The sequence below is a fragment of the Blennius ocellaris genome (genome assembly GCF_963422515.1).
Source record: "Blennius ocellaris genome assembly, chromosome: 11".
NCBI classification, from domain to species: domain Eukaryota; kingdom Metazoa; phylum Chordata; class Actinopteri; order Blenniiformes; family Blenniidae; genus Blennius; species Blennius ocellaris.
The window spans coordinates 12,823,455-12,884,402 of record NC_137660.1 but is presented as its reverse complement, the minus strand read 5'-3'; the positions used below and the strand labels follow the sequence as shown (position 1 = coordinate 12,884,402).

At 40.4% G+C, this 60,948-nt stretch overlaps 3 protein-coding genes across 3 annotated transcripts; 1 reads left to right on the top strand and 2 right to left on the bottom strand.

Annotated features, from left to right (window-relative positions):
- The first annotated feature begins 706 nt into the window (after positions 1 to 706).
- slco1c1 (solute carrier organic anion transporter family, member 1C1) lies at positions 707 to 18,451 on the top strand. Its single transcript, XM_080505352.1, has 15 exons — positions 707 to 830; positions 6,117 to 6,284; positions 10,671 to 10,812; positions 11,422 to 11,554; positions 11,766 to 11,887; positions 12,103 to 12,249; positions 13,047 to 13,145; positions 13,543 to 13,791; positions 14,691 to 14,855; positions 15,425 to 15,620; positions 15,813 to 15,978; positions 16,983 to 17,167; positions 17,340 to 17,404; positions 17,739 to 17,856; positions 17,970 to 18,451. The coding sequence occupies exons 2-15, from the start codon at positions 6,192 to 6,194 to the stop codon at positions 18,193 to 18,195; spliced, it is 2,106 nt and encodes a 701-aa protein (XP_080361478.1). The 5' UTR covers positions 707 to 830; positions 6,117 to 6,191; the 3' UTR covers positions 18,196 to 18,451.
- Positions 18,452 to 18,777: 326 nt separating this feature from the next.
- bcap29 (B cell receptor associated protein 29) lies at positions 18,778 to 23,498 on the bottom strand. Its single transcript, XM_080504216.1, has 8 exons — positions 23,285 to 23,498; positions 22,401 to 22,519; positions 22,126 to 22,226; positions 21,863 to 22,010; positions 21,577 to 21,712; positions 21,247 to 21,343; positions 21,030 to 21,130; positions 18,778 to 20,940 (listed from the first exon to the last, which is right to left on the bottom strand). Exons 2-8 carry the CDS (start codon positions 22,490 to 22,492, stop codon positions 20,905 to 20,907), a joined length of 711 nt encoding a protein of 236 aa, XP_080360342.1. The 5' UTR covers positions 22,493 to 22,519; positions 23,285 to 23,498; the 3' UTR covers positions 18,778 to 20,904.
- An 11,750-nt stretch (positions 23,499 to 35,248) lies between these two features.
- LOC308136015 (G-protein coupled receptor 22-like) lies at positions 35,249 to 36,565 on the bottom strand (the record flags this gene model as incomplete). The annotated part of the gene is made up of 1 exon (XM_080504206.1): positions 35,249 to 36,565. One exon carries the CDS (start codon positions 36,563 to 36,565, stop codon positions 35,249 to 35,251), a length of 1,317 nt encoding a protein of 438 aa, XP_080360332.1.
- Positions 36,566 to 60,948: the final 24,383 nt, after the last annotated feature.

The following is a 60,948-nucleotide window of genomic DNA, read 5'->3' as shown; positions in this document are numbered from 1 at the left end:
CGAACTCCCACGAACCCTCAAGCACCTGGTGGAGGGTATAGAGCTGGTCCAGTGTTCCACGACCAGGACGAAAACCGCATTGTTCTTCTTGGATCTGAGGTTTCATCTTTACATCTTATTTACTGTTCTATCCAGTTCAGGGTCACAGATGGCTAGGTCGTCCATCACGGACCTTAATTACACAGATTGAATCATATACCTGTTACTGGCAAAATAGTTTGTGAATGTTACTTAGCTCTTACGTCGTTGTTAATATTAATAATAATAATTATGTCATTTTAAACATTATCTAAAGTGAATATAATTTCAGATATGTAGCAGGAGGTGTACTTGAGAGCAAATATCCAATCAGTACTCTCTCCACCTCTAAATATTTATCCTTTGAGCTCAGTACGAAGGAGGACTGCAGACTTTTAGGTCCCACAGCGCCCCATTAGTCATCCAACACGGGGGATCGGACGTCTGGCAGACGTGTGGCCGCTCGCAGACAGTCGATCGGGCCTGAGACGGCGGTGACACATGCTTCGGTAACTCGTTTCTGTGACGACTGTTAAGCGCATCGAGTGCGCACCGGGCGCACCGCGCCGCGCCTCCGTGCGTCCACGCTGCCGCCGCTCAGGGTCCGCCCCGCTTCTTGTCTGCTGCGATACACGCTGTTCTCCTCCAGCTGGGAGTGGGCACGGAGAGAGGAGGGGACAGTCAGACGGCTGGCTCATCTTACAACGCACCACGCTTCCTACCAACCCGCAGGATATTATTTGTGGCGTGTATTTTTCACGTTCAATAATCATGAAGTTAGAGACGTCGTAAAGGAGAAGGTTTGAAGTTGCGTAAGTATCACGTTTGTTTGTTGTTGTTTTTTTAAACTGTCTATCCAGACACACGTTTATAAATATCAGTTTGCTGTTTGTTTGTTTTTAATCCACACGTGTTGTGTAATTAAGGGATTGGCAGTTGTATAAATTTGGGAATCGGGTGACAATGACAGTGAGACATTGACTGGACATCACCAGACACTTTAACTGGTGCAGTCTACGCATCTGTCTGAGGAAACAGCAGACAGGCTTTGCACAGTAATGCGATGCTTAATTCTTTCGTGGATCGTGGCATCGGTTGACTTCTGTAAAGTTCATTTGAAAGATTGTTGTTTTGAAAATGGTAAATGATTCTACGATTAATCCCGCGTGATTTAAAGAGATGATAACACTTCTCCCGCTATCAAACACCTGCATATGAGCAAGATGGACAAAGACTGTTTAATGGAATAATTACCTGCCACATTTTAGAATGTTCATCCACTCCATAATGCATAGCCACATGAAATCCACTCAATGTATTTAGATGACATGATCAAGATGAGCTGCTGAAGTTCAAACTGTGCATGGAAACAGGGAAGGAAGGTGATTTAAGTGTCTTTCAGATTCCACACACAAGCATCTCCCAGGTTTACAGAGATAATATCCAGTGCAGAGCAGTTCTCTGGGTGAAAAAATAAAGTCCTTATTGACATCAAGGTGAATGGCCAGACCGGTTCAAAAGATAGAACCGCAACAGTAACTCAAATCATAACTGTCACACAATACATGTAAGCTTGAACCTGGTGGTCTACAGCAGCAGAAAATCACATGGGGTGCCACTCCTGTCAGCTAAGAAGAGGAGACTGAGACTTAGAGTTGACAAAGGCTCACCAGAATTGGAGAATAGCTGTCAGGTTTGTCATGTCCATATTTAGTGACCATTGTGTACTCATGTTCTTATGGCTTCTTCCAGTAGGATAACGTAGTGTATCAAAACTGAAATAATCATTTTTGATCATGACATTTGTTTCACTGTAGTCCAGTGGCCTCTAAAGTCATCAAATTTTGATCCGGTAAAGCATCTTTGCTAAAGAGCCAAACAGAACATTAACATCATGGGTGTGCTGCCAACAACAATAAATGCAGCAATTGTGTTTTTATGTCATGTCAATATGGACCAACATATTTAAAAATCATTTATGCTATTTATGTATCTATGCCCCAAGAATGAAGGAACTTCTGAAGGGGGTCCAACCAGGGTGACCCAGGGTGGATTTGTTACCTGTCAAAGGTGTTCCCTGCTTTATGTCTATCGTGGCCCTCCCAGGAACAACAGTTGAACAAAGCTGTGTAGAAGAGAGATACATGGATAGACTACTTTCACATGAAATTTCATCCCAAATCTGTGAGAATCAGCAAAGTATTTATTATCTGAAAGTACAAGTTTGATTTCTGATGTAAGAAACTGCTCCCATAACTTCTGCATGGATCTTTGGAGATCCAACCCGCACAATGACTCAGAGAGAAGAAAGCACAGTTGTTGCACATTAACAAGCTGTTTTGACATAAACCCACAGTCATACACGAGATTCAAAACAGGCTGATGAAGTATTTGTGTTGTTTTTTGGAAGAAACAGAATCGCTAACAATGGTTATGTTGTCACTATCCTACTTTGATTGTATCAGACAGACAACACCTCTTTTAACTGTATATGCAGCCTTAATTGGCGGTTTTCAAAAAGGAGTTGCGGCTTTATCTTGTGATGCTCGTTTCACAGTTCAGAGTCATGTTGGGGTTTTGGAGCATTGAGTAGACATTTATGAGGAGCTGTTATGTTACTGAATAAACAGTCTGGCTTTGAAACAGCTCTGCTTTTGCTCTTTGTCCATCTTTTTAAACACAGCTTTTTATTACTGAAATGGTTCCTATTTTACTTGGTAACACTCATCACCTTTCTGGTCTTCCCCCCAGAGCATTTAGCTTAATATGTGTTAATAGGTTTGACTGTATGTTTATGAAACTTGCCTTAAACAGATTTACTGTCACATTATTGCTCAACTTGAATGTGCAATAGTTACTTGTGCAGTTAACATGACATAGGATGTGTAAACTATCCTAACACTAGCCCCCTGTAGCCTCCAGTTCATCCTACTTTACTTTTTTTCCACTTAGTACTTTCCCACTCCTCACCGAGTTAAAAGTTAACCATTGTCTTTTAAAAAAAAAGCTGTTATGGCATCATAGCTATCAGAATGTCAAATATTAGATGAAAGAAGAGCTTATTAAATTGCCCTTCTTTACAATGTCACAATGCATCTAATGTCTTGTTGTTTTGTCTGTACTTGAATGAAAAGAATGTAACAACTTCACCCGATTGGTGGCTTGACAGGTGAGAGGAAGAGTCTTGAAATCTGTACGGCATGTTGATTTAAAGTTATATAAAGCTTATATATTGGATATAATGATTCATGCATGCAAATTTCTTTTAACTTGGTGTTAATTCTACGATACAATCTCATAATATTGTTATACATTCCTCTCAAGCAAACAAACAGCTGAGTCCTGAAAACTGTACTGCATGTTGATTTAAAGCCATTATTTACTGGACATAATGATTTAGGCATGCAAATTATTTCTAACTTGGTGTTAATTCTACTATAGGGTCTCATAATATACTTATACATTCCTCTCAAGCAAACAAACAAGGAAATATTATACTGTGGAACTCATCAAAGCAGAGACAGACAGGCGAGTCGAGAGCGTTACATGCAGACTGACAGCTGTCATCCCAAACGTTTCACCCAGTGTACTCCCACATCCTCCTTTATCACCCCCTACGTCAGTGCACACACCTTTCTACTCCCCCTACATGGATAAAATCAGTAAAATGCTAACCTGGGGTGCAGAACCCCCCCATGGGGTGCCACCAGAGGTCACGGGAAAGCCTGGGGCCTTGTCTGCTCGGAATTTGTCAAAGTTTGATTTGCACAAAGGAAACCTTAATCTGACATGTTTTAGACTTTGAAGCAGACCTGGGAAAGTACCTATTGCTTGTACTTTCTAAGGCATGTAGTGCTTGGCTTCACTGCAATCTTTTGACAAATTAGAAACCAAATAAGGGGTCCCCCTGCTTTTAGAGGCAGTGTGAGGCAGCTATGTAATGGGAACCACCATATATAGTAGAAGAAAGGAAATCACCATCTCACCCTTGTGGGGTAGTATCTGTATCGTCTTCAAGCTCTGCCAGAATCTTCCACCAGAGGCTTGGAGGTTTGGGGGTTTTGCGAAGTATCTTAGCTGTTTCTAGAACTGCACTCTCCTGGACTGAGGCTTCAGATGCTGTTCAGTGAATCTGCTGCAGCCACTCTCTTAGTTTAGGGGCTTCGATCCTGAGTCGTCCTACGACTGCGGGAACCACATCAGCTTTAACAGTCCACGTCTGTTCCAGCTGTTCCTTCAACCCTGGCAAGTTCCCAAACTTTGCATGTTCTTTCTTTCTGATGCTGCTGTCAGCTGGTATTACCATAACTATCATTCTTCTTTTGTTTGTCAACCACCACAATTTGTGGTTTGTTATCCAGAAGCTGTTTGTCAGCCTGGAAACTGACAAACAGCCCTACAGGATCTTAGAACTGTTGTTCTCTAACCACCTTCGGGGAGATGTCCCACCAGAAGTTGGTTACTTCAAATCAATATTGGGCACATATCTTTCTGTATTGAAGCCACTTGTTTGTGTCTTCACACATATGCTGACCCTGCTCACATTTTACGCCCTGCTACTCTGCCGAACCCACTCTGGGGCATCTTTACCCATCCTGCACCTTGGGTCTGATCTACTATGTTACACCCTGGCCTCTATGGCCCTTGAGCTTAGTGCCTGTTCTTTTGTGGCCAAGATTAGTGCCTCTGTAATGTCCAGCAGTCCAGTGTTTTCTATCCATTGGTAGGTCTTCTTGATATCAACCACTTCCTATTGCAGGTGGTGGTAGGGGCATGGAGGGTCTCTTCACATTACTTCCCCCTCTTCATTCTCATCTGGTTTTAGCTTTCTGAGACATTCTCTTGGTAGCCTATCCTTCTGGGCCATCTTCATTATGTGTTCTTGTATTTTTGGATGTTTCATCTTGGATAGTGACTTAACAATAACTCGACTTTGGCCTTGATCATTTTACTTAGGGTGTAGCCTCAGGATGCTGGGTTTTGGGTGAAACCCTCCATGCATGGTGAAAAACTTTCTTGTTTTTATGCCTGTGGCTTTTAGCTCCTCCTTTGACAAGTTTATGATTCCTGCTGGGTATCTGATTACCGGCAGTGTGTATATGTTGATGACCTAAACCTTGTTCCTACCATTCGACTGATTGTTTAGGCCTTGCCTCACATTTTGGAGGTATTTAGTTGATTCTCTTGCAGTGGCTTTATGGTTTCCATTAGCATGAACCTACTGTATATTGGCCTCTCCACCCTTCAATTTTGATCAGCTTGCCTCTCTTTGATACCATCCGACTGCACTGGTCTAACATGAATGACCTCCCTATGTTGTAATCTAGATCCTGGTGGTGTGGATCACTGAGTCGATTTCTTGGTCATAATTGGTGTACAGCTTGATGCCATCCATGGAGAGCAGGTGACAGATTAGTTCCCCACTTCAAAATTAGTATCCATAGCAAGTTTTTGTGCAGATCTAACTGAGAGATTTTTGGCCTATGCACTACCTCCTTGGTGCATACTGTACTTGATGTTTATTTGGGCTCGGGGTTGGCTCTGAGTTGGCTTCCAGGGTCACCGTCCACAATCCCTTGGAGTTACTTTATCCTTGGTGTTCTGTTGATCTTTTACATTTACATCATCATTTCCAGATTTAGGCCATCTTGTAATCAATCCATCCATTGTTCTCTCGTTGTGATAGTAGGTGGTGATTATGAATGTTAAAACACTGTGCTACAGATTTTTTTATTGTGGGTACCACATTCTCTGCAAATATCTCATCTCTTTAGGATTGCTCATGAAGCAGCATTTTGTCAGTTCCGTATTGTCTGCCCTTGACTTTGTTTTCCATGTTCCAGTAGCCAATTTGTCATAAGAGTGCTCTGGTTATCTAGCGAGTGATGCAGACTTGCTAACATGGGCGACGCCTGAGCCAGTATGACTATTTGGCCTATGTTTACTCATGGTTTAATTTGGCTCTCATAGCATTGAGGTCTTTCCTGAGGATACGTATTAGATGATATGCTATATATATTAATGTTGTGTAAAACAGGTTTTATACATATCAATTTCATATGTGTTATGATACCCGCTGATATGTCTTTGTCCAACAGGTGTGGGTGTGAACGGCCATTGTTAAACGTCTAAAAGAGAAATACACCTGAGGGGATCTACACCAGACAGCTGTCATGAAGAAAATGGACACCAAGACCACAGGCAGCTGGACTCTAAATGGCAAACCTGCATCCTCCGTGAAGAACTCCTGCCACCCAAATCTAAAGGTAATGAGTCTAATGGTGAAAAAGAGCTCCACACGAGAGGATTTTCTATCGTAGTTTGGATGAACACTATAGATTTATGTCGACAGTTACAGGTAGTCTCAAATGAACAGAGTTACATCCCTTCAGTTTGGGTTTACTCTGCTGTACACTGGTTTATTTGAAATTTTCCCTTACAGTTACTGTTTTTGCATGCTTTGCAGAGAAAGTTCAGAATGGCAAATGAGAATAAACAAATGACAAGATATTGAGCTTCCTAATGGCAGTGCATCGTGAATAAAAATATATGATGGAGAAATGAATAGTACAAACTGGAACAAAAGGATAGGAAAGAGTGATTGCCCCTCAAGTCCTGAGTAGAGTGTGCGCGTACATGCATGTGCATCTGTGTTTGGATGGTTGGTGGTAGAAGCTATTTGAATTTGTATATTGATATTTTGAAATATTTTTCTCTCCTTTCAGAAGGAACTGGGAAAACAGTTGACGTTCCGATTTGATAGAGTCCTTCAAGATTTAGCTTCCCTTCTTATGGAGTTAGTCACTGTGACTGTCCCTTGATTTTAATCTTTTTGAAGCACTAACCACTTGCTGCAGGTCCATCTTGTCCTCCACTGTACAATTAGAGACCCAGATAGTGCAGCAGTAGGTCAGGAGGCTCTGTATGGCTGACTAATATAAATTAATCAGCAAGGGATGAAGGTGGCCAGCTTTCTTCAGAAGGGTGAGGACATACACTCTCTTGTATTTGTTATGGTATTACTACTACTGGTATTATTAAAAATGTAGATAGATTTTGGTGTGGCATGCTCAATATACGAGGCAGGCAGCATTACATACTGTACCTGCAGGTCAAAGGAGCATGTGTAAAGTGTCCTCTAGCAAGCTGACAGAGGACATACAAATATATTTATGCTGACTGGAATCACACCTGACAGAGACACAAAGTAAATGTGCATGCTCCAATGTGCCGCTTGCGTATGGGCTGCAGTTATAGATAGATCTCATTCGGTGATTCTTGTTTCTGTTTGTTTGAAAAAAATATTTCTGTGCATATGGATGGGAGTCCATCAATGATTCAACACCCACTGAAAGTTTGAGTTGAGCATCTGGTACGTCACTTGAAGTCCCATTTAATGAACTTGTAAGGTGTTGAGTGCAGCAGTGCAATGCAACACATTTAGCTCTTTATATTAGGTCACTGTGAACAATTCGTCAGACAAAGTTTGTGCTTCAGGAACAGAGGTCACGGTGGAGGTCTTGGGCCTCTTTATTGGATTAGAAAGCACACTGAACAATAATTAAAAAGCTGCTTAGTTGGGTAACTGCAACAACACTTACAAGGAATTCCTGTAATGCTTGATTTTTGTCCATGTGTTTTCCTTCTGTGTAGTAATCTCTCCAAGGAACTTCTCAGTGTGGCTGTTTTGATACAACATTCACTTGTTCATTGACAGAAAGTCTTTTGGTCAGTTCGAAGCACACACGTTGGCAGATTTCCATGTTTGTCGGGGTTAGGAGCCGAGATTAGAATTGTTCTACATGCATGCGTTACAGCTCACATGCAGCTACAGCAATACAGTAGGTAGTTGAAAAAGGTGTTTTTGCAAAGCTGCCTCATAGTAGAAATTGTTTTATGTGTTCAAACCAGCACACATGAGCTGAATCCATCCATTCAGCTATCTTCCACAGCATATTTTCCTCTTTAAGGTGGTGATGGACTGGAGCCAGTCTTAGTCTTCCAGTCTGCTGGTGAAGCGGCTTTGAACTCTTTTTCACAAAAGGTTTTCAGTTTATTCTCAAGCAACATCAAAATAAAATTAATTAGTTGCAGCTTGCTACCAACATAATTAAAAAGAAAAAAAAAACACAAAACAAGACAACACAAAAAAGCATCTAGTAACTGAGTATTTGCAGCTGGTATAGATAATGAAAAAAATGATCTTTGGGAAGCAGACTTAAGGCCATCTTGATGCTGCTGGAGCCTTCTGGTTTTCCAAGTCAACATCGTTAATGCAGTTACATGAGAACTGTTGTGTCTCAGCATCCCAGTAGCAGCAGCAATATGTCCAGCCATATTCTGCAAGATGATTGCCAATCATGTTCCCCTCTGTAAGGAGAAGGATGTGTTGATAATGAGCGATAACAATCAGTTGTACAGCACACAGTTGGTAGCAGTAGATCTGACGATCCGCCTCAGCTCCTCTCAGATTCTGCATTGGTTTAAAATAATTGACAGGGGCCCCAACCAAATCAGATTCCACTCGGGCCTACGCATGTGTGCACGGCTGCATGTGTATTTATCTAATCAGCCCACACAGCTCTACAAATATTAAGACCACCAGAAAGATAACTGTTTCCTTGAACATAATGGCTTTTAAACTTGTAATTTGAATTATTTTCTTTTTTAGATGAGTAGCAGCTTGTTTAATAACCTTCACAAATTAAATTCGATCCAGGATGTACTTTAGTCAAACAGCAGAGGATTGTGCTTTCCATCACTTTTACCACAAGTCTAAACTGTTAAAGTCACACCACTTTTGATATTAGACATAATAGTGGCATTATTTTTATTTGTAGAGACCCGAGGGCTCACTTTAGAAGGGTTAGCAACAAACAGGACTACAGTTCACATGACTAAAAGTTTGAGTGCTGCTCTAAAGTATGAAATCAAAACTGTGTGTAAGCAGCACAACAGTAGCATTGCTCTAATATTTGCTGTCTTTTCAATGAGCAGTCTGTTTTTTTTTATAGGGCACTCTCAATGCAGGCACTCTCAATGCTGCTAAAGCGCTCTCTGGATGTCAGCATCATTACTAACAGTGGTCAGGCCATCTCTGATTACAGGTTTCTGTTTCTTTGGGCTACTGTTGTCTGAAAGCCGATCCATCGTGTGGTATGCCCCGGTCTATTCTTTAATTTGTGCTTACACTTGATTGTGATCTCCAATAGATTACATCAGTGTGAAGTGTTGCATGGAATTGGGTAGACCGAATTGAAAACGGGTTTATTTGTTTGTGCTTAAACAATGAAAAAAAAAAAGTATTTTGATAAGGGGGTTGAACGACAGTGCAGTGTTTTAACACTGAGCATATCCCTGTTGCGATTTTGATCTTTGAGCTGAAACTATATGTAGCAAACTAGTAAATGAGCAGATAGCTTCAGTTAATGTTTATTTGGGAAACCTTGCAAAAAGCACTTGGCAATTGTACTTAATGTTGTATGCTTTTTTTTTTTTGCTTGTTTGTTTGTTTTGCCAAAGCCAGGTATGAAACGTCTCCTATTTATTGGACACCCCCCACCCCAAAAAGACAAACAAATGTATCCTAAAACTTCAATACTGTGACTTTGGTCACATTGACTTTTTCCATTGAATTTTATCACATGTGCAGTTTGTGTATGTCTTTTAATCCCACAATATCTTTCAAAACACTGTTTTAGTGTCCAAAAAGTGTATCTAAGCAAAGCGCTCAGAATCACTCACACCAGGTCCCTTGAAAGTGATGGATTGTGTCATCATGAATTAAAGATTGTTGTCTCTGTAGGCTTGTGAGACCAATTTATAATAATTCATTCTGTGTTTGTATTGTAACAATGATTAGAAATAGCCAGCCAACGTGCCGAAAACATTGCACTGTTCAGATCTCTCGAGAACGAATTTCGAGCACATGCAGCATTGTGGCTTTGAAATATATATTTTTTTAAATGTTTAAATAAAAATTTAGATCAATCTTTGCTGAAAATGACAGGTGTTGTTTCACAGTCTTTTCTGAGCTTGCTGCATTTTCATCCCTGAGAGGACAGGCTATGGCTGCCTCTCACCTGTTTTCAATTATGCTGCATGTGGGTTGGTCTGTGAGCTCATATTGCAGTAGATGTGTCTGTATCCTAGTTGGATTGGCTCCTGTAATCCCCCTTTTGTTACAGACTGTCAGTGTCCACAGGTGGCGGAGCAAGAAGAAGAGGGAGCTCAGTATAGTCTCAGGCACAGGTCATATTGTCAGCTTTGGTGTTTGCAAAGATGTATCTGCACTTCAAATTTATGCCATGCATTCACGCAGACAATCACGTTCAATCAGTCTGCAGGTAGAGCTCATGTTTGAACCAATTTTGCCGCTTGTTTTATTAGGTAAAATATTATTATTATTAGTAGTAGTAGTAGCAGTATTACTATTTAATCTTTTGGCTATTTCCATACATATCTACTCTTGAGTGGCTACTCATATCACTGAATCTGAGGTCTGAAAATAAATGGGGAAACATGCATATTTGAAGTGTTGGTACTATTAAAAAGGTATAAATGTACCAATAGTGGTTGGTATTTTTGAAATTACAGTGACGAGTACACAGATCTTCGAGCTGCATTGACGGTGTTCTGTTTTCTATCTCTAGCTGTTCCTTGCAGCCTTGTCCTTTGCCTACTTTGCCAAGGCTTTATCTGGCAGCTACATGAAGAGCACAATCACACAGTTAGAAAGGAGATTTGACATCCCCAGCTATCTGATCGGCATCATAGATGGGAGCTTCGAAATAGGTGAGCTTGTCATTGCTTCTTTAGCCCTTGTGTTGATGTAAATGTTCATGCACATGCTTCATGCTCAATGCAAGTAAGCCAAGATAGTGTGTCTTCGTCTTGTCTGCTGATGCCATACTGTGGCATGCATGCATCCCCTTTGAGCTTTGAAAAGTCTCCAGTCGCAAACCTAATTGATCTTAATCACCGAGAAATCCTTTGATGCTCCAGTATGTCGGCTGAATAGAAGGATTTCGCTGTGCTTTTAGCAGTTTCCAAACAGACTCGGGATACTGAAATAATGGTGGGTAATATTTTCTGTACAAACCTCAGATGAAGATGTCAGTGTGCACATGCTCACACTGTCTTTTCATAGACCTCAAATGTGTTTGCACTTTGCCAAAATCCAGTTGGGAGTTACATGCAGACATTTACAGAATATAGGTCACAGTCAGTGTTTGTCAAACAGCACACATACACACATTTATGTCTGAGAATGGTGAATCCGTATGTAAATCCATGTGGAAAACTGTCTATGTGGAGCCTGTAACTGAGATTTTCTGTGCGTTAGGTCTTATTAAAGTGTCTGACTGCTCTCAATTTCATTTTCTGATCATCTCCTCCCTGTAGGGAATTTGCTTGTGATTGCCTTTGTGAGTTATTTTGGTGCCAAGCTCCACCGACCCAAGATCATAGCAATCGGGTGTCTCCTGATGTCTTTCGGGACCTTCTTGATCGCCATGCCTCATTTCATCATTGGCCGGTAGGCAAAGAGTCACGCCTGAATGTGTAGCCATTTACAAACTCCATTCACATAGTTTATTGTAAAGCTGTAGCCATGTTTTATTGCTGGTGTTTCTTCTATCTTAAATATAGCCAGTATTCTATTTGTATTGCACATTGTTAATAGCTAACAATACCTGATGCTTTCTCCCTTCCCTTGTTTAACAGTCACATTGGTATTTTATACGCAGCTATAAGATCGAAACATCCATTAGACCTTCAGTGAATTCAACCAATAACCTCTCTCCATGTCCAGCAAGCTCACTTGACTCCTCCAGGGCAGGTGACAGACCCTCTATACTGCCCTCTCGAGGTAAGGTAGCTATGCTATGCACAATTAACAAAATGTGTTGCTTCTGTTTTGATGGCCTCTTTTTTAAAATGTGGTCACATTGTTTTTGCAGTAAATATTTTTTTATTATTTGTTCTATTGAATGTTTTTGCAACAACTCAAACGTTTTGGTGCTTTAAACTCTCTGTAGGTTGGAATGTTTAGTTCTTGGATATTTTCTTTGTTGTAAACTGCAGGTTGTGAGCGCGAGTCCAGTGTTTCCATGTGGATTTACGTATTGCTGGGAAATATCCTACGTGGGATTGGAGAGACCCCAGTGCAGCCTTTGGGAATCTCTTATATAGATGATTATGCACAGTCTGAAAATGCTGCGCTCTATATTGGTAATGCACCTCACTCAGTGTAACTTGTGTCGACGCTTTAATGTAATTATTTTATAAAGGGCATTCTCTATACAGTTGACCTTCAGATGTTGTGATACCTGACAGCACTTATTCCTAAAGAAACACCTTTCATAAAGAAAAACCGTCAGTGTATACATATACAGCATCTGGTCATTAATAATAGGGTGTTAAAACAATCTTGCCATAATTTGCATATGTTGTACTTGAAACAGTTGATAGCATTCTGATTCTTCTCCCAACTTCCTGAACCTTCGTGTCATTCAGATATACAGCATCTATTGGGTGATAATCATAATTATCACCTAAACACACACAGTAAAGGTGTTTATTTAATTGTAGTCTAATGTGCATATGAAGAAGTGTGATAATCTGTGAATAAAATAACAAACAAGTAGACAACGCTCACAACATGGCGTCTGCCTATAGCAGGGGTCTGTAACGTTGGTCCTCGAGGGTCCCTGTCCTGCATGTTTTAGTTAGGACAGGCGCCTTCAAGATCAGGGTTGGAGACCCCTGGCCTATATGGTGTTTAGCCTGGTATAATATTCTGATACAATTCACATTATCAGAAGATGGGATGGGTTAAGAGGTAATTAGTACGATGTGACTTAGAATCTGATTACAAGTATAAAAAAAGCGTTTTGCCTAAAAAAAAGTTGTTAGTAAACTAAACTAAAGACAAATTGTTGAAGAAGGCAGCCCAATCATTATTAATTAGAAAGGTTGTCGATTTGAGCTCAATAAATACATAAACTGTTCTTTGTTGTGTATCACAGGTTGTGTTCAAACCATATCTATTATTGGTCCTGTCTTTGGGTACCTGCTGGGGTCACTGTGTGCCAAGATCTATGTTGACATTGGCTATGTGGATATGGGTGAGTAAAGTAATATGACCTTAAATAAATGAAGAAAAAATGAAGAATAAATTAAGACACAAGCCCTGGCTCACATTTGCAGTGAGTAAACATTAATGCCCACCCATGTGGTCTGGTCCAACAGACAAGTTAATGCTGTTCAGATTGCTGCATTAGTTGTTGCAACTTCCAAAGGAAAGTTGCCAGAATACACACTTCATCACAGTCAGTTTCACCAGCAAAAGAAGGACAAAGACGATTAGGCAGGGGGTCATAATATTTTGGCCGATCATTGTGTGGAGCCACTTTACTGTAAATCTGTTTTACATGCGCATTGAACATGTGATTATAGTCACCATTTGAAAGACCCTCACTTCACATACTGTATGTACTGACAAGCGCGCCTGCATCTTCACAGAGACGGTCACCATCACCCCTGCTGATGCTCGCTGGGTGGGCGCATGGTGGTTGGGCTACCTAATCGCCGGTGCCATCACACTCATGTCCGCTGTTCCTTTCTGGTTCCTGCCAAAATCACTGCCAGTGCCCGTAGAAAAACACGACTCTGGCTGCACACCAGAGCAAACTAGATTCATCACAGACTCCCCCAACATGGATCACAAGCTCCGACAGGAGGAACCAGCTAATCTACATCTGATGGCCAATGGTAAGATGAGGGTCTTCACAAGGAAGGCCAGAAAATGCTACTTATATGCATTGAAAACTGGAATCATTTTGGAATCTACTTTTTTTTTTTTTTTTTTTTAATAGCTACCCTAAAACATATTTTGTGACTAGTTTCAGAGCCTTTACAGACTGGCCTTATGTTTACACCTCTATCAAAACGACTACTGGATTTTCAACGGCTTAATGAATTTAAATGCCATATAATCCCAATTGTGTCACGCGGAAACAACACCAAATTGACTTAGTGACGCCTTAAAACACTATAAGTGTTTAACACACAGTTTCTCCCTCCATGGTGGAGAAGGTTTCCTGTCTTCCCATATATAAAAACTGAGCCATCTGAAGCAGATGCAGGCCCAGTTTTAAGATTTGCATATTTGTATGCTGTTGGGAAATATGGCTCAAGGGCTTAAGACACCAATGATTTTAAGGCATTATTAATGGTGCTCATGTAGTCACAGATTTGTGGAAATATGTGGTGAATTATGTGCATAAGCTTAGGTTATATGTACATAACTAGATTTGTATGTGTGATGAGATTTGTTTATGATTCAATGACATTTGTGCGCCATAATACAAGGTGTGTGCATGTGAACATTTACTAACCATCGTGTTACTGTATCTGTATTGAGATTTGTATGTGACAAGACACATTTGTACACATCTAATAAAGATACACATAAAAAGATGTACACAAATTAACAGCATAAAGCCAAATGTGTAGTATGCACACACAAACAGATGTAACATACATGCAAATAATTATTAAATTAATGTTTCAGACGAGGCGATTTCTTGCATCTCAGTACGAGTAGCCTATTGAAATAAAATTCTGATCCACACAGGGAAATATTCATTCATTTAAATGTTGTTGTACAGAATTTGTGCCAACATTGAAAAGTCTCCTCGGAAATCCTGTGTACATCATCTACCTGTGCGTGACCATCATCCAGTTCAACTCCCTCATCGGTATGGTCACCTACAAACCCAAATACATTGAGCAACACTACGGCCAGTCAGCTTCCAAAGCCAATTTTCTTATGGGTGAGTAAAGTTGATATTTCCATGATTTGGAGGATTTCTGTTTGTGAAGAGTTGAACCCAGGTATAGAACCAGTGTTGGCTGCTGACAGGTAAGCGTTAAAGGGTTCAAAGTGATGTGAGTAGGGTGGTGGTCATCATAAGTGTTTCATGAGCCAGCATTTGATGAATTTTTCATACTCGAGCTCCCGGTTCTCTCTTAAGTACATGTTGCAGTTTCAAGATGACAAGCAGGCTTCCCGCCATCCTTCTGAAACGACAAGCATTGATTTACATGCACACATTTAATGAGACCAATTTAAAGGTCAACCACAAAGCAAGTGAAGACTTTTCATCATATTATTCTTTGTATTGAAGGGATGAGGAGAGAAATGGAAGAGGAGACGTGTCTTCTCAGTCATTTTTTTTCTTTTACAACATCATTTCACTGGACTTTAAGTGAAATATAAATGAGGCCACTTTGATGTTGGAGAGTGTTCAGGCTTTGATCCCTTTCCGTGGGTGCTGTGTCGTGACTAAGATGTGTCCTAATTCTTAAGCCCTTCAAGAATGAGATGTATTCTGTGGTTTAGGCATGATCAACATCCCGGCTGTGGCCTTTGGGATGTTCTCTGGAGGTGTGGTTATGAAGAAGTACAAACTGGGTATCATGGGAGCCGCTAAATTTGCCTTTGGGACCTCCCTGCTGGGCTACTTCCTGTCACTCCTGTTCTTTGTTATGGGCTGTGAGAACTCCAAGGTGGCCGGCATCACTGTCTCATACACAGGGTATGTCACACACATTTTGTTGTAATCAGTCATTTAGATTAGTTGAAAATCTGAACATGAATATGGCCACTAACACACAGCCTCAGCATTGCGTTGTCATATTCCATGTAATAGCTGCTTCTCATTTGATCAACATTTTAAATGTACCATGCACATGATTTTTTAAAATGTTTTTTATGTTGTCACATGCAGAGCGGGCGTCTCGTCCTATCAAGAAGGATCTCTCTTCTCTGATTGCAACTCGGGTTGCTTGTGCTCGAGGAGAGAGTGGGACCCGGTGTGTGGAGAGAATGGGATCACCTACGTGTCCCCCTGCTTGGCTGGATGCACCTTTTCCACGGGCTCCGGCAGGAACACGGTCAGACAACGCTGCCATCATGACAGTACACGTTTCTGTGTGACCTGGGTAGATGTTTCATCTACCCCAGTGGTTTGAAAAGTGTGGGACGGCCACACCTGGGTGAAAGGGCATGTAATAATATAAAATGTAATAATTTTAGCCATTCTGAATGAAAGAGTATGCTGCAGAGTGTGTCCCCTCAGTCAATAAGTATGACGACTATCCCATCCACTAAGCCTGTTTCTCACAAGTAAACTGCATAAAACCTGCAACAAAAGATTTTAGATTCCCAAGAAATGTTGCCCTATATATGTATTGTAATAGTTTTGGCTGCAGTTACTGAAGGATATTAAAATAATTTTTAAATGCTTCTTCAATCATGTAATAAGTTATTACATTACTGGTAAAATGTTATGGAGATGGATCACATTTTTAATTGCACTGTACGCAAGGTATTAAGTTGTTACATTGAAAAAGGAAGAAATTATTAATTTAATAGCAGATATTAAATTTTTGGCCATTATTAAATTTTTCGGTACTTACGGGTACCAAAGGGCTTCATGCGAGTTCCTAAGCAATAAAAATAAAAAGGTCTTTTTGATTTTAAGAAGGATTTGTGATTTAGGTAGTATTACTGAATTACTCTATTAAAACATACACTTTTAGAACTGTTTTAAGTATACCAGGGTTAAATATCACTGTAACAATGTTTGTATACAAATGAATCCAAACAACTGAAAACAATAATATCTCACAAAATAATAAACACAACGACATCCAACATTTAACCAACGGCTACTGCTTGTTGTAAGACAAAGTGTGTGTGGAGTGCGAGCTCAATGCACAATGTAGTTAAGTCCCTGTTGGAGGGCTTATCCTCCCACAGTGTGAAAGCCCCTGATCTACATCATGGGAGTGTTGTTGTCATTTGACAGTAGCATGTGACATTTTGCCTGCATTTGCATGGATGTTTGCAAACAGGACAAGCGTCTCCTATAGCTCATTGCATCTTCTTCTGTCAGGTGTTTGACAGTTGCAGGTGTGTAGCGGTGGCTCATACCCAGCCAGGCAATCTGACGGCCACTCTGGGACAGTGTCACCGCAGGGACAGCTGCGATAAAGTCTTTCCCTACTTCCTGGCCCTGTCTGTCCTCAGCTCCTTCATCATCTCTCTTGGGGGAACACCCGGCTTCATGCTGCTTGTGAGGTTTGTCAACACTCCCGCTGCGGGATACTAAAATGTCACCCTTCCCCTTACCCTCAATGTACAAAAGAAAATCTGTTCTATTGTTGCTTGCAGTGGGGGAAAAATGTATTTCATCATCATCAAGTGTTGGTGGGTTGAAAAGCTGGCTATTGTTTAACACCCGTGTCTATAGGTGCATTAAGCCGGAGTTGAAATCCCTCGCTCTTGGAATCCATACGCTGGCTACACGAACACTCGGTGAGAAACCCCTCTGGTATTCTGCACTATACCGTCTTCTTACTTTAAATGTCAAGCACTGAAGAGAAAATCCTCTAAGTACATTGTAAGGAGTGGAGTTCTGAGAATAGTGTTTGTGAGCACACGGGGCCCATGATGGAATATTTATGAATATTTTCAAAATTTCATGAGGATTTTTCAAAACTACAAATTGCAAATGTATATTCTGATGAATTTGAATATTTTGGTCAAAGTGTATTGAATATTTTGTCTTAACTACATTTTTGTTTTCTTGAAGCAAGCCTTAAATTAGCCCTTCATATAAAGTAACGGTTGTATTTCTATTGTATCACAGCAGGGATCCCTGCACCCATTTACTTTGGAGCTATTATTGATACCACCTGCCTGAAATGGGGATACAAGACATGTGGAGGAAGAGGAGCCTGTAGAATATATAACACCTCCTCCTATAGGTAATGTCACAACTTTATAGGAAAAATATTAAATTTTACAACATAACTTCACGGAGTTACAGGTTTACCTTATACGTGAAGTGTAAGAGCACTTTGTCTCGTCTTTCTTTCAGGATAGTATACCTGGGCTTGACACTGGGCTTGAGGACAGTCTCTTTCTTCTTTTGTATTTTGGGATTCTCTGTGCTGAAAAGACATATTAAGATGGAGGAGAAAAATGCGTTGACCAATGGAAACGCCGAATTGGAGTTGCTGAGGAAGGAGGAGAACAGCTCCATACACTGCGAGCAGTTTGTACTGGCATTGGACTGCAACCATGAGAGGGAGACAAGATTGTGAGTCTCCAGCGCAGCTCGAAAGATCCTCACACGTACTGAGGATCACATGCGGTGGACACTTTTCATAGCACACAGAGTATATATTTGTACATGCTTTGTGTAGACATACAATATCTGAACAAGGCCATTTTATATGCCTTTTTTTTCTGGGTCGTAAACGTGTTTGTGTTTTTCATTAACAGAAGACTTTTGTAGAAAAAAAAAGAAAGAATGTAACTGTTCTGTATTTCCTGTGGCGCTCGCTTTTTATGATTAAACCTGATAAAAATCTACAATTGTCCTTTCACATAAAGTGTTTGAAAGAGGTTGCCCTATTGATAGCGGTTGTCCTTGTTCATGAGGTAAGAAAATGCATAGTTACGTAAGAGGAGAGAGTATTTCAACCTTTGAATGAAATCAAAAGTGGGACACAGCCCCCCCAATCCTGATTTTATGCAGCACACCATTTGATTTCCAGCCAACGGTGTGTCTCAATATGAAGCTCATTTCACTTCAGTTTCAATAGATAACTTTCTGTTGTTCAACTGCAGCTTCGTGACTTAACATAAATAAACAAGTCTACCAAAAACTTATTTATCATGACAATAACAGACATAATATTTATTTTACATGGTCATGCATTTTTTTGCGTACTGGTCAAGTAGCCTATTACAAATACATGATTTCAAAATTCAATTTGCAGAATAGATTGGGAGAAACATGTAAGACATTTTTAAAAAAAAATTCAAAATTAAACAGTTTTCTTCCATGCAGGAGTGTCAAACACAAAGTGCATCTGTTCCAGCCTTTGGGACTACAAAGAAGATATGAGTTTGGATTATTTAATAAAGGTCACTGCTGTTACGGATTTATTCATTGGGGATTGCACTGTATTAGTGAGACTAAGACAAAGATGTCAGGTTAATTTATGTTAAACATTAGGTATGATTTCTGTTTGTACTCTTTAGTCATATCGTCTGTATTTCTGTCCACCTGGAAGCTTACGGATACTAACAGAAGGAGCAGTACCACAGGTAATTGTAGGGGCAATGTTGAAATAGAAGCAACTGACAAATATCAGACGTCTTCGAATTAGAATGATGCTTTGAGGTGTTTATTGACCTCATGGAGCACTGCTGCCCCTGATTGTGCCTCTTTCTCAATTTCAACAGTCGTACTACTCCATGCCGGAAAAATCATTCCAACACATTTAGCTTGTAGAAGTATAACGACTTTCACACTACTGAAAGCACATATATCTGTTATATCTGTATATCTGTTTTTGTAAAACACAAATGAACTCTAACACAGCACTGAACACTGAAAAAAACATGCGTTGGGGTGTCATTGTGTAATTTATTTTACACCACATTGCGCTCACTTTTCTTAAATATGTTTAAGTTGTTGTGTTTTATAAAATTGTAGATTTTTTTGAAATTGTATAAAACACATGAAATGGGAATTTTGTCCATTAATTTGTAATCAAAGAATGCCATGCTACCATTTTAGTAGTCAAACCCACTCATCTACAAATTTCCCTGGATGTGGCCCCTGAAATGAGTCTGGCACCTCTGATACACAGTATATATGCAATTTGCAGTCTACCTGTGGTTAGCTCAAGCAAGTCAAAACAGGCTTGTGTGTCAGTGTTTGTTCACGCTGTGATGGACTGATGACTTGTCCACTTCACCTCCATAGGTCTCAGTTCTCTAACCCGAATAAAGCAGCTATAGTAGAACATCCACAATGTGTAGCTGCTGAACAATATGTGTTAATGCAACAATTTATCACGTGTCACATTTTAAATAAACAACAACAAAATAATCTGGTGTTAGTACTTCTCAAATATAAATTGTACAAATTCAATGACAAATCTGAACATAAGCCCCTGAGACTGCCCCCCCCCCCCCTTCATTTCCAGGCTTTATTATTTTAGAAGCAGAGGATCTGTACTCAGTGAAATTAATACCCTTAAAATATACTCACGTAAATGGTGATGTTACTTGTCTCAAAAATGATTTATCTAATTTATACTCAAAAGATCTACATTCAAAACACACTTTTTCAGACATATAAAAATGAGTATATTGAAATGACCCTATGGCATTTTGCTTTGAGTGAAAATCAGGAATTAAAACAATTAAACATAAACATATTAGCTGCAGTGCAGATGAAAATGTTTTGATATTAAATCGATTGACTTATAGGATTGAAAAGTAGGTTACATGCCAGTTGCATGTGTGTGAGTCAAATCACATATTGCAAAAATACTTGTGAAAGTTCATCTGTCCATCATCTATACCACATTATCGTGTTCATGCTCACAAGACACCGGAGCCAGTCCCACCTAACTAAAGGCAGGGTACACCCTGAACCGGTCAGCAGTCCACCACAGACAGACACACAACTACACACACTCACACGAATGGGTAATGTAGAGTCATCAATTCAAATTGGCACAGATTTGAGCCAACAATCTTCTCGCTATGAGGCTAACCACCGTGCCTGATTACAGTGATGTGAGTATTTGCAACTTCAATTTCTGGTTATTGCAACATACAAAATGAAAACCAAAAAAAACATGTGTAAATGATCAGAACACACTTCTAAAGAAAACAAGATGACACAAACACTGTCGTGTGATGAGCTGCTTTAACGCCCAGTCCAAATGCAACATGAACGAGCCGTATTCCTGGAGCTGGGGGACGCAACTGTGACTGTACCCCAGTGATCACTGGCCTTTTTTGTCTTCAGTACTCTGAAGGTTCTGTGGATCGAGAACAATGAGCGTGAAATAATCCCACAAATATTAGTGGGTTAGTTAAACAATAGATAATGTCTTTTTTGTTTATTTACCTGGAGTTGATGGTGTTCACTCAGTAGTCTGTCATACTCATGTGCCAGACCTTTGGCCTGCCTCCTCATGGCTTCGACTTCAGCCTGAGACTTTTTCACAGCTCCACACAAACAAGCAATACTCAGAGTAATTCATTTATACATTACATACCATGAAAAGTACAATTCATGACACCACAGTGTGTGAATGAGTCTCTTCCATGTGATAATGACTCACCGTCCTCAGATGCCTTTAATTGACCTGCCAGTTTCTCAGCCTCCAGTTTCATCTGCTGTTTTGTAGCTGAAACCGATTTTTCCCCATCCAGAACTGCCTGAACACAAAGGAAACCCCTTATTTACAGAGATTAAGGTGCTTATTTTGACCACATACAGAACTAAAATGAAGAAAACAAGGCACTACAAAAACACTATGGATTAATGCTTACAGCAGTTTATATAAGGACATGAACCTGCAAATTCTTTGGAAAATGCAGAGTCATGCGGCCTTATCAGCTATTACACTATATTTCAAAACAAAAGGACAAACGTAATCCTTCATTCTCACTTGTTTGAGCATCAGGCTGTCGTCCTGGTGCTGCTTGGCTGCTTTGACTGCACGGTCCACCTGCGCCTGAAGACCTGCTCTGTCTTCCAGGGCATCAGCAGCCTGGTTCAGCAAGGTCACGACCCGACGCATAATCCTGTGTTAAGGTCACAGAACAGAAAAACACAGACGACAGATGATACAGGACCTCGTGGGACAGGAGAAAAAAACACATAGGTCAGTTGTGTTGAGGGCTGCAGTCATGTTTGACTCATTTTGAGCGAATGTGAAATAAAATAGCACTAACAGCCAGAGAAAGAGAGAGAAGCCGCATATGTAGAGGTTCCTCTGAGATCTGAACAACTTCATGTGAACGTGGTCGTACACATTTGGGTTCACTTTGGCATCTTGCATGGGCTCGGGGCCAGAGTACTTCTGCACCTCTCGGACAGCATCTGAGAGTGGAGAGAGAGAATGGAAACATGGCCGAGGCTGGCTGAGAGCGACGGATGACTCAATATTCAGTCTGACACATGAAGGGATGTTTGTGAATCGCAGCTGAAATCTCACCGAGGAAGAGAATAATCAGGGCCATGATCATTGCAAAGAAACATTTGTTCCAATATGGAGATAACCAGCTCCATATTCTCCACCTGAAAACCGAACGCCATCTAGAAGTGGGTCAGAAGGATAATGTGAGTTAAATCATATAATATGCAGCAACTCTGCTCAGAAAGGATGTGGATGCACTCTGCTGGTGACTTGATTGAACTGTCTCCTTCAGTTTGTCTCACTTGTGTTCACATTTTTATGCAGAAAATTGATACGTGTGGAAATCGTGCTACCTCTTCGGTGATATGAAGGGTATACATAAGAGGAGGTTCACCACTATCTCTGCATATAGGAAGAGAGCCACAGCTGTCCACTGAAGAGTCATTGTGATTTTATGAGGAGGAGTCAGCAACTGAAAAAGAACAAAAACTTACATTTTAGGCTGAAAAGGCAGCCGTCCTCCAGTCCAGGGTCATTGTAAATGTGGTTTATCTCACATGTATCTTAAAACACACCACTGCACAACATCTCACTGTTATCCTACATTAGACCCCAGCAAAACTTAGTCGTAACTTCGTCATGCTCACAGTTAACTTACATATCTTCTATACCTATACCCCTTAATCCAGTTTATGGGGGCTATAGTACCAAGAGAAAATCCATCCAGTGGTGAGAGCTTGTAAATATACATAAAGGCCCACCATCTAATTCACAACTAAATTCAGAAAAGTCTCCCCATCTTTGTTTTGAATTGCATTCTGGGTGAAATGCATCGTGGATGGTCTGTGGTGGTCTTCTTGTCCGGCCCACCCCTGGCCAGGACATCCCCTGTTCAGCTACTGCTTCAATGAATGAATAAACCTTTCTATCAATAATGAAGAAGACACCAGCGCCTCTACATTAACACTATAACTTCCACTTGTTTTGTTAAAACCATGCACAATATACTATATATCCCTGTCGTAAATAAAAGCCTTTTTCTAATTAACGGATACACATGTGAAGCCCACAGACAGCCCCTTTGCTAATTTTAGCTTTTTGAAATCTAAATCTGCCCTTACTCCTCAGCCATAAAAGCCATTGGTTCTGAACAGTGGTTAAAACTATCCTACTAACACTACATTGTAGCAATATCAATAACGACGATTAACACTAAAGAACAGAGCTGCTGGCTTACCGGACAAAGCTGTATGAAGGAAAGAATTGGAAATCCCAGGCACACGCACACATGAGCTCACACACGTTCTCGACAGCTGCTGAGGACTGTCAGAGGGTCTGCTGTACAGTCCTAAATAAAACTCTACAGATGGACCTCAGAAAGCCCCTTTAGGCCTGCTTAAAGATCACAAACTGAGTGGAAAAGTTGTTATTCGTCCACAGAACGACTCTAGAATGCTTCTTTTGACTTGGTTGTGTGTGTGTGTGTGTGTGTGTGTGTGTGTGTGTGTGTGTGTGTGTGTGTGTGTGTGTGTGTGTGTGTGTGTGTGTGTGTGAGGAGATTTCTGCTGGTGTCCTCTCATATTTCATGTTCAAAAATAGCCCAGGGAGGATTACTCAGTCTCTTTGTAAATAATGATCAGTCCTACATAACCAAATGCTTGTGTTTGTTCTAGAGTGTATAAAACAGCTAATATTGCCATTCATTTAAATATGCAGACTTTTTTTTTTTTAAACAAACCATTAGGTTTTCCTGCACCACAGAAATCAAACAAACAACCAGAAGGGGGCGATGTTCTCCAATAATAAAGGCAGTGAGTTTAGGCAGAGGGACCTGAAGCTGGATGTCTTGAATATTTTGCAATGATAGGAGTGAATTTAATCCAAATATTCCTTATGTGTTAATCACACTTGCAGACATTCAACATTCTGAATAAAGGCTTGCATTTGCAAATGAATGAATATAAATTATAAATAGTTGTCAGTGAAATGGCAAAGAAGCATCATCACAAAATCTCATTCATTACAAACATAAAGGCATTGCGCTTCTTCTGTGCTTTTTGAAAAGGAGCACAAATTGGTTGCTACTGGTTCTCTCATAATCACATGAATTGCTTGTGTGTTTTCAGAGCAAAATCAACAGAGATTGAGGGGGGATCTTGCACGAAGCCTTCTCCACACTTTCTCTTGGCAGAATTCATCTCCTCGGACTGCTCTGAATATTTTGCCCTCTCTTGTGTATCCAGCTCCAGCAAGTGTATTCACACGGGCTTCCTCTGTGAAAGCCTGTGAAAGAAAGGGATAGCTGCTCCCTTCTTTGACTGCATGTCTCAGGAGTGCCGGGGAGCAAAATGTTTACAGCTGCACCCTGTGATAGCTTTTTGAGAGAGGGTAAATGACTGTGGCGGAGCTGAATGTGCTTTGATTGCTCTTCTCTCCTCACCATTTCAGATGCTATACCTAACGGTTTGTGACCACAATACTCTGCCGCAGAGAGGAATCCATAAACATGAGCCAGATCTGTTCATGTACCAAGCACTTTATTAGGAACACCTGCACACCTGCTTATTGACACGAATTAACTTAATCATCCAATTGCGTGACAGTAAAGCAATGAAGAAAATCCTGTATATAGAGGTCTGGAGAAATCCTCCCATGATCTTGCATCAGAAGCGAAGGCATGTAAAGCAATGTCAGAGATTTTGACTTTCCTGTGATGGTTGCTATGCTGGCTGGGGTGAATGTTTCTAAAAAATGCTGATCTCCTGGGACTTCCATGCACAAAACTCCCTCAAGGTTACTCACAATAATGTAAAAACAAATGGCATCCATTGCAGCTCTGCAGACAGAGACACCCTGTGGACTGGAGGAGTCAGGGGGCACGCAAAACAACAGGATGTTGTGGATAGTGCTGGCAACTTACAGCAAGGCAGAAGTTGATTACAAAAGGAGTTTTATCGAGTCTTGGCTATTCTGTGTGGAGTTTGCATTTCTCCAGTTTCATCCCACAGTCTAAAAACTTGAGGTTGGTGACTATAAATTGCGTATAGATGTGAATGTAAGATTGTGTTGGTATTTATCTCAACTGATGATCAGTCCAGGGTGCATCCTGATTTCACCCGTTGTGAGCTGGAATCTGGTCCAGCGCCAGACTACCCTGGCTGAGATAAAGTAGCAGAGAAGATGGATGGATGGATGGATGGATGGATGGATGGATGGATGGATGGATGGATGGATGGATGGCGACTTCAGATGAAATGTTGTCCAGACTCACTGAGGCTGACTGACAGACCCTCATGTGTGTCAATTTGTACAGTTTGGCTTTTACTGGTATTTCCTTCTCTGAATGGTTACTTTGTGGATTAAACATGTCAGGTTTGGAGGTATTGATCTTCATGAGTTCATTTCTCTCTTAGCTGAATATAGCATCGCAGCACACTTCAGGGTGAGAAAGTCAATGCAGCGTTGCAGAGGCAGAAGACCCTGATAAAATTCAGAATAATGACCCCTTCAAATAATCTATCCTCATGCATGGATGGTTTCAAAATCCTTTAAACAAATGTTACATTCGTTGGTAATCTGTTTGCCACTGGTCTAAGCCTACACTCCACAAACAACTAAAAATACATTCAAGTAAAACAAATCTACAACTACACAAATAGCAAAACAAGGAAAAAACAGTATTATTTGAATTTGTTCATAAGCCTTTATATTTGAAGCGATTTGATATTGTAATCGAATCAATTGCACAGAGGTGTTTTCCTTGAACATGTTGTCCTCTCAATTTACCGACATGCATCATTTTACAGGTTTTCTTTGATACCATTCTGCATCATTTTATTCCTCCACTGTCCAGATATCAATATACATAAATATCCAGAGTGATATATTACTCTTCACCATTACTATTTTGGAGCATTGTGATCAATCACAGTTAAATGAAATATGCGATAAGGAGTGAAATTAAATTAGAGTTTTAAATAAAACAGTAAGTGATTAGTTGCGAGTTGGTGAGTTTGTTGTAATACCAGTAATTAAATGACATTTAACCACTTGCACAAAGAGATCTCATTATGGCCCCAATGTTCCTAATATATGCACTTTTCTCCAGAAATGTACTGATACTGCCAAAGTGTGTATTTGCTTACCTTTTGTGAGAATTGCCAGAGGTTAGCTTCATGTAGGAGTTTCATATCTGGAACTGCAGATTTTGGAATTTGATATACTGCTGCATGAGCCTTTTGTTGTTTTTGTGTTGTTGTTTTTTTTTTTTTTTTTTTTTAAATAACTAAATGCTGTTGGTCATAACGGGACGCAGGTGCTTTAGTCTTTTGAAACATGTACAAGAATTGAGGAGAAATTAATGATGAAATGAATAAAACATTTTGAGGAAAACATGCAATTATAATGATTGATGTGCAATCCATAAACTACACAACGTTTTGCGGTTCACTGTAAAAACATTTCAGATGATTTGCCTTTGTAGGTGAGTTGAGTTTTTGCTCAGGAATTAGTGCTAATGTTGTTAGAATTGGTCTCTAATTCGCCGATTTGAGACTTGGCTTGTTGGACAGAAACTGAAAACTGCAGTGTGAAATGTTTGTTCCCCTTATCTGTCAGTGAGAGACATTGTTGTGCAGTAGCCAGCATTACACTCACATAATAGTCTTTGCCAGAGAGTCTGCTCTATCTTAACTCTTGTGGTTGTAAAGTGGTGGATAAATTGTTTTAAATGCTTCAAACCACAGCTGAATACCTCGTTTCACTGCGGCTGCTCGATCCATTCAATCTGATAACACTCTAAAATAGACTCGTGGTTTGATTATATTGTCGACAATCAAGTGAGCAAAAGGGCAGAATTCCAAGTTTGCTTGGCGGTTTATAGAAATCTCTCGCCTACATTCTCTGTTGTCTGGAAAGGATAAACAGTGTGCATCCAAACAACCGTCACAAAGACTGACTGTATTCAATGCACTGACACTGTACTGAATGTTTGAAAGTTTACAATTAGCCTGAATGTAGTACAAGTTTATTCATCTGAAAAAAATTCTCACTCTTCAGGGAGTCATGACCTCTGAAGAGTCTAATGGCCTCCACAGTTACCAGATCGGAAAGAAAATAAAGCGTCTTCTTAAACTTATATTTAGCTGCCATTAATATTTATGCATGAAAAGCTTTTGAACATCACAGATAATAGTCAGATAGCTTTTGAATCTTCCCCTTATTTAAATGGTATTATATGCACATTACAGTGACCACAGATACATTATGAATTGGTGATATCTTGCAGTTTTGTTCCGTACAGTGTTTGTCAGCGAGGCTGTTGCAGGATGTGTGTACAGACCAGTCGACAGTGTGAGAGGAGTTGAGTGGGAGTTGCTGTGTGGCTTAACAAAAGAGTTGGATAGAAAATGCTCAGTAACAAAGACACCAACTCTCTCTTTTTTAGGGGGGGGCTGAGTGTGTACTAATATATTCATTCTGAGATATGCAATGGATTTCAGGCTGCTTTGTTTGCAGGAGCAGAGGTTTGTCCATTCTCTGCGGGCCTATCTGCAGCGAGAGTTTGAGTGTTAAAGGTAAACAAAAGAACCCAGATAAGGGAAGAATGTTTTAATTTTCCAGAGAGTTCCCAAGCAGATGGATAGTATATTCTATGTGTGCCAATATTTTGTTTTTCAACATGTTTCCATAATTCAACACTAAATAAAGCAAGGGTGTAATCATCTCCACGGTTGGGACTAATTTTTCTTAAATACAGTCGAAAAAAGAGTGACCGCCTTCTCAAATAATCCGGTTATACGACAAATAAAATGTGCAGCTATGAAATCAGTTTAAATTAGGGTTTGACGTGGAACATATTTAATCACTAGTTGGCGAGATGCAACCTGAGATGAACTTGAGTCTGCTGTTTGATTACACCAGTTTCCATTAACTCTACGACGCACAGAATAACCACAGTTCCCTTGTGACATGATGGCACTCAGCAGTGGGTGGAATCAGACTGAAATGCAATTGCCTCTTTTGTCTCTGTTGAATAGAAATGCTTACTGTGTTGTGTCAGATTCAAAGTGCCAGGCTGTGCAAGTGAGCTCAGTCTTGGTGGCCCCATTCATATCTGTCCTTGTGGAGGGGAGAGAGCAGTGGTGTAATCAGCACACAGAATACATCACCGGGAGGAGAACTGGAGGGCAACAATCTTCTCACTGCCGCCCTGCCCTCTCACACGCCGCGGCTGGCACTCTGTCACTGTCTGATAAAACAACTGGTCCTGACACAAGGATGTGTTCACACACTGTATGGATGTCGCTGAACATGGAGTGTACACTCAGCAGTACACAGCACACATGCTAATTAGATGATTGGAATAAAACACACACATACGGGTTTACCAGTGGGGCCCCGGAGTAGATAATTTCACACCACGCTCCTTTCTTTTCGTCTCTTCTTCCCAAAATTGAACACCCCCCCCCCCCCCCACACACACACACACACACAAAAAAATCCCAAACACCAGACACTTTGAAGCAACTGCTCTCTAATTCTTAACTTAACCATCACTGCTAATTGACTAACCTTGAACCTAACTCTAATTGCATTATTAACTTTAGAAAGACTCACATATCATCTGTTGAATAAATACAAAAACCACCCCATGGGTTTAGTGTCCTGTAAGGTCTTCACCTCACAATTGGTTCTTTCCTATGTGGAGTTGCTCTTGCTATTAAACACAACTTGACTGCTGAATGTGTTTGTGTAAATGAATTTTGGTCCAGTAATTGATGCAGACACACATATTTTTATTGACATATCTTGACATTGTATTTATTCTACTCATCTAATGTAAACATACTTACATAACTGGCATGTACGAGACCTGTGCCATTTTGCAATTTGATCGTATATTTTACGATCAAATAGGTCCAGTGGATGCAGGCTATAGCTCTACTGCAGCCAATATGGATAATGCTTTTGTCTCCATCAGAAACACTGCGGTGTGTTTCAGAGGCAACTCTCGGTTTTTGATCTGTGGACGGTATTCTGAAAGCCTTTTTTGAAGGAAGCCATATCAAACAGTGCAGACAAGATTGAGCCAGACAGGATGTTACTTCACTAAAGGCAAGGTGAATTCTCTCATTTTTATAATGAAACATTGAGTGTTGAAGGCGGAGCATATTTAACTTCATTGATGCAGCATTATGTCATACCTGGTGGCAACTGGCCAGAAAAAACCACAAAAATCAACAGAAATTGACCCAAAACAATAAAGTCAGTATGTGTATGACTGCATTTGCCCATGGAGAGGCCATATATGCCAAATCGATGGCTGGACAACACACATAGAAAGAAGCACAATGACTGGCAGGTGGACACACACAGAGACTGGGCATGTGGCCATGCTTATACAAGACTTCTGACTTCTTATTGTCCTTCACATTTTGGCTTAGTGCAATAAGAATGTGCTGGCTGATCCTTTTATCCATGGCACATTTACTGAAGGAGGAATTTCCCAGTATGAAGGACATTTGTATTTAGTGTAGGATTTTTACACATTTGCAAGTCTCTATAATCACTCTGTAAAGCATTCCTGTAATGTCCTTAGCATGCATATAAAGTTGCTTATCCCAGTTTACCCTCAGGATTTATTTGTTCCCTGACAAGCTGTGATTAATAAAGGAGAGCACTTGTGCCATTAAATGTTTGCTCTCAGCTGAGCAGAGAGCAGTAATCCACCCAGCACTGATTTAAAGGCAGACTCTGTCTTTTGCTCTCCCCTCCGCCACACAATGATGCCATTAAGGTCATTGCAGGTAGAGGTCATGCTCCGTTGTATCTCGCTGGCTTTGATTCCAGGTTTCTATCTCAGCCGTAGATTTTCTTGTCGAGAGATTATAGGTTTTTATCAGAGTCATATATCTTCCGGCTCTATAAAGGGTCCTTCCATCTCTCTAAATGCGGCTTGGTGAGAGTAACATTTGGAAAATGACCACAAGCAACAATTTGTCAAGCCGTGCTGGCTGGTGTGTTCAATTCACTTTCTTCTTCTCTACAGTAGCAGAATTACAGTTGAGTGTTCGCCGACCTAATGCAATAGAGGCTCCATACGGACGAACTAATGTGATTTCCTGGGCTTTTATTCTGTGTCTGCGGCTAGATAGAGAGGGACCCTGAAGAGATGGCATCTGAATTGGGGGTTGCTTTTCAAGAGATGCGGCCGCTGAACGACAGACAGGACATAATGTATGAGATAAGGACAGCAGCACGTTACAGCCGTGATGCTGACTACAGGAGAGAAAAATGGGACAAAATAAAAAAAGAGTCAGGGTCAAGCGCCTCTAATAAGCCTCTTGGTTAAGCATTGCCAAGTCCATGTGATTAACCACAGAAATATATATTGTTTTCTGCACAGGTAAATTCAACTTGGATCTGGCAACCTCTCGAGCATGCTTCAACCAGGAGAACATTGGAAGGAAAAAGACACGTGTGATGAGACGGTATAGCTTTGTTATCAATTATTCCATGTATGCTAAATGGAGCATGAACAGCATTTCTGTCGTTTTGCCTCTGCCTTCGGTAGTCAAAAATTGTTTAATGCAGCCTTAAAATTGAATCAACAATTTGGCATAATAATGAGCCTGGGGCAAAAAATGTAGTCATTGGTCATTGCTTAAAGTCCACCTCAATATTTTACAATATATCCCACAGCTCTGGATGACGAATTGCTGCAGATTTAATCTTCAAGCGAAATGTTTCAAGAACATTGTGCAGCTGTTTGACAGGGGATAAGCAATTACAGATAACACTGGTCTGTGATGTGGTGGGGCTGAATATCTCTAGGTCACTCTGAGATGGCAATCTAAAGTCCCAGTTTAGCATGCAGGAGTTTCTGAGGATCAGCATAGGTTTGCTGCTCCAGATCAAAAGAATAACATCTGAAAACTAGTTCAGAGGTACTCACTGCAGAGATGTACGATAAAGACAATGAGAGAGAATGTCAGAGAGAATAATTGTGGCCACTTCCAGAGCCTGAATTACTGTTTCTTCTGGCGGAGAGGTGAATGTCTCATGATACAGGTATTGGATCTCAGTATTTCATGTTTAACCTCATACAGAAGTAAAGATGTCAGTTGTTAAGAGTCTCCTGGTCATGATGTGTCAATACTAGTGTCTACTGTGATTGTAACATTTCATGTAGAGAATATGTGTTGCCTTAAATCATATTTATTGTGAGTGGAGACTCTTTTTGTCATTTCATCACTATTTTTACATTGAGGTATTGTGTAGCAAAATGATCTTTGGCAGTTAGATGTTGTGGTGACTGTGAGTATGTTGGCTACTCCATGGTGTAGTGTTTAGCAGTATTTACTCTCAATGTACACATCTCTGGATGCTCAGAAATGCTCCTGCAAATCCTAGACTAAAAGATGAATCTCACCTGAAAGTGGTTGAATGTGTGCATGGATGGTTGTTTTCTGTTTGTGTGTTGCCCCAGTAAAAGGGACTGGTATGGTAACCTATCCAGGGTACAGCTCATCCTTACCCAAATATCAGCTGGTGTTTGCTTGAATCGTTTAATTAGACTGGACATAATTTAAAGTGGATACATATATGGAGAGTGCATTAGAAATGTGTGCCCTGAAAACATTCAATTATGTATCGTACTAATTCATTATCACATAGCTGGTGCAGGCTTAATACATTATCACTGCCAAATTAAAGTTAGTCACACTAGAGTTATATATAACTAAAAGGAAAACAGATGATTACATGCAAGGACATACAGTATAAACAGATCGACAGACACGCACGCACACAGATATGTGGAGCTGTATAAATATTTGCAGGGACCAAAGCAGTTCCAAAGCAGTTTAATAAAACACCCCTTCTGTGCCTTGTTTTGTCACTACAAGCGTCTATTATTCATGTATGCAGCTATTTCCAAGGAAACACTGACATCTTACATTACTGCCACGACAGTGAAATTATACTATTAATATTGAAGTTGATTAATAAATAGCAGAGAGAGCAGAAGTAATTTACAGTGCAAGAAAAGATACTTTTTTAAACACTTTTTTTGCGTGTGAGAGACCCCTAAACCAGTATAACCTTTCATCTGTAAAGTCAAAGTCAAAGCCACAGTCTAAGAAACATGTGGTGGCAAGCAGGTGGCAGTACAGAGGCCATAGAGGAAACTAATACCATTGTTGATGTGTATAGTGAGGATCATATGATAAATGACTGAATGAGCATTGCACTGTTGGCCTTGATAAAGATTTTTTTTTTGTTCCTGGCAGTCATAGTGCTCCTGCCTATCCCGACAATAACATTGAATACATCGACCAGAGCATCACGCCAGGCTGGTTGTGCATTTGGGCTTGTTTGTTTTGGCCAGTGTTGCGCCACCTCAGCATGGAAAAACAAATTGTGGCCTCAAAGTCTATTCAGCGTAAAGCATATTGGTCTGTGAGTGGTAATTTTAGAAGGGAGTCAATAAAAATGATTTTTTTTTTTCAGCATTTGAGTGGAGGTGTGAATTATGTGACCACCAGGATTAGATTGTTGACTGTAGTTTCTGTAAATGTAGCAGAGAGGAGACCGTCGCTTGTGATTTGAAACTCTTCTCTTGAAGTTTGACGTCTAAAACTTTACTAACGTGACTAACACTTTAACATATTCGTATACGATTTCTCCTCTGGCTAAATGTGTCATCTTATAGGTCATTTTCTTTGGCCTGGCAGCTAATCTGTTGCTGGCTGCAATCCCATCTCCACTCTCAGTCACAGATGCACCCTCAAGGCACCGTGACATCCACACTGCCTGTGTACAGCACAGCCATAAAGAACCTTGCCTGCATCAATATTCCCATATTGCCCCTCTCTGCTGTGCTGCGAACCAGACGTTGACAGCCAGAGAGGCATCTGATCGTGGTTGTATAATCACTCTGGTAGCCAACAACCCGGTGCTCTATGAATCAAAAGGGCTCTTCAATTTTCTACTGTACCTGAGACGGCAAAGCCACACATGTAATAAGTTCATTACAGGGACATACTGTGAAGTACAGTGTGTGTCTCCTTGTGTATCCATGTGGACGAAGTATTTGTATCCACAGCATAGATAAAATTTAATCCTTGACCCTGGGACTGAAATAAAGTGCACTGATGCACAAGCTGAGTGTGGCTCTGTATGCTAATAGGCATTGTACCTCTGTCTCTAGATTGGGTGTTTGGATGCACCCTGAATGTAAAAAGCTTTACTGCTTAGTTTGTGGTTGTCGTTTTTTTTTTTTTTTTTTTTTAAATCTCATGCTTATTTCTACTTGAAATCCATGAATAAATCATTCCTACTTATTTAGGGCAAACTTGTCAACTAGACAAGTTAAGCCAAAAATACAGATTTAGCTGCGTTATAATCTTCCGGCAGAAGCCACTTAGGAAATACAACTTTGCTGTCTGTTTTTATTGATAAACAACGGAGGGCTTGCACGAGTGCTACTCAAACACATGCAGAGAAGACGAACTGCATTATGTTTTTATTGTGTTGTAATGATTTTATTTGTTTCTCACAATGCTAGCAGTAGTCATTTTTCACATCTATTGATTTGCTTATTTGGAGAGGATTATTGCTGGTTGGCAAACATTATTAAGAACAGATGTTTAAATAGCATCCATATCAGAACATACCATCTGTGAAATTATGGTCTCTCAGTGAATTAGCACGGTGTTTGTTGTGATATATTAATTGTGTTCAGCGTGTGCTGTGGCTGTCACAGCCTCTGTTCCACCAAATTGTCAGACTTCATTCATCACACTAGAATAATGCAGCTGTACATTTTCCATTTGGCTCACATAGGTGACTGCTTAAATGAAACAGATCAGGTTTTGTTTACACCTGGTTTATGTCGAGCACGACGATGAGAAGTATCCCGTAAGGAATGTGAGCCCTTTCTGTCTCTTCTAACTCACAGTGATCGTGTACAGCAGGGGTATGAAATATACAGCTCATCGGCCAACACCCAACGTCACAAGGTCCATTATCACGTCTATTGGCATGACAAGCAGAGTGTAAACTTCATAAAGAAAACATTTACATTCATTTAATAGGACTTACTATTTTATATTATGGACAAGCAATTGACTTTTTTTCCTCCATAAGTCTGAAGGGAAACTGAAACCGTAACTATTGTAGTTAAGGTTTCCGACGTTTGAGGAGAACCAACAAATGATGATCCTCAAAATCAAGTCGTTTGTTGTTTTATTCCATGCAAGCCACAAATAAAGAAACCAATTTTTGGACATTATATTGCATTCTTAGTTTAGGGGGCATTGCTTTTATCGTCCTCACAAAAAACACAAACAATAAACAACATATTCGGTTTTTATGAAAACATATTTATGGAAATGTTGATTTCTTTCATAATGTACAAACTTCTATTTTCAAAAATACAAAGGGAAACATTTGAGTTGTCATTATTCATAGGTTATTGTGCTGTCATGTTACTGGATTGGATCTCCTTGAGATCCGGTTGACCTTGACACTTCTGGTTTCCTCCATAAACCTTTAGAGTAGATCTTTGAGTCATAGCTGCACAGCCATTTCTACTTTTTATTCCAAGTTTTCTACGTTTGACATGCCTGTTTCTGTTGTTGTTGTATTTTCATACCTACGACCCCATATTATCATGGGGGCTTTCTCTCCGTGGCCTCCTGGGCAATAGGGTCAGTGTTCATCGAACAACATGAGGTGTGGTATCACAGCAAGTGGCAAGGTGATGAATGGGCGTAATCTCACAGCTGTTACACAATCACAAACACTTTACTTGGGGAGGAGTAAGAAACATTTTGCTGAATTATGTGAGTGGACACAAAATTTATTATAAATATACATTTACATTGCAATTTCTACTTCTGTCTCTCTATTTATATACCTTGTTTATCTTGTACTGTACATATATTTGTTTGTACACAATGTACTGTATTTTGCTACTGTTACAAAAAGCCATGCAATATCTACAGTACAGTATATGATATATCTATGAAATCTACTTTTGTTCTCAATAAATAGTAATAAATTATTCACCTCTTGTACTTTCTATTGCACATATTATTTACATTACTGCTTTGGATTAACATTTTCCCTTTTTTATCATCACCTGATGTCAGTTTTAGCTGCTTTGACTGTAATTCTTTAAAGGTAACAAGTTCCTTCACTCCACATCCTCAGATGACAGACATTTCAGTCGGGCGTCTTTGTCCTCAAATGTCACCTTTTTGTTCCTCTTTGGGTCAATCCAGGAGTTGTGAATGACAGCATTATTGGGGGTAGGATCTGCCTCAATGATTGACACCACTCTCTTCTTCATCTTGCTTTTCAAGACTTTCTGGAACTTCTGCCTCGTGAAGGCATAGAGTAGAGGATGGAAAATAGTGGTCCCATAAGCCATGACCAGGAAGCCCAGTCTCAACTTCACCATCATGTCGCTGGGGCCCACGCTCAGTATCACTGTGTTGAGCACTGTGATGGGCGTCCAACATAACAGGAAGGTCGAGACAATCAGGAGGGACATCCTGAAGACCCTCTTTTGGCGCTCTCGTCTTTCTCTGTGGCGCTTCACAGCCCTGCGCAGGGCAATTATGACAGAGACAGAGGTACGCATGCCCAGTGTGGGATTACGGGTGCCACTGCTCTGGGATCCTTCTGTCGCGTCCGGCTGAGTTGTCATAGCCGTCATGGATGGACGTTTTTTCCTGCGAGCCTTCTTCTTCTGTGAGGCATGGAAACGAGTGCCAATCCGGATGTTGAGTGCCTGCAGGATCTTGGAGTAGGTGATCAGCATGACAACAGCAGTGAAGAAGAAAATGGGTATCTGAGCCAGCAAGTGATAATAGAGGCCCAATTCAGTGTAATACTGATTAGAGTGAACCACATTCTCCACCAGTGTTTGGTTCAACTCAGCATGGCCTTGGGCAAAGAAGCCAACCTCAATAAAGGGTATAAGGAAACTTACAAAGGATAGCACCCAAATGGAAGCCAGTAGAGTCAGGGCACGGCCCATGGTCAACACACGGTTGGCTGGTTTCACGGAGATGTCATATCGATCAAGAGTGATGGCAAGCACATTGGCAGCAGTGGCAACACTTGCGAAAGAGACACAGGCTTCATGGAAGCAGCAGACGAGGGCAGTATCTCCTTCAAGGGAGAGCAGGACCACCACAATAGTGAGGGGGATGCAGCACAGACAAATCAGCACGTCCAACACGTGGAGGTTCATGGTGACAATGTTACTGACAGAACTAATAAGGTTTGACTTCATACAGTAAAGGGCAAGCACAGTGAGGTTAGAGCTTAGGCCCAGCAAGATTTCTAGCATGAGGAAGCCTGTCAGGGAGACCTGAAAACTAACAGGGTAGGCATAGGGGCTGGAGGTTGCCGGACTCATGGTGCGGTTGATGGGCTCAGTGTTGTCGGTGACTGTAACGTTGCTCATGGTGGCTTCTTTTTCTGGGTAGGGAGGGATATGCATTATCCTGTATGTGAGGAGGAAAGAAAAACAGAAACTATCGTGAGAAAAGGAGAGCGACGTGTTTGTGTAGTACCAAAACGTTGCAACTAAAATACATCTGAAAAATTTGATCTGGTGCAATGTGATGATAGGATAACATTGGAGTTTTATCAAGAAAGCATCATTCATATGCTGAAAGCATATGAATGATGCACATTGAGTGGGTTGTTCCAGTATGTAACTATATATCTTCTACTTTTGTCATCTGACAGCTGTACGCCCCAGTAATAACATAGCAAAAAACAAATAGCGACAGTGCAAAACAGTCATTGTTGAGGGTGATTTTCAGAGTCTATTGAACTATTCATAGTTCATAGTCAACATGAAGCCTGGATGGAGTTAATGTTGCAAGAGAGATGGATGAAATAACACTACTTATACTTATAATGATTTTCCTGGTTTGGCATTTGGTATATAAAGGTATAAGATGTTTGTAACCACTAATAATAATATGCCAAAAGGTGATGTTAATCTTACGCACTTGCTACTCCCAGAAATTCCCTTTAAAATACTGTAATAAAAAAAAAAAGTTTATTCAGACTGAAAATAAATTATTGATTAAATGAGAAATGTAACAAACAAAAAAAGAGGAAACAAGTTATAAATTAATGGCTTAAATGAAGCAGAACCTGATATGGGCTTCAAAATAAATTGAAATACCCCAGTAGCACTGAACTGGATTGTGGATGGAATGGAGAATATTAAATATTTTTTATAATATTTACCCTTCCCTCCAGCACTATCTGAATACCAGGGCTGTGTAATCAGGCCATAGAGTCCATGTTAGATCCACAGAGACGAGCATCACATCCAAACATTGCCAGTGGAAAAGTTTTTCCGCTCCAATAGATTCCCCCCAGGTGAGGCGTTTCCTTTCACTGCTCGTCCCTCCCAGAGAGGTCAACAGCCAGAGAACCACCCGTCTGCCTCGCCAAAGATTGTCTGCAAACTGCCAACTTCTTCCTCCGGGTTTCAATGGCAAAAATGATGTGTGCCACTAGCACACAATGAAGAATAGAGGCTGATCCCTTCCATGAGTTTCTTCTAGGATCTCCAGTTTGTTGATATTGGGAGTTCTGATGAATGGGTTGAAGTGGGTTGATATGATTAAGCCACCCCCTGTTTATAGTCTCATGATATTCCCATACAGGAGGTACTCAGCCAAGCAAAAAAGAAATACACAGACTTTCCCCGGTGCAATGCTGGAGCGTATTGGTTGTCGTGAGATCCAAACCCTTGGTTTTTGCTGTCGTGTTGTTTCCATTAGCTTTTACTCCAATAGGCAGAGTTGTTGGCCAGCTGTGTAGATCCTCTGGTGTATACCATAGTAATGTCCAGAACGTGTTCAGGAGAGGTCAGTGCATCCAGGCAGCAGCTAAGCCCATGTCTCCCTTTGGGAACACTAATGGAACAGGCCTTCACTCTCCACCTTTCTCATCAGTCTCTGTAAGCCAGGCTCCAGCCGCCATTGACTTGTAAATCGAGGACTGGTCTCCAGTTTGCCCCTTGACATGCTGAACTCTAAATCAGTGGAGACGCTGTGAGTGGAGACGAGTATTATAGTGCATGTGCGTTCAGTCACCATGACATATGTGATCACTGTGACATTTGTGATCTAGTATTTATATGTGCTTGGGAGGGGGGAGGTGGATGGCTTCAGCGTCTGAGGAGAAGGTCATTATCTTGAGGTAGTGGAAGTCTCTTCATCAGACAGAGTAGCCGGCTTTTAGATACACCAAGAGATCCAAGACAATGATTACTTATGAAGCTGTGTACAACATCATCCGTATGTCCTTCATCCAAACATCCTTTGTTCACAGTGACCTGAAGAAAGAGAGAAGATAAGGATATATGATTTAGGAGCTGAGCACGAGAGAGACCGGGAGTAGGAGAGGGAAGTGTGGGGGATGCGTTCGTGAAAATAAACATATCCTCTGTAGAGAGGCGACAAGGAAACTCTCATTAACATAGCAACCAGCCTCTGATGTCTTATCATGTTTCTGTGCGGTGCCTGATGCACTTTACATCTTTGCTATTGCATTAACATAACAGTGGCTCTAATAAAACAACTCACACAAAAGCAGCTCGCATTTACATCTCATCCTCCTTTTCTCACATTTGCCATTGTTCGCAGCAACAATTTTCCATTTGTGTTCAGCATTAATTGATTACAAAAAAAGAATATTTAATGTAAATTATAATACGATAAATGTGCAGCCGTAGTGCTGTTGTTTGTGGTCATACTGTTTTCGTTACAGGACAGACTTGCTCAAAGCTTGAGTGCACTGAGTCCTTGGGGAAGTCATCATAAAGCCTCCTTTTGTGCCACTATACGAGACCCAGGTAATCTCTTCAGAGGAACACGTCAGTCACTCTTCAAGGTTGTTTCAGAGAGAGATGTTTCCACTTTATCGTGCTACATTGTCATCAAAACTGAGCAATAAGTATCATGCCTCTGTACCCAGCAAGATATGGGATAATACTTGTTACATGTGTAATGTTTCAAGGCAAGCAAGTTGCACTATGACAGTTGTGTGTGTCTGTAGTGATGACACACACAAATGGACTCACAAAACGAATATACAGATATCTTAATGAATAAACCCATCATTAGAGTCCTTTTATTCAGAAATGTTTCAACAATTTTAGTCGTAAAAATACTAATAAAATACGAATAAATCTAAGTCTATCTGAAATTGATAGTTAACGTCTATGCATTCCTACTGTGAGAGAGCTATTTGGTAAACACACACAGCCCATCGTTATTCTGCAAAATCAAAGCAATAAGTATGAAGTGCCCCATCAAAACACAGCAGCGCTCACCATTCAGAGTAAACACAGATGCACCGGAGCTGGTCCCTTGACCACTCTCGCTCTCTTCCGACTCTCCTTCCACCTCTGCAACAATCTAGGTCGACTGATACAAACTGCTGCTTGATCTTCTGCTTCTTCCAACAGTAATCCAAGGATTAGACTTGAATATTGATGAACATACAAGGGTCACACCACTAGCAGATGTCTCATTCCGTCCTGAATGCCAGACAGAAGTACACAAAAATTAGTCCTGTCAGAAAAGCTGGTGGGAGTCCTTTTATTTTCCTTTCGCCCCCTTGTTTTTCCTCTTATCCATCCTTGTAGACTGTTGTGTGAATAGTCTTCATCTAACCTACTCTCTATTGCACTCCCTTCCTGCCCGACTGTCTGGATGGGAGTGCAAACCATCACACTCCTGGTATCTCTCTATCTCCCGCTCTGCTTTCTCTCTCTCTCTCTCTCTCTCTCTCTCTCTCTCTCTCTGTCTCTTTCTCTCTCTCTCTCACTGCGGAGGTTTGCAGTGCTCCCCCAGTCCTGATTGGTCTTCTGTAATAGGCTTAACCCTTTCGTCTTCGGTGAGGGGAGGTATTTCCTTTTGTTCTGACATATCCTCCTTCTCTCTCTCTCTCCCTCTCTCCCCCTGTCACTGACTGTAGCATCCCGTGTGAGGCTGTAGTGGCTTGAGAAAAAAAAAGAAGCTTCTACTACGATTTTGCACAGGGACTTTAGATGTCACTGCGCTAAACACACAACCTGCTGCAGAGACAAATTGGCAGACTGCTGAAGGAAACATTGCAGAAAATGCCGAGAAGATTTACTAATTAGCTCTGTCACATTGTAATGAGGAAGTAATGTGTTTGTGCACCATGGGGAGGATGATGAGGATGGACAGCCAGCAGGAAGAGGCATTTTTTTTTCTTTTATTGATTGTACGCACATACACAGGTCCTAATATGGGAGTGACAATGAGAGACAGTAAGAAAGAGAGAAGATACATTCTTGCATCTGAGTGGGAGGAATGGATGAGGGAGGAAGGCATATTATCAGAAAAGAAAAGAAAAGAAAAGAAAGAGTATGGTAGCTCTGATTGATAGTTTCAATTAAGTTCCAGTGTCCGATCAGTAAGAGGTCGACCACCTTCTTATTCCTTTGCCAAGGCTTATTTGTCAGGTGCAATTATTGCTGGTGGGCATTATGGTACCTGACAGCCTCCAGTAAAGAAGATGATGGCCACTTTAACCGTGGTATTTCTGCCTGAAAGTCATGATTAACACCCACTGTAAATACTCTTTCCTATTAGAAACACCTGCTTATTTGTAGTATCATCCGATCATTAAATCAGCTGGCAGCAGTGCATCGCTTAAAGAGAAATCTATGCAGATTCTGGGCAGGAGCCTGGTGTAAATGAGGTGACCTCCTAGACAGAGACTGTTGCAGTACTATTGTTGCCAGATGGGCTGGTGTGGATATTTCTCTTTCTGACACACTCAGGGGTCTCCTGAGGTTGTGCAAGGTGGAAAAACAAAAACATCTAGAGAGCTGCAGTTTTGCAGACAGAAATGGCTTTTTGGAAAGAGAGGTCAATTAAAGGGGTCACTTGAGATCGCTTAAAGAAATTAATTGGATGTTGCTATATCTGCATCTTATTTGTTCATAAACAAAAACAATATTTTAATACAGCTATGAGTTACTTCTTTACCAGCGGAGTTACATTACTTGTTAGTACAATAAAAACAAAAAATAGACATCACAGGGACTGAGGATGCAGGTTAATGTTGGCTGATGCTGAACTCACAGAAACACAACACATTAACTGTTAGTAATTTCACAATATTAATCAGTTACAAGGACATGGCAGCCAAAAGTAGTGGAGATGCAGTATTATGTTACTTTATAACACGTTATTCACAACAATAGAGCGGTAAGCACAAAAAGTGCAACACTTTGAGCGGTTTACCAGCTAATGTCGAAATCTCTTTCATGCGCATTTTATCCTTATCCAGACATGCTGGGGATACGCCAACAGGAGATGAACTGAAAGTAAGCTAGACAAATAGTACATATGGGTATCTCACTCTGCTGTAGGTGCCCCGTGTTCCTTTCCAAATGATTGCTGGTCACACAGTGTGCTTTTACGCTATTTGAACTATTTCACACCTTAGGTGTTTTTGGTTGCACGTTTATTCTGCCTTTCAGCATACGACAATTCTGTTATTCATCACTTACCAGGGATGGCACAAAGAACTGACATTGAAGTGTATTGCTTCATATGTTTTATCAGCTCTTGATTAAAAGAAGAAACAATTATTAGACAGTTGTTTTTGAGTAATTCCCTTTTAACTCCTCGTTTTTCATCTTGAACCTCAAGCTAAAAACCGACAGGAGTGAAAAAGCTGCACAGAAATCTAATTTCAACACACGATATTTAGTCCAGTGAACTGCCGTAAGTAACCTTTGGGACACAGTCAGAAGATATGTGCTGAAGCTGACAAATCTTCCACTATATTGTAAACATATAACATGGTTGTTGTTGTTGGTGAAGATGAGATGTGCACTCACTCTCACTGACATTGTGCCAATGTCAATCCTTTTAATGTAGGACACATTGGAAGTCAAGAGGAAAACCTTGATTACATTGTGGTGCAATTGGGGGCAGAGGATCTTCCTGATCATGGAAAAGTGCATGTCTCCCTTCCACTTGACATGCAGAGACCACTTCTTACCGAGGGATTAGGCCGAGCCAATACTTTGTTTTAAGCCCATCACCAGTGCTTATTCTCACTGGATCTTCACATTGCATGATATATATCCTCCTGGGATTCAGTGTATTGACACTAGTCCGCTGTTGCTAATTCGAATGCAGTCATCCTGAGCTCTCCAGTGAAACATTTTTTCATTTGAGCCCCAAGATGAAAACAGCACCTACTGTAGACCCATCTTGTTTCTCCCCTTCTGGGCATTTAGATATGTGGTGCTTCTGTTGGTTGAGGCAATGGCCGCTTACACTGCCTGGACCGTTTGCAATCACCAACTCGGGGCACTAGTAACAGCTTCCCATGTATTTCGAAGGAATGTTTACAGGTATGTTTCACCTGACTAATTCTTTCCTATTGGACACATTATGAAGACCCAGTGAATTTGACCACAAGGAGCTGTGTTACTCCTCTGACATTCCACATTGCTGATGCTCATGGCGTGTACTCTTTAAGGACTTCCTCTCGACCTTTCAATTGTCTATAAATAGACCTATACTTTCTTGGTGACTAATAGCTCACCTCTCAGCCTTTGATAAAAAGGTGTAAGGGTCAAAACAATAGCTTTCATTGTATTCACTTTTAGAACTCCTGCTTGTTCTTTCTTTCCCCTTCACGTTTTGCCACATACTGTCTGTCCCTTGTTCTTTCTTTTTATTGTTAGTAAAGAAGTAATTGCAGGTCTCCACTTGCACCATTGAAATGTTTGGTTATGCCTGTCTAGTTTTTATATGTAGTGTCCATGCAGTTTTGTCCTCTTCCCTGTACTGTATATATTTCCGGAGATATTTGTCACTTTTACAATAATAAATATTATTGGGTAAGTAGATTCTGTGTGCGTGTGTGTGCGTGTTTGACAGATGGGGAAAGAAAAAAATTTGACCTTCCAATGGTGATTACTGTTTTGCAGTTTTTTCAGTAGTGTACACAGAGTGTGTCATTGTGAGAATTGCATGTTTGCATGCTTTGATTTCTGCATCCATCTTCATCTGGTACATGCTTCTTACACGGGATCCATCTGTAAGCCTTTGATAGTCAGACTATAATCACATAGAGCAAGGATTCACAGTGGTTTTCTGCTACAATATTGGTGGACAGTCGACAGCTGAGCCATCGTTAAGCTCCTCAATTTGTAGTTTAAGAAGTAGTAAACATGCTGCAACAAAAACACTGCACTCCCCAAACTTCACAGTTCAATAGAAGAATGCCGTTAATATTTCATTCTCATTATTATTTAATCTTGCTTTTTCTGTTTGTCCCCTGACTCTTCTGTCGAATGTTTTCTCCCCGTTCACTCTTGAGTGCTTGTAGATGTCCACGAATGTAGTGGATACATGGCCTGTCAATGCTCAGATGTGTGAATGTCTTTACCTCACACTCTTGTTGGCATAGCACGTGTGCTAAGTTTGTTGAGAGGAGCTTTTCTGACCCGAGCTCATCAGATGAAGCAGAAGCAGATGTGCTGTCTGTCGCTGTCTTATAACAAGTATACACTTTGCATTCCAAACATCAGCAGGCAATCACGCAATATTGGGAGAGAAGCCAGGAGGGCCAGAAGATCCAGCACACACAGTTTTATCTCCTTCCTGCAGCAGGCACCGTGTACTTCTTATTTGGTGCCACTGTGATTTGCTCCAAAATGTAACTTGTCTGCCATTATGGAGTGGCCAGTCTGCTGTGACCTACTCTTATTGAAATTTAGCCTTTTCACAAACCTCAAAGAGCTGCTGGTCCAACCTCACAAGGACATGTAGAGTCAAATTGAGAAGAAGAAAGACAAATGGTGTCTCCAGAGCTGCTTAGGTTTCTGTTTCCAAGCAAGTCACATAGGACACACCCCAGTCCATTCTTCAATTGCCTATGGATCCTCACTTCTTTCTTGACCATGAAATTGTGCTAGTTTTCCATTTTGAAAGATGCACAGCTTCATGATGACACATGTATGAAAATTCAGGTGTGTTGCATCAGGAAGACATTTGAAACATGCTCGACTGTGACCTGCCAAGAGCATGAGTAACCACACCAGATGACAGCCTTATTGCACGTAAGTGTTGCGTCTTGGTGACATGTGTTTCTCCTTGGGATTTTTTTGGGGGTAGACCAAGCCTGTTGCTAGATTTTCTTAACCCCTTGGAACTCTAGGGTGTATGAAGAATGTAGTGAACATTTCCAAGTTTCTAGTCTAATTGGAAATGTGCTCCATCCTAATGTTGCTCTTAGCCGACATACAACAGGGACATATAGCCTACAAACACCTTTATAAAGACAATGGCAACACATATTTTCTGTGTGCAATTCTATATATACATTTATAAAACTGTACCTACCATTTATGTGCTATATTTTCTTCTACCAGAAATATCACGTTGCCATAAGAAACGCCAGTGACATATTGATGGGATGTTTTCAAAACAAATTACTATTTTTTTCTCATGTTTTTTAATATATTTTAGGTTTAGCATTCATATTCTCAAGACAGAACATGCATTAGTTTCTAAATGATAATCAAGGCAAATCCTACTTGAACAGTTATTTCACGTTCTTGAGAAAGTCACAGCTCTCATGCAATGTTGAAAGAAAGACAGAAATATCTTCCTGAAGTGTAAAATAATGTCTTGACTTTCAAGAGAGCACTATGAGAGAGAACTATTGGTATTTGCAACAAATGAGAGATCAGCGAACTGTCAAAAGACCTGTGAGATATTCAGTGCAGAGATAAATTCAGGTAAAAGGTCATTAAGAAAAGTCTGTTTTAGACAAATTAATGGTCTTCAAAGGGCAGCGATAGAAACACTGCTCAATAGCAAACACAGATATCTGAAACATTTTTAGGACCCTGAAAGCTCGTGATGTAGCCTGGCCATTGCACATCGCAATGTTTTTCCACTTCATTTTAAACACTTCTTTATCATTTTCAACAAACTGCATGTTCAAAGATGAATCCGCACAAGTTTATTGCATTTCACTTCCCATCAATAAAACTTATCAAATAAACATTTGTAGTGATTGGCTACCATGTCAACACAAGTGAAATTAATGTTCCTCAGAGCAGAAGTTCTGTTGAGTAATACTAGCATCCTCAAATAAAACAGGCTCGGAAAATGTCATCCCATAAAAGAGCCCAACACAACTTTATTACAACTTAGATTTTTTTCAAAAGCATAGAAAGGTCAGAATCCATTTAAAAGTTAAATGCAGACAAAAAAATATGCAAAAATAAATTTTTTATATTTTATTTTTAGAAATGCTATTTTTTACTGATAGATCTGACGTTGAAAACAAACCTTCGACCAGAATTTTCTGCATGCAGTGATGAAGTGTGCAGAGTGTGAGTTTGAACTTGATCACAGGCTTTACTCTGTCAATGCTTGAGTGGACTCAGCGTCACTTACACGTGGAAATGGATTTATAGTGCAGTTACTGTAGAACAATTAAGCACTTGCCTGACTGAAATAAATGTTTTGCGCATCATATGATGAGTGGCATCTAAGGTGACAACGTTTGGCTACTTGCCTACATATTCCGATGCAGTCATTTGTGTGTAGGCAGGTGACTTTTTCAGTGACTATATCCATCAGGCGGATGACTGGGTTAATGCACAGAGTTGTTCCTTCTCTCGCTCTTTTTCCTCTTGCTGAATCTTCTTAGCTTTTTTAGACTGTGCTCCTCATCTGTGACAGGTGTAAAGCTGTTTGACACATTTTCTCCCTGGTTCTTTCCTTCACTACCTTCACTCATCATCAGTATATTTCCTCGATGGTAAAAGAACATGTAATATGTGCCTCCAGAAATGTTAGTGTGGGTTACTGAAATATTTCACAAACTGTAGCTGACCATGACTGCATTCATTTCTCCCCTAAAAAAATATATTTTCACATAAAAACACTTTTTTTTATTAGTCTACTATCAGATGACCCAGATTTATTTAGATTTCTTCTTGGGGTTTTCTTTATCGGCGTGATGTTGCTTTATTTTCTGTACAGTCGACATATGCATCTCTGCCTGTGGCGCTTCCCTCTTTCCAAAGTCTTGCACAGCTTTGTTCATCATAAACAGTGGTTATCGATCACCAGCACTTTAACATTACTGTGCTTCTTGGGTCATAGGCAGTCTTTGAAACACTGGTTCACCTTTGTGAAAGCCTAATTTCCAGAAATGGTATTCTTTGAAATGACTGGTTCTTGTGCTTCACTCAAATATTACAGCAGCCTACTGATGAGATTCAGTTGGTCAAGGTGTGACCTGATGGCTGATGGTTTTGCATCCATCCATCCATCCATCCATCCACCCACCCACCCACTCATCCACCCATCCATCCATCCATGTTCAGATGTTTATTACATCAAGTTGTAAATGTGCTTTATTCCCTGTGAGATTTCACCACTTGCCGTCCACTCTGCTTCTCTTACGTATGAGCTCTCTGCTCCACCTATGATTTACAGTCCAAATGGTTCTTTTGGTCGGTGAGGTTAGAGCCATAAAGCTGCACTAGGTGAACTCAACTATTTAACCCCGACAGTGAGATTACAAATTGTCTATGCAGTTTCTTCAGTTCCCCCCCCATTCCCTTCAAGTACTGCGAGGGATTTGTTGCTGTTTCCTGCTGAACTGAGACGTCCTCTCTGCTCCCTGTCACAGCTTTTTTTCCATCAGCTCCTCAGAACTTGTCCACTTCCTGTTGCAGCGCAGCATCTGTTTACATTAGTGGAGTCAAAGGGTGTCCACCGAGGCGTGGGAATGTGGGCCAGAGCATCGGGGGACCCTGCTCACTTTCTGGGAGGTATGAGCGCAGTGGAAGGCTGAGTCTTTGGGGAAGCACGTACAAGGACAACCACCACACGCTCTGTGGACAAACTCACAGATGCACACACTCAGGCTCCTCCCTACAGGCACTCAGCCATCAGACCACTCCATGTCTGTCATCACATTTCATCTGGCTGTGCTGTTAACCTTGGGATTCATTTTACTGGAAAAGTGTCACTTTACTAAACCACTATCTACATGAACAAGTAGTTTAAAGACGATCAAACCATTTTGTTGTCATTGACTAATTTGATGGTGACAGCATCGAGAAGATTTTTGGAATCGTCCGTGTCTGAAGTCTTGTCAGGAAAATGTTATTATTATTCCACGTGCTGAGGACATTTACCCTCCAGAGGCTGCTAATCTATGTGTGTGTGCATATGTTTCTGTCTGTTGGAGTGTGTTCATGTTATTAGTAGCTAAGACAGCCATGCTGGCGGTGGCCTAATCCTGTATGTCCCTTCGGCTTTCTTGACCGGCCGTCTACTAACACGGAGCCTTCTCCCTGTGCTCAGTAGCTACCAGGTAGCCAACAGGGAGGGAACTCCTTTTCTGAAAAGAAATGACCTGCCAAAGACTACAAAGACCATTAGATGCTGAGGGCCACGGCAAGAAAGAAAAAGGACTTCTTAATGGAGCACAGTGACATTTTATTCTGTTGTCACAGAGCAGAACATAATTGGAGTTGTGGATGGCATTTCTTTCAAGTAATTGGTCCGTGTTTGAAAACGTCACTTTTAAAAAGGTGAAAGCCGAACAAATTCTGAATTTAGCTGTCACATTTACAAAATATGTTTTGCGCGCGTGTGTGTGTGTGTGTGTGTGTGTGTGTGTGTGTGTGTGTGTGTGTGTGTGTGTGTGTGTGTGTGTGTGTGTGTGTGTGTGTGTGTGTCCTACATACTATACTGTATGTGCTGATGAGCACTCACATTAATGCACAGAAGGCTTTGTGGTTGGAACAACGTGGCCTTGTGGCTGCTTGCCCAAACAATGCTTGTTTTTCTCCTCTCTATCTCCTTTGAGTAGTAGTCTGTGGAGGGATAGAGGGATTAACCTCAAATAGATGGGCCTGTGAACACCAACAGAGGGCTGGCTAATAAGCAGACTCACTGTCTTTTTACACGTACACATGTGGTGACATGGAAACAGACAAAAACGAGTATGCGTCTTTAATATCTTATGTTATCTTTATTATGGCCATGCAGTAATAGGTACATTTTAAGGAAGTTTCCCTTGTCCGCAAAAACAGCAACCAGGGGATTTCTGTTATTTTATTTTCACATGAGAGCAGTTTCCCCATGCAGTGATTTATTTGGCTCCTGACAAGTGTCCTATTTTAAATGAAATCTAATGCCTGCAGGGAAAGGTTCCAATATTACATCTTGTCGACACAGACAGCATGGCACAAGCCTTTTGCTGTTGCTCCCTCCCACAAATTGCTCATTTCTTTCTGCCCCCTGTCTTGTGTCTTTGCGTGCCTCTCCTCCCTCTCGGTCTTTCTCGCTAGCACCATACGATAATTATCCCATGCTAGCTTTCGTCCTGCGCCTGTCCCTAGTCACACCTTGTCAGCGAAGCCTCTCCTGTCGGTGGTGCACCGCTAATGGCCTGCTGCTTCGACTCTGACAGCCAAGATGAGCCTATCTTCCTCAGCTGCTACCTCTTCATTAAGGTCTGCCTCCAGCGACTGTGGCACGGAGATCAGCACCTTTGTCTTTGTGTCTGTCACACCAGTCACGGATCTTCACAGCATCTCAGCTCCTCCTCTTCTGACCCAGGTCAACAACCACATGCCTGATCTACGCAGCACCTCAGTGTGTCTGCAACCTGGTGCTCCAGGGGCTCCGGGGGTTTGTCCCCCGAGACATGATGCTGACTTGTGTCACTCATATTCAAACAAAGTTGTAATATCCACTTTCTCATGCATTTCAGGAGTCTCTGTGAAGACACTTTTCCTCCCTACTTCTATGTTTGAACAAATAGAAATTGATCTCAGTCATATGCAGGGAGCAACATGTCAGGGAAGGGATGAAGGGGATGCTACCACCTTCTGCTAGATTACTTTTATAGTACTTCACCAAGCTAACAGGACAAAATGCAGCAAATAGAAGTGAAACTGCTCACTGTCATGCTTTGTGAGATTTCTGAGGATACACACTTTACATACAGTTTAATCTCAGAAGTAGCAAATGTCAGTTGATGTTGGACTATCTGAGACTTTCAGTTTAATTTGCCAGTGTCTTAAGTCATTAAAGACAACTTTTCTGGAAAACTTGCAAAAAGTAATTTGTATTACCTAAGATTGCTGTTGTTAGGTAACATGATTTTCTTTTTTTACCTAAATAATTTAAGAGGGTAAAAAATGTTTTAGCAGCATTCTATTGACTGAATAGACAAATTTGATTCTAAGTTTTTGGGAAAAAGACTTTTGAAAGTTTTTATTATATGCAACAACACAGACAGAATGATGAACAGAAAAACCAAAAAATGTACCCCAATCGACAAAAATTACCCTTCATATCAATAGGTAATAAAAAGCATTCAGATATTTGACTTTGAAAGTGAAAATCAGGTCTACCGGTCCTCATATTTATACTTCTGATTGTTCACTGTATCTTATTATCATTTTATTATGTCCTCATTGACATCAACCCTAACCCTGAGTTCCCACGTCTGCTATACTCTTATGAGTATTTCTTGTGAATAATTACAGCATTATGGGAAAAGAACGTGACAAACACCCTTCTACTTTTTTTACTCTGATAATTAGAGAGTCATCTTTGACTCAGCTGCCCATTCTTCTTATGCATACCATGAACATGATGCCAGCAGTGTATTCGGTTTGTTATTTCATCCATGCATGCATAACTGCACTTCTGACAGGTGTGAAATGAAAGATTCATCATGCCATGTACAGAATTACCCTTTTTAGAGTACCAGGTGCAGTTGGGTCCAGTCCCTCATGCATCATCAGGATGGCTGTTGCTTCGGAGTGTGACAGTGTGTGTGGGTGGGAGCAGTGGGGTGAAGGCCCAGCCTGTGGCCGTACTGGGCTGTTGCCCTTGATTGTCTGGCACAGGGTCAAGGTAACACTGGGCTGGTCAATACTGTCAGCACTTGTCACTAAAGTGCTCATACTGCAACGCCAGGGAGGCCTGCGTGAGTGAAAGCGAATGGCTTTGTATGTGGGGAGACATTTAGGTTGAAGATGCTGCTATCAGGGTGTCGATGCTATCAGAGGTTTCTGAGTGTTGCGATTAGTCATGTGAAAGTAGATTACTGAAATATTTCTGTATAATCAGTTCATTCCCCCTAATGGCTGAGTGGCTGACTCATCCGCTGCACTGCAACATGTACATCCTGTTTCATGTCCTTTAATTTATTGTACGATCAAACACGTTCATCCGGTAAAGTCATAGGAAATTGTGCGCTCACTCATTCACAAGTGGGAGGAACCAAAAATGTTTTTCACATCTCTCTCAGTGGCGTTGAGTTATTTAGCGATCATTTTCCATTTAGAGACATTTGCCTCCACTGTGAATTAGTTTGGCTGTCATCATGGAGGAAGCTGAAGCTTTCAGGCTGGCTCTTACTCATCTCTACAGTATATGAATTGATCATACTCGAGCCAGGCAGAAATCCAAGCAGGGTGGCTTGGAAAGTGATTTGGGTGAGGGATAGTGTAAAATAGTGGTGGGCGAAATGGCTCTCACTTTTTAATCCAGGTACTGGTTTGGTAGAAATGTAATATTCTATTATTATATTTCCAAATTCCGTTCGCAGTGTAACATTCTCACGTGATGTGACACAATCAAAACGTCACTTTTTTACTTCACTGTATCTATTGCAGCGAAATGCAAAAAATATTCAGACTGGGCAGAAAAAAAAAGAATGACACCAAACCCTTCGAAAAGCAGATTTCGAACTCCTCCCTATCAGTGTGACAACACTTAAGCCCTTTGGGGCAAAGATGAACATTTCTGGGGTTACAGTATAGCGAGAGGACGTCCAGATCAAAGCTTCCTCTATAAGCTCGTCATTGTTGTTCTTCTGTTGTTTTAGATCCACACGAGAGATAAGTGCCGATACAAGGAGATAAGTCTGAGACTGATATTTTTATTTATTTATATTGTTTTTATTATATTTATAAATACGTCAGATGATGGCCTTTAACATTTGTAATAGCAAAATTTATTTAACAGAAGTGTAAAACATATCTAATTTATGCTAATTATAGTTTTGTCTTCCTTATCTTGGTCTTTGTTCACAGTTTGTCAATATTATTATCAACATTGATAGCAGTTAGATCTGCTTTGATTCAATATGAACGTCAAACATGCAGCAGTACCATGTTTAGTGCAACGCAAAGACATGACGTCAGCTGCTTTTAGTGGCAACTTGTTTCTTGAAGTCACAGTGATTTTTTCTTCCTCGGTAGCAGCACTTTAATCCATCTTTTTAAACTTCTATAAACCTTGCAAAAAGATTGACCCATTTGGTGTTTATAGAAATTGCTCAGTTTTTTCTTACACCAATAAACCAGATATAATTTTAGATTTAATGCATTTTGACAAATATAATAAGAAGTCACATGGGACTGTTTTTATTACCTAATTATTGAATATTGCTCCCTGGTTGCAATGTATGTGACAGATACTCTGAATCAATGATGATGAGGTAGTAATATTTATTAAATGAGAGATTTGAAACTCAAGTCTCTCAACTGATGTTATTGAGGTTATTTAAATGCAGAATGTGATAATCCATGATGACGTGGAGGCTTACAAACAAGCCTGTTTGGTGGGCTCTGTAGAATGGAGCATCATGTCATTAAACAGACAGATTAGATTTTGGTTCCACTTGGCAAATTGATTGCAATTTCTCTTACTGGCTGGATGATCAGTAGAGATTACACTCTGCAGGGCTTCGTAGGGAATTCGTGGGGAAGCGTTAGCAAAATAAATATTCAACAGCAGCTCCGCCTTGATTCAAACACTCTTAACTAGAAATTGAGATATGACTTTGACATGAGACGTGGCTAAAATATGTAATTGATTTAAAGTGATAGTTGTCCTCATGACTGGAGTGTCTGAGTGAGTGATCAGTGGTGGCCCCAACAGGAGATATCCCAAACAGGAAATGCATGTTCTGGTGACAAACATGGCAAGCAGATGGCAAGCAACAGGGCCCTGTCAGTCCAGTGAAGGGTTGGGCATGTGGCAGAAAATACATGAACAGAAAATAAAAAAATAAAAAAAAGAGAGAGAGAAATGGTCAGGATGGATGATATCAGGCCATCTGCACTGCTTTACAACAAGGTGTCATTTTCAAGAGGGTGGAAAACTCTCCCACTCTTTCTTCAGATCTGGTCTTTAGTGCGGATAGCACGTAACAACTGTGCCTTTCCCTCCTCTGTCTTTGACTCTTTATGCAATCAAATCCCACAGTGGCAGTTGCATAATAGTGTTGGTTTTAACATTTTTCAATTTGTGCAAGGATACTGCATTGTAGCAGTAATGTTTTCTTTCCTTTGTTTCTCTTTTTTCCTCTTTATATTTGTGTCCATTCGTGATCTTGATGGCGCCAGGTTGCAATGTGGGTCACACTCAGTTTAGAAATAATGCTGATGAATTATAATACTAATCTATTGCTGCTGACAGGATTTAACATTTATATTGTGTAAAAAACCCAAAACTATCAGTAAGACTATGAAAAGCAGCTTAATGCCCTAGTACTAATCATGATGACCCCAGGTGACCCCTCGATCTGTGCAATTACAGACTCACTAAAGTGTCACACGTGAGAGACGTGAGCAACAGTTATAACAGTTATATTGAAGAGCTGCCAGCTGAAAAGTTACCTTGGGGAAAAAAACCGAAACACTAACTTATTCCACATTTTCAATAATTAATAATTACGTTTATTTACCATGTGCACCTTTTTCTCCCCACTTTTGCGATCAATTGCAAGATGTCACATTGTTGTAATTTATTCACATATTCAATCCTGTAGCACATGGACTTTTATTCAGTAGCAGTGAAGGTATTCAGATGCTGCCATAATATCAGTGATTAAGATAAATGAAAATAAGTGACTCAAATGTTATTATGCACATTGACCAGAGAAGCATGTTGTATGGAAGAAACTTGATGGAAATGTTGTTCTGCAACACTTTATGTTTACAGCCATGGGCATCCCCACCGATGCAGAGCCAGCTCTGAAGTGGTGAACTAAACTAAATATGAGTCATTCAATGTGTTTCCAAGCAGTGAATATTTTAACCTGAAAAGTTAGTTCTTGTCAGGAATCCCACAATAGATGACCATGTGGGCCAAGGGCCCACTGTGGGTAAGTCATAGGTGGGTGTGTCTTATATAACTCTGAAAACAATGTAAAAACTATTAATCATAACATTTTACTGAGCCTATTGGGCTTTATTTTTTAATGGACTCATTGTCTATGTGTGTACAGCATTCCAAACTATCTGTGACTTTGTTTGATAAAGTCAAAAATGTGTAACAGGGTGTTAATCTCAAACATATCTGGCATAAATGCTTCCTAATCCATAAAATGTGTTATTCACATGTACATCCAAGGTCAAAAAGTACAAAATCCCATCATAACTGAGCTGTGACATGACTGCGAGTCATACATAGGAAGCAAGCAGCCTGAAGAGGGAAGTACTGGAGTTCACACACATGTAGGGAGACATTACGGCTGTTACTGAGTGGAAAGGAGTTTGTCCGCCTACACACTGAGAGGACCAGGAGATGTGTGTCTGGGCCTGGCTTAGAGGCTGCTGGCTTGCTCCACTGTAGCAGGTGGTGCACAATTTCCATTTACAAGACAACACTAAGTGTAGGCAGCAAAGAAAAAGGCACTGTCATCTATTCCTGCATTGAACACGGCTCAACTGAACTACTTTAGGACGCCATGGATGGAGTTCATTACAGCAACAACGAGATTGTTAATGTTGTTGTTTAATGTACAGGCAAGGGAAAAAAAATAATACTGATTGATTTTTCAGATAGCATATTTTACTGATCCTCTCAGAGATGCTTTTTAATTAATCATGAACTGATATTTGTCTGCTAATTAAATTGAATAAATCTGTGAGAAGAGGAGACGTGTTGTTTTGTGTTGTGACTCCTTTAGTCTGTGAAATGTTTACAGTCATTTGTATAATGTATGTGATATGATTATCATCCACCTACATGCAACATCAAGAGGTGAAGAATTCATCTGTTTCTTATGTGCATCACCCCAGATGGTATTCAGGTACAGTGGCTTCAAGAGATAAATATATATGAATTTAACCCAGAATACAGTGTTTTTTTTTTGTTACTTTTTTTTTTTTTTTGCATTGATATGCCTTGAAATAAATAACAATGAACAATGGAAAATTGGGGGAAAAAAAAAAAAGATGGAACAGAACATCCAACATGCTGAAACCAGCAGAAAGGTCTTATCAAGGTAAGCTGATTTTTAGTTCGGGGCAGTGAATTAATTGCAAATCTTCTATTGTACAACAACACTAATAAGACACCAGCTCAAAAATGTTCAGCATTTACTACTGTCTCACCAGATGCGGAACCATAATTACTTACGAGCGTGTCCCTGCTAAAAGTATCTTTCAATCAACTCTGGACATTTGTTCTCACTTTAGAGACTTTAGAAACGGCTAAAAGGTAGTGGCCTGAAGACCTAAGAGCTCGACAAGCTGATAAAAGTAACTCCAATAAATAGGTAGAACTGAGACCATTAAGAGAGTTATAAACTAATAATAGAATCTTAAAATCAATGCCGAAGCTGACAGGTAGCCAATACAGACATTTTAGAAGGGATGTAATGTGTGCTCTGTTTCTGGTCCTCTGCATTGGCTTTTCAATGAAACGTTGGCCTCTTGGCAATGCCCCTCAAGTGATTTATGGACATCTTATTTATGTTTTAGATGTGTTCCCCAGAACTGAGGTCTGATTCAAAAATGGCTCCCAGTTTGTTTACCTTCTCTACCAGTTTTTACTTTCTACTTTTCATTTTGTCTCTATGATTCTCAGAATCAATGACTAATACTGTTTTGTCATAGTTCAGTTGTAGAATTGTCTTCCATCCAGGATTTGATGGAAGATGAGTTATAATCAAATGGCCCTGGATCACTAGGGACACTGGAATATTACAGCAATGCATGACAGACATGCACCATTCCCAAGAGTTTTCAAGACCGTGTTGATGCTTTTAAGCTATGACAAAAGATAAACCCGGCTACTTGTTGCCTGGACAGGGCAACATGATGTGTTCCACTTGTTTCCCGGATGACTTGGAAACTCTCATGAGATATAGTTACTGGTGTGTTTGCTGATCGCCCTTAAGAGAAATACTCACTATAAAACTAAACTTCCTGCTTTTAGAGAGAATAACATACATCAACGGTCCAGATCTCCTCAGTATGGTCATTATTCTGATAAATACTCAGTTCTGATTGACAGCTTTTAAATAACAGTAACTTGCACTCCACACATGCACTTACTTTACAGTTTGGCCAGCTGAGCTTTTGGATCCATCTGGAAGTGAGAGACAAAGGCTAACAAATTGAAATTAATACAATAAATCGACACAAAACATTGGAAATGGGCTTATCTTACACTTAAAGCAATACAGCGTTTTAATACTTTTCATAACAAATTGCCTTCCTTTCAAGCAGTATCAGATTTCAGATGGCCCACCATGTCCTCAATAGTGTTCGATAATTCTGAATCAAATAGAAAAGTGACTTCAGATAGTGATTAATAAAAATGGAGGGAGAAACAGACATATAGTACATGACAGATGACAAATTAAGAAAGTATGTAACTGTGGTAATCAAATAGCTTTTGTTTTAGCCTTTGGAGTAAAGTGGTGTCATTCAGCAGTCTCACTCATAAATGATTTTATGTATGGAAATGGGTGTACTTTGTTTGGTTCATTTTTAACAATTGTAAAGTGTTGAAAACATGCCCTTCCTTTACAGAGCAATGAACTTGAGCACAGCCAAACATTTCACATTCTACACATAATCAGCAAGAACTGAGAAAGTTATTTTCTCTGGTAGGTAAAAACAGATCTAAGTTCTTGCAGCTTGTTGGGGGGGAATGCAGAATTTATCCAATTGTTTTTTGTTGAATTACCTTTTGTTCGTGATGCGTAGAACAATATATTTCCCTGTTCTTGCAGATCATCCACCTTTAATCATCACAATGCTAGGATTTGTCAAAATTTGTTTCAACTTTGATCAGGCAAAGGAAATAATTTGCCTCTAATCTGTTTTTTTGGTATACTTTTGAGGACTTCACACTGAATGATAATTTACAGCTCTTCCTTATTGTACTTGCTCATAAAACATATCAATTCTGCTTTCACCACAGACATGGAAGTCAATAACCAATACGTATATTTGTTCTCACACAGACCGAAAATTACAAAATGCCTCCAACAGATTGCAGATAATTTCTTCTTGCAAAATAATCCGCCGCAGACACATTGCTCTGATTTGTCAGCAAGTGACTTCTATGAACAGCTTAGTGAGACTGGAAGCCTTGTTATAATTCAGAGGACTAAAACAGCAGGTCTGGTGAATCACAGAAGCAAATGTCTCTTTCATTTGGTGTTGAATAATTTAAGGATTAATTAAAGAATCAATTGCTGACAAAGGGATTATTGTTAGATTGATTTTCCCATTTATGAAATCAGAATATTCATCAGTTTCCAACCACCTAGGTTTATTTATTTTTATTGATATTTTGTTTCCATCTCGCTTATCTGAATATTCTGTGGTCAGGACAACACCGTTTTCATGAGTACTTTTGTCCTCATAATACATTTGTATGATCTGCAAATAATCAATTCTTTTATTATTACAAAGCCACTTGATGACATCTGTGGAGTTATAGACCACCTGTGGTCATGTGGAGTTTTGTTATATGTGAACCTTTTAGGGCCAAAAAGATTACCCACTGCAAAAAGTAAAGCTTGTCAAGACACCATTTAGTTTTGAATAAAATAAATAATCCATCATGGAATTTAAATAAAACGTCTATAATGAAAATAGCCTTACAGGATTCTTGATTGTATATAAACCTAGATTAATATAATTCACTACAAAAGCTGTATATATAATATGTATGGCACTTACATAACTATAAATACAGTAAATTAATTTATTTCAATGAAAAGGATAGTAAGATTTTCCACATTGATGTCGCTGTTTTATTCTTTATCGTTCACCTGCCTCAACTTCTTTCCTCGGTGTTATTTCTCTGTGTCGTCATTGTCTGTGGAGGTCGAAAAGAATCACAGGTCTTGTAAATAGTATAAACTACAGGTATTTATGAGAAAATGTACGGAGTAAAAGTAAAAAGTTGTCAGGGAATAAAGTGTCTTACGCAAATTACCTTATCGGTACTCTCACCAAGTATTTGTACTTCGTTACTATTCGCCTCTGACAGTGACATTCAGTAGAAGCGAGAATGTCATGCAAGACATTTTCAGCTGTACATAAAAAATACAGACTTGGTGTTGGCTCTTACCATGGTGACCCAGAAAAGTCATGAAGAACTCAGGGGGGTATTGCCCTGATTTAGGCATATTTCATGAGCAGGACTGATGGAAGGATGAAGGGCAAGTTAAAATAAAGTGAGAAAAAAGAATGATATATGAAGATGATCCCTTCATTCGTCCAATTATACTGTCGGAGTTATTATGCAAATTTGGGAGATGATTTAGCCAAACACTGGTTTCCGCAATTAGGATTAAGGTGGGGCTTCGAGGGATTCGTAGTCATTGATCTTTCCTCTCACGAATTCCTGATTGGCTGAACGGTCGAAGAAATATCTTGAAGTTGAAACAGAGGATCATGTTCGAGTGTTACATATTATTCAAAAGGATCACTAATGCTCTCAGCTGCAATTGATGCATATGTGCAGAACCCGGCACAAAGAAAAACAAGGTCTGTGTCACTTGAGATTACCCTTATAGGGGACATATGTGCGTCTGTGTGCAACTCAGATAACAGGATGTACTTAATCTGTCAGACGTATGCAGCAGGGATTTTTTATTATATGAACTGGATTCTCTGAATACTGAATTCATTGTGTGTACTCTCCACTTGGCACAGTAGTCCATACTAATGGCCACACTGGCTGCGAGCTCTTCCTCTTTCACCCGCCATCCTTGCGTAAAAACTCCTTAACTCATTTAATAACAAACTTCTGCATCACAGCTCGCAGCATAATCTTTTAGAGGCTTGTAAACATGCAAATGAGACAGCGCTCGAAGGATGGTGCAGGTTTTTATTTTTTGTTTAGTTTTTTCCTCTGTGCCCCTGCGATTTGTATTTACACTATACTGAACACGGATGTTCAGTTTGATGATGGGATGAGCTTGCTCAATTCCCAAAATGTGCCACACTTCAGTAGCTCAGGTCATTATACACAGAGCACGCATCCTTTCAGAAAGCACTTTTAATGATGGGAGTTCTGCAGTTAACTGCTACATCTCGGCGTTGCATTATGGTCACATGCCAGCAGTTGTTTTCTTACTGAATGATTTCATTAAGGTACTAATGTCACCACTGCACAGCATTGTTGATTCAAGCCCGAGGCACACCAATGTGCCAGTGTTAGTGTGACAGTAGTACTAAGAGTGGTGTTCTCACTCACTTTTACAGTGAGGGAAACTGTGCAAAAGATCTATTGATATGGGATTCAAAAATACTTTCACCTCCGAGCTGCTTTCGACCCTGAATAGAAGTGTTTGAGGAGGATACTTGATTTCTTGCTATTTCTGGAGCCTCTCCTTCCTGTTGATGTGTTAAGTATCAGTGTGGCTCACTCAGGCAGGCATTCACCTCACACATTCACACAGACTGGCAGATTTTTTTCTGTTTTTCATCTCTCTGTCTCTCTGTTTATACCTCCAATACTCTCCACCTCCGCCCCCTCCCTTCAGTTTACCCCCACTCCCACCAATTCCCCTTGGGCAATGAGTGCTGAGATGGAAGGGAGATGGATGATGTTATTTTGAACTGTGACATGTCTCCATGCAAGTCATTCCATTATTATTCATAAATAATTGGCCAGAACAGTCTGTGTGGAGCTATTTATAGAGCTGATTGTTGTTTTGACGAGGAAGCCAAACTCTTTAGAGGTTTATTCCTGCCCTCTTGTTATTTATCCAAGAAGCAACCGAACAGAAGGTTCAGCTTTCATGACATGTCTTCTGACGCTCTTGACCTCAGCTTGCATTTGTATGCCCTCTGACACTGGTCAAATGCTGCAGTTTTCCTGTGTGCATGTGCAGTAAATATAGAAAAAATGTGTCAGGTATGGATTCAAACTCTCATCTCACCTTTTTTTGCTCAAGTCTCTCAAACAGCTCAAACATTTAAATATCTTTAATTCTAACTTACTGGCTGCTGGTGATATTAACTCCGTCTCATCTCTGAGGATCTATCTTCCACTTAAGTTGAAAATCAATACAGACCGGTGAGGCCAGTCAGTTATACAGGATTAGACAGGAGCACCGATGCTGCTCTGACAAATAGCCTGCAAACACATGGACCGCTGCTCATCTGCTCCTCTCGACCGCAAAATTACAAGCTCCATTAGTTATATCTGCGCTCACAAGTGATCGAGGAAGTGCTCATTTCGCTAAGCGTGGACTGTTATGTCTTTCACAGTGCGTTTGAAGGTTGGTTGTAAGAATGTCAAAAAGAGAGAGCTCTGGAAGTAAGACTGAGAAAGTCATCAGATTGGGAACAAAAGAGTGGATTAAATACCCCTCGTGGCTCATTAGAATAAACCCAGAGCCTTATACGGTGGCTATTACACAAGTGTTAGATGAGAACAGCTGAAGAGCACTAGCCCAGCAGGAATGTGACTGTGCATATTGTAGATTTTATTGCACTTGATTCATAAGATGTACTTAAAAAAAATTGTAAATCCAGTTGGAGAGAGAGAGAGATAAGGGTGGGCTTAAATTTCTTGAGAAGCAGTTGCAGGTAATGCACCATGCACATGCTCATAAGGTTGATGCGAGTGACACAGGTGCAGGGATTTGAATCAATCTCTGTGGAATATGAATGTCAAGGAGTGGCATGTTAAACTTTGACACAGGTCAGTTGGGGTCTTATCCACACAATGGACAAGAATTCCATTTTAAACACAAGTTGGGGCTTTGAGCATGCTGTAGCAAAGCGGAGCGTACTACGGCGGCTCCTCATCTCCACTGCAGCGTGACAGCATGGGAGCATGGCTAGAATGCAGGATGACGAGACTGTGTGGTAGAAACAGTAGACTGACATTAGTATGCGGCACAGAGCCGTCTTGTCTAACTGGACCTTTGCAGAAACTCTCCCCTAGAACAGCAGATAAATTGTCTGTAGTGAAAAGAGCAGCTGAGGCAAATCTGTGCCCTTTTCAACACAAGGAGATCTCCCCTGCGGTGGACCAGCTGCACACACGACACTCAATGGTATGAAAAACACAAGTTGTATGGCGAAAAGGGTCAAAGTGCGACGTCCCTGTAATACTGCCATGAGAAAGAAAAGCTACGAGACTGATAGAGAACCTTATTAAGACCTGTTCTCAAGTGGCTTAGTTCTGAACTCCTGAGTGAGTTTTATCTGAAAGCCTCTCCAACCATGACCGCAGTAATGAACCTATTAGCCATGAAATTGACTTTTCTGATAAATCAGGAGCAGATGAGAGTTTAGGGCACCAATTCCCTATTACATCCCTTTTGTTTGTAATTCATAATTACATTTGGGCATTAGTGCTTATTTTTAAAAACTGAATTTACACATGTGCACACAAGTTTTTTTGTCATCAAGTTTTCTACTTAGCTTTTACTTATAAGTGTGCTGATGAATTTTTTTGGGTAATAGCATTAGCCCTACATCTCAGCTACTATTTAAACGATGTCCAAACTGTATGGATAATA

Excerpts from the sequence above, each read along its gene's own strand:
- slco1c1 (XM_080505352.1), top strand. The coding sequence starts at position 6,192 with ATGAAGAAAATGGACACCAAGACCACAGGCAGCTGGACTCTAAATGGC. Across the intron at positions 11,888-12,102 it reads CTCTATACTGCCCTCTCGAG|GTTGTGAGCGCGAGTCCAGT; the intron begins GTAAGGTAGCTA and ends TGTAAACTGCAG. Across the intron at positions 17,857-17,969 it reads TATAACACCTCCTCCTATAG|GATAGTATACCTGGGCTTGA; the intron begins GTAATGTCACAA and ends TCTTTCTTTCAG.
- bcap29 (XM_080504216.1), bottom strand. The coding sequence starts at position 22,492 with ATGACTCTTCAGTGGACAGCTGTGGCTCTCTTCCTATATGCAGAGATA. Across the intron at positions 22,011-22,125 it reads CCTGATTATTCTCTTCCTCG|ATGCTGTCCGAGAGGTGCAG; the intron begins GTGAGATTTCAG and ends CTCCACTCTCAG. Across the intron at positions 21,713-21,862 it reads TTCTCTCTCTTTCTCTGGCT|GATTATGCGTCGGGTCGTGA; the intron begins GTTAGTGCTATT and ends ACCTTAACACAG.